The sequence below is a fragment of the Atractosteus spatula genome, chromosome 9 (assembly GCF_055471065.1).
Source record: "Atractosteus spatula isolate fAtrSpa1 chromosome 9, fAtrSpa1.hap1, whole genome shotgun sequence".
In the NCBI taxonomy this organism is placed as follows: Eukaryota; Metazoa; Chordata; class Actinopteri; order Semionotiformes; family Lepisosteidae; genus Atractosteus; species Atractosteus spatula.
The window spans coordinates 49771175-49841328 of NC_142714.1; the positions used below are offsets into that span (position 1 = coordinate 49771175).

Sequence of the window (70154 nt, forward strand, 5' to 3'; positions counted from 1 at the left end):
GTGGGGCTGCCGGTGCGAGGAAGCAGCAGCAGCAGCAGCTCTGGCCCGCAGTGGTCAATGAGAAATCCTGAACCGTGCAACAACCTGGCCCAGTCACTTTCACAAGCAGCCTGTGCCCCGAGCGCGCGCCGTAACAGACGAGCGGCTCGGATCTTGGGTGAAGCGTCACAGCAGATCCCCTTTTCCACAGGGAGAACCTATAATAGAAAGCTTCTGCCGGCTGCGTTTTTCCAAGAGGAAAAAGGAGCTTCCCTTAGGCTACAAAAAATGTAGAAGAAAAATACAATAGAAATTAAAAGCAGTATTAAAAGAAAGGTTCAAACTGCATTAATAATGGCTTACACTCAGCACAGGCATTTACTCTCCACTTAAGCCTTGACAAGCACTAATATATGAGAGAAAGGAGAATATTTACCGCAAAGGAAGAAATCTTTTTTAACTAAATGACTACCTCAATGATATCTTCATCTGAGACAGTGGGTTGATCAGTCTCTGTCCTATATGTTCCACATTAACTCATTATCTATGCTGCTCAGTCCATTAATTCTGCTAGTTTTATTAGCCAAGTGTTGTGCCTGTTCCTGTACCAGTGACAAGCATTTCGAAAAGCTAATCTGACAGCTAATGACTTCATTAAGTGTGGCGCACTAATTGGCTTACTTCAGGGGCCTGCAGTTAATTGGAATAAATAAATTCACACCTGAGCATGGTTTCACCCCAGTAACAGGGTATCAAATTAAAAGAAAAAAAAACAGATCTTGAAAAGCATGCTACTTTCAGGAAAACCAAAAACTTAAAAAAAATAATAATTGTGACAGGACACATTGAAGACATTAGAGGTAATTAATGTTCTGAGTACAAAACAAAGAATACTGTGGCAATCTAATTAGCGGTATGTTTACCTCTCTGCGGTGATGTCAGCCTGGCTTTGTGCTCTCTAATTTAATTGAGTTGACAACGAGACAAAAAAATAAACACATGGCTCCCGACGACAACCTGTGCCTTCCTTTCTTCTGTGATATTTACCCTAGCCAACCCGTGTATAAAGAGGCTGAAAATCAAAACAAAAAAATACACTTTACTAAATGCAGCTGGTATAGGAGTTAAACCTTCGTGAAAGGCAACTTCCACTACTTCATCGTTGCCTAAAATCCAGTCCTCCAGGTCTTAAAACCATCATTTTAGCAGACAGTACTGTAATGTGGTGGTTAGCCCTGCTGCGGCACAGCTCCAGGGTTCACGAGCTTGATTCCAGCTTTGGGTGCCTGTCTGTGTGGAGCTTGCATGTTCTCTTGCATATTTTTTTTCTTCTCTCTCACTCATCCAATGACATGCAGGTGAAGTTTGACCAGATACTCTAAACGGTCCGTTCTGAAAACCGAAACAGATGAGCACAGACAGGCCACACAGCCCATCAGAATGTGTGTGTAGGACCTGACCTGGGTTCTTACCTGACCTGACCGCATCCTAAATTTACTCTTTGAAGACAGAGACAAACACCATTATTCAGAAATAACTGAGGGGATAACCTGATCAGAAACAGCCATTATGCCACGTGGAGAAATATTTTAATGCAGGCAAAAATGCATACGAATGACCACCTCTTAACACCCATTCATGGTAGTAATAGTGACCAGGGCTGTACTCTGACTATAACACCTTCCTGAAAATCCGCTTGGATTCAGAGAGCAATGGGGGAGGACACCTCGTGTGTCCCTTCTTGGGTGTTCTCCAGGGACAAAAAGGCCTTTTTTTATATCGAATTAAAACCGATACCGATGGGACAGGACCGCAGGGATCCCTGCATTAATGGCTTTAACTTGCTACGTCTTATGGCTGGCGGGAGCCGAGCACAATGCCCGCTGCTTTAAAGCCAAGCGATCGCTGCTTCCTTCCCATTATAATAATTAATTGCATTTGTATAGTGCTTTTCGCCCCAAGAGATCCCAAAGGCACCAAGAGAGTGATTTACAGGGGTCTCACTTCATCCAGCACTGAAGTACAGTTCCTCTGCAATGTGTAAATATACAGTATAACCCTTACACTTGTATAGCGCTTTTCTGGACACTCCACTCAAAGCTCTTCACAGGTAATGGGGATCCCCTCCACCACCACCAGTGTGTAGACACACCTGGATGATGCAACAGCAGCCATAGTGCACCAGTCCGCTCCCCACACACCAGCTCGCAGTGGGGAGGAGAACAGAGTGATGAAGCCAGTTCAGAGATGGGGGTTATTAGGAGGCCTAATTGGTAAAGATCAGAGGGAAATTTGGCCAGGAACGCCCTGGGATTATTAATGACCACAGAGAGTCAGGACCTCAGTTTTCCAAAGGACGGTGCATTTTTTTAGGATAGCGTCCCCATCACTTTACTGGGGCATTAGGACCCACACAGACTGCAGGGTGAGCACCCCCTACTGGGCCCATTAACACCTCTTCCAGCAGCAACCTTAGCTATTATAGGTGCTATATAGAGACGTGTAGCCATGATTGACAACAGCATGTATCTAACACCTCGGGGCTCTGTGCTGTGAGGCACCACACACTGCTGCTATTTTACCAGTCTCTTTAGTCTTGAAACTGACCAAAGGAATGGAAATAAGCTTGAACCGTATTTTGAGCCACTTCAGATTTCACAACAGAAGAGCCTGCAGGTTCGTATGACAACACTGGGATTTTTCACACTGGTTGACTTGTCTCCCCCCCCCCCACCCCCAACATGGGCTGAAAATTAGTTAAAAAAAATAGCTTTTTCTGCTTCCTCGGGTCACCCCGAACTGCTGTACAGGAAGATCCCTCCACCCGTCCCTGATCCGCCACCTTTGTTGAAGCCCTGTTTTGTGAAGCTTTCTCCTCACATCTCAATGACACTCAAAGTCACAGGCAGCTGTGGTGGGAACAGAGGGCTACAGCACAGCAGGCAGCAGAGAGCTCGTGGCGCATCAGCCAGGCTGCTGGCAGCACAGCCCTCACGAGCGGCGCAACACTGCCACCTGGAGCCCGAGGGGCTGCAACTGCACAGGACAGCACAGCGCAGGGGAGGCAAGGGCCAGTGTTGTGAACTGTCTCCGAGAGAGAGAGAGAGAAAATTAACTACGAACAGCATGTTCTTTTAATTAAAACTGTGCTTCAGGCGCTCAAGTGCTTCTGAGCTTCAATCAAGAGGTTTCATGGATGGAGCAGATCCCCAGGAACGGCTGGAGCATCTGCAGGGTTACAGTGCAGAAATACACACCACAGGGGTATGCAAACTGCCCAGTCCCACCAGAGAAGTTACCTGCAAGCTGAGGCAATTGTAGTGCTCTCTGTAATGCATAAAGCACATCTCCCCTCACTGGGAGATGGTTTCTTCTACACTGCTGTCGCCCACCTGCACTCACAGCTACTTGACTTCAAGGACATGTACACTGCAAGTCAGCTGGAAAGCTCAGCGGAGTACAACAGAGAGGGGGAGACTCCAGATCACCCATTGACTGAAATGGAAAGATACAAGCCCCTCGAAAGAAAATCAGATATGAGATGTTTTGCAAACATTTTACTGCCAAGTGTTCTCATGAGAATAATAATAATAATAATAATAATAAACTATTTTATATAGCACCTTTAAAGGTGGCTTCTCAAAGCACTTTACAGGATAACAATAACAATAAATAAGAAGAATACACAAGATAAGACAATAACAATATACAATTACAATAGGGGTGAAGACTGGAACCAGTTCAGTAAAGGCTTTTCTGAAGAAGAGGGTTTTGAGTCTGGATTTGAAGGAGTTTAGAGAAGGTGACTCTCTGATATCCTTGGGCAAAGAGTTTCAGAGCTTGGGGGCATAACAGGAGAAGGCCCCGTCACCCATACAATGTAGACGGGCTTGGGGGACAGTAAGGAGGGCAGAATTTGAAGAGTGGAAGCTGCGAGGTGGGGAGTATGGCGATAATAGTTCAGAATGTTCCCCCACTTGCAAGCAACCACAGCTGCACAGTCTGCAAGCAGGCTGATGACTCCAGTAATGCAGGACAGCACAGTCTCTTTCAGCCCCTTCAGTGCAAAGTGTCTTACAGCAGGGGTGTCCAACCCAGGTCTCGCAAGGTCCGAGTCTCTACAGGTTTTCCTTCACACTTGGAGCTCCAGCAGGGTTTTGATTTCGGCTGTCCTCGGAACTCTCCCAGACCAGATGATCCCAAGCCCTGCACAAATTCCAGTGCAACTTCTCCCAAACACATTCTTGCCATTTAATACAGAATTCCAAAAGGAACCAAAACGTTGCCATGTTTTCTTTATTATTTACAATTCTCCATGGGCCAAGCCAATTCTATACTTGTTTTTTTCCCCCCAATGATAAATAACACAACGCAACCACTGAATATACATAAGCTGTAAACACATTTCATTATTCCCCCGATAGCCTTACCCTTTTTCCTAACCGCCTACATTCTGTTCCTATATAAAACCCCTCCGTACAACTGAAATACTTGAAGTAATTGAAAACAAACACATCTTTCCGTGTCGCGGTCATCAAAAACACTCGAACTGCCTTCGCAGTTCCAGAGCAAGCAGGAACATGTTGCGAGTCTGTGGGACACGCATCCCTTTCCAAACAACGAAACAAATGCAGAATAAAATGCTGCCAAAAAACAACTAAAAAATAAAGCTATTGGGAGAGTAGGCGTCTACAGAGATCAAAAAGCTGATACTAAACCTGTACGTGGTTGTCCGCATTTATAGCATTCCAACTTTAAAATGCATTTTTTTCAATCGCGTACCTCCAAAGAGAATTAAGAACTTGGGGTTAAACAGGAGGCCTCACAGTACGTTGACTTGATGGTGATCTTACCTGTCGCTGTTCCTCTACGGCCGTTCGCCGTTTCGGGATCATTGGAGATGAATTCTGAGGCGAAGCAAGTCGAACGATTTTTCCACTCAAGGTGCTCCTCATTTAAGTAACTGTCTTCCCCCCGTTACAGCTTTGTTGAACTTTTCATTGGGACACCAACTATGAAATTTACTCTCGCCAAAGTCTTTCAGACATAACTGTAGCACATAAAAAAAAAACAACAACAAAGAAGTTAATTAACAAATTAAAGACACGGCTCTTCCCGCCATTACGGAGAGGGAGGGGAGAGACGAAACTGTCTTCGGTTATTCGATTGGCTCTTTCCGTCCAGTTCCATATACCTCGCACTATGATTGGATAATACGATTTCCCACTGTCCAATCACCGATCGATTTATTGTTAGTGGGGGAGGGCAGGCTACTTGCGCGGCCCCACGTTGTTCATGCGGTAATTTTGAACCTCCTTTTTCACTCTAGCTGCGTTATTTTAAGGTTTGTGTGTGATTTTTGAGCAACCTCCTTAAGGCTTGCATAGACAACCCGGTTTCGACAGGCGTGTGTGGCCACGGCTGTCCGTCTTGTCGCGATTTTGCCAAAACCCGAATGGAGAGCACCTGTCTTCTGAGTCAGTGTTTAATTAGTGGAGCGGTTTAATGAACCAGTAATTGGGGAAAAATAGAAACTTTCGGCCGTCCAGCACGAAAGACGTTGCTGGTCTCGATTTAACCACAACTTTTTTTTTTAAACAACGCTGAATATGTGTGGTGTGTCTGCGGGCACACGGGACTTTCTCATGCTCCTTGGTTGATGTGGGTGACCCCTTCGTTGACTCCAAACCCCCGTGACCTCGGGTTACTCTGAATCGGCAAACACGCTTCTGTCTTTTCGCATGTTTATATTGAAATGCAATCGGTTTTATGTAACCAGAGGGAAATTGATGTTTTAGCGCCCCTCTTCGGCCAGCTTCCGATTTTAATATCCAATTGTGATGCGTGTAATGTATTTTGATACGAAAATGACTCCCGGTAGTTTCCTGTCGGGGGCAGTATTGAGTCATAATCCACTAAAAATTAAAGTGTTCAATTTCGAGTCCGGAGAGAGTTTTTTTTGCGATAGCACTTTTTCTTTTATTTTTATCTCATTTGTTTTTAACAAGTCCCTTAAGGAGGTTTACCGTAATGATTAGCTGCAAATCAAAACAAATGGGCTAGTCCCGAATTGATATATTTGCAAACTTTAAACACACACACCGTAATGCCTGCTGGGTACCTAATCACGAAACCCCCACCGATTTCCATCACAGCAAGCAAGGTAATAATAAGTAAAAGATCATTTAGTATAGCGTCTTTCACGTCACAGTCCTTTGTCAAGTCGCTTCACAATAAAACGTCGCAGTCCGATCCCCAGTCCTGGTTCTGGAGGGGCGGCGTGTCGGGTTTCCCATGTCTCGTTACAGCACCAGGAGCCGAAGAGCCGGGAGAAGCTGAGAAATGCGTCTAATTAAGCCAAGAACGAGCTGATTCGGGTCACTGCGATCCCGTGGACAAGGACTGGGGGACCCCTGATCTAGTGCTACCCCAAATCCATCTCCTGACCTTCAGGTCAAACGATAAGCCGAGCTCACCGTTTTAAAGAGCGATCATTAACATCGGCATTCTGTGAGCTCTAACACAGTAACATAGTACGTGCCCAACAAGTCTTTTAAGAAACTGTGCTTGTCGATCTACCTGAGGTCCCGATCAGGTTTTGGAGAAAGAGGCGAGCGAGTTTTCGCTCCATGGCTCGTCTTGAACGAGCTGACGATGGCCACGACCACGTAAAGGAAAGACACGATTGCCACACTAGAGGAGCTAACAAAACGACTGAAAAAAACGCACAAGGATAAGCGTCATTTTCCCCCGGGTATTCCAATCACTCCGTTTTTAATCGGCTCGAGTGAACACGTCGAAAATCTTCAAAGAGGTTTTTCTGCGCGAACTTAAACTGGAACTTTAATTCTTTATATAAGACCAGCAAGGTCTTCTCCTTCCGCATCTGTGTGCCTGCGTTCCAGATATGCAGGATTACTGATTAATACTACCTGTATGACAGTCACGCCGCAAGGATTAATATATACACTAAATAACCATGTGTGGACTTAACATATCCCAGGAAGAGTGTTGCGCTTAGCTGTTCCAGAAAGTCCTCTTCAGCGGAGACCATAAACACATAAACGGCCAACACCCGGCCCGCTGGCAGGGGGCCAGGCGAGGGAGAGAAGAGGACGAGAGGGAGAGAGGGGCTCTCCAGTCTCCACGAACACCGGGGCGAGCAGGAGATCGGACAGCCTCCGCGCCACGACCACGCACGCGTACGCGCCGGGACGGCAGCGCCATGGGGCCCCCAAGTCCCAGCGAGGAAGAGGAGGAGAGTTTAGAGCCGACCCGGGACGGCCCGGCCGCCTGCACCTTCGAGCAGATCCTGGACGCCATTGGGCACTTCGGGGCATACCAGAAGCGGGTCTACCTGGCCCTGTGCTCCCTGACCGTGCCCAGCGCCTGGTACACGCTGTCGCAGGTCTTCCTGTGCGCGCTGCCCGACTATCACTGCAAGGTAGGACACAGCGCCGCGGGACGAGAATAAGCCTGGTATTGGGGTGTCGAGTACTTCTACCGCTACCGCCAGGGCTGGTGAAGTCGCCTCTCAGCTCTCCCCCGCGTGTGCGGTGCAGCGGGGCTGAGGAGCGCCGCCCGGCGGAAGCAGCTCTCCAGTGCACGTAGGCGTGGACGTGGGTCCCTTCCTGTCCGCGGAGCGCGCTGGGCCCACGTGCAAAGAGGAGCGCCGCACACGCAGGCCATGGATGTTAATAATAATAACAACAACAAGGGCACGTCCACCACCAATTCTGGTTAATAATGAAAAGGAAAAAAAAGTGTTTAAGAACGCCATGCACAGAGTAATAAACGTAATTCCTAAGAAGCAAAAACAACTTTCTCAGAAGATATCGATATGCCACACTTGACATAACAATCACAAAGGGGGGATGTTTTCTTAGTGATTTTTTTTGGTTGGTTTTATTTTAGCACCTGTATCAACTCACTGACAGGCTATATATATATATTTTAAATCTGGAGTTCACAGTGCCTCCTCAATAAGTCACCAATTCTCTGCCATCAGGCAGTGAGTTCTTCACAATAATAACAAACCTTTGGTCTTCCTGGCACACAAACAGCACTACCCTGCAGCCTGCCCTCGTCACACCTCTGCCAACTGGTTACATTTTACACACCCTAATTCAAACCTTCAAGCCCTTCTCAGCTGGGTCCCAGTCCAGTTAGTGGTACTGGTCCGCTGCGTGTGAAGATGGGGAGCACCTGTACGTCACTAATCAATTCATCATGTAGCTTGTTCAGTGAGGAGAACTCTCCGCCTGGGCTCCTGGGCCTGCAGGTGGAACCAGTCAGATTCCCGTTCCCCATGAGCTCCGAAACGAGCAAACCACCTGCACTACTGAGCACATTGACATGGCTCCAGATCTTCAGAAGGTGGTTAACGTCTCCACACTAGGAGCTGATTCTGGTCTGTGGTGGAGAGACGCAGGCGTTAATCATACGCAAAGTTAAAGTCTTGTTCAAAAGCCGGGTTTTCTTCGGGTGTTGTGTTGAATCAGGGCTGCTGGGTCCACAGGTTTTCAGTTCAGCTTAACAGCCCCTCCCAGCTCTCCAGGTGCTGCTGCTTTAAAGAGACCTGGAAAACCCCCAGAGCCACCTGCCCCCCAGGATGAGAATGTCACCATCCAGACAAAGCTCCCTAGGGAAGAAGCAGCATGTGATTGTACACCTGTTCAGGTGTCTGCCATCTTAACTCAGGCATGCAGTTGATCCACTGTTGTTGCTTAATTTTGATAGGAAACATCATATTCCATAGATCAGGCAGACCAGGATGTGAAGCAGGGAGCCTAACTTTCCTGGAATGACTCCTATAGGCGGCCAGTGATAGGTCAGCACATTGATATGTAGACATATTTTACTTGATTATTTTACTTTGCAATCTAGGACACTATGGCTTTAGAAACCTTACTGTCAGGATGATCACCAGAAATGCAATAGTGTGCTGAAATTCCCGGGTTTGATTGCAACACCCTCACTGGTTCAGCTCCATTTTGAATAAAGTCTGTTATTTATTCAAAATTCGTTTCTATCAAGCCAGGAAGATTCAAGACGTGTCTCACGCACAGTGCTCTCAATAGGGATTTCTTGTCTTTAGCGTGAGACACGGTGTTGGGTCCCCCTACTGGAGGAAATCAGAAATGCACCAGGATGACTCGAGAACAGCGTGCTCGAGTTATTCCAACCCCAGCAGCCAATTACACAACTGAGCTGAGTTTTTCTTTTCACAGGCCTGACTAAATTAAAGATAGAGTTATTTACAGAATATCTTGGAGCCTGTTTAGAAGCATTACGCATATGCAAAGGAACAGGTAAAGTAGTTCAGGTGGGTAGCTGCATTACCTTTGCTTACTGATCTGTCTTTCGCACACCTGAAGAAGGCTCTACGGCCGAAATGTTGTGTTTTCCTTCTTCTCTTTTCAGCATGGAATAAACCTATTACTTGTTCCGGAACAGGTAAAGGTTTATTCCATGCTGCAAGGGAAAGAAAAGAAAAAACAACATTTGTGGAGTCTTCCAGCAAGAAACAAAACCTTTACCTGTTTCCTTGCAGCCTACGCATGCTGATGCAGCTCCCTACTTGAGCATCTTGCACATATGCAGTTATTTAGACCAGTAGACCAACTGTGTAAGTGAGAAATCCAGTGAAAGAAAATTCAGACACCGGACACCCCTGCACTAGCAGAAAAGACTGGGCAGGCCCTATTTGAAGGCGTGACGTGTTCGTTGTCCTGATATAAATTGCGCTGCACCGAGCCTCCATTTCCATGGCGGGATAAACCGGTGCCTTCATGTCCGATGTGTGGTTTCGTTGCTCTAGGTGCAGGCTGACGAGATCTTGTTGTTCCCTGGAATCACGAACATGAGTGAAGAGCATCTGTGGAACATCACCATCCCGCGAGACTCCTCCCGCCTGGGAAAATACTCCTGGAGTGAGTGTCACCAATACGACATCACGCAGGTAACCGAGCCCAGCCAGCGGTCTGGCTCCCTGTCTCCCAGAGTGTTTTCCCTGTTCACGTGCATCAAGTTTTCTGTGATGTCTTCTTTTTGCACCCCCTGCATTTATCTTCTCCCGGGTCCTGGAGAAAAACTAAACTGTGCTAAACTGGTGAAAGTGCTCACACAGAGCACAGGGTGATTCCTGCGGTCAAGGTGTGGTTGGTTTGAGCCTGGGTTATGTCAAGAGCTGACTGTACCCAGGATTCCCCAGGTAGTCACACACAACTGGCACAGTGATGGTCAACAAGATCAAGAGCTGGCGATTCTAAACTGAGTGGACGTTAAGTTCTATTATTGCGGATTTTTACATATTTATACTTATAAAGGTTATGAATCTTCTCCCTTGCCTGTTTTTCTTTCTGATACGCAGGTCAATTTATCTTTCAGTCCAGAGGAGTGGGCTGATCCGGCCAGCAACAATTATTCCCTGGTGCCCTGTCAGTCTTGGTACTATGACAAGTCAGTGTACTTCAGCACTGTGGCGACTGAGGTAAGGTGCAGTACACCTTCCAGAGGAGACCAGCTGGATGAACCTTGCGTGTTCCAGGCCCTAATTAACGGCAGCTATCCGTTTGGTAGACACACAATGGAATTTCCTAGCCAACCACTCATTAAAACTACTCTAACGAGTTGTTAATGATTTTTCTGATGCAAACTGGCCTTTCAGAGCTCTGCTACAGTCTTGTCATGTGCTCTGCCACGTATGTCAGAGGTTCCCCGCCTGGGTCTGAAGACCCCCATACCAGATGGGTTTCATTCCAGCTGAGCTCTCGGCCACATTGATCCAACAAGAGGGCAGGTTTCCACTCTGGACCTGGTTCCTGTTCCTGAACAAGTTGGGAGTTGGCCTCTTAACTCACGCTTTGAATGCGACTGTGAAATCTCTAACTTTTGAGCCAGAAAAATAAAACATCCAGAGGTTCCAGTCAAGCAGCTTGCTGGTTCAATTAATGATTCGATTGATTAAAACATTAAAACTGGTCTGCAGTCCAGAATGGGGGGGACCCCCTGCCTTATGTATTCAGATGCCAGAGCCCTTAACCCTGCTGGAAATAGACTCCGCAGCAGCAGGCATGCTTTGCAAGACGAAAGGGTCTTGTTAGTGTTTATTGGCTTTGTGAGAAAAGGGGAAATCCGCTTACTGACACCCGTAGGGAGTGGGGAGAGTTCAGTCTGTCCCTTCTCTCCCACAGTGGGACCTGGTGTGTGAGCGCAAGTGGATGAGACAGCTGGACACGGCCTTCTTCATGGCCGGGTGTTTGGTGGGAAGCAGTCCGCTGGGGTGGCTGTCAGACAGGTGAGCCAGTGCGTTTCTTCCTGCTCCTGCAGGAACAAATCACAGACGCGGCTCTGCAGACTCTGCAGCTTAGGGGGAGAGCAGGCTGCGCAGATGCCGAGCCTGATGGCTCAGCGGGCAGTGGGTTTCTGTTTAGGAAGCCGGGGCAGGAAAGCACCCGCCTACACCAGCTCCCCAGGCCATGGCAGGGGAAGCGCGGTGATTCGAGCTGGGCCTGGAATCACCTCGAGCCCTCACAGGAGGATCCCACTGGAACTAGTCTTCCACTGGCTAGAGCACCACGCTTATGAGACGCAGTCTGCAGGCCACGCTAGCCCCAAGTCACACTGCCCCGTCGGTTCACAAGTTTGTAGATGTTCGTGTGTGTGTGGTTAGCATCCAGTAGCTGTTTTTGTTCCGATTTCACTCTTGCACCGCAGCTTGAACCCTCAGGCTTTCCCAGACCTGCAGGCTCTGGCGGACAGTATGCTAGTGTTTCACGTGATCACAGAGCAGTCTGCGCTGTGGGGCTCTGAGGGGGCGCGTGGGGGCGGGGCTCTGGCTCCGAGGGGCCGCGCCGGGGGGGGGGGGCTCTGGCTCAGAGGGGGCGTGTGGGGGGCGGGGCTCTGGCTCCGAGGGGCCGCGCGTGGGGGCGGGGCTCTGGCTCAGAGGGGGGCGGGGCTCTGGTTCAGAGGGGGCGTGTGGGGGGCGGGGCTCTGGCTCCGAGGGGGCGCCGGGCTGCCTCCCCGAGCCCCCAGCGCCCGTGTCCCCGCAGGTTCGGCCGGAGGAAGGTGATCCTGCTGGGGTCGCTGCTGCTCAGCCTGCTGACCCTGGGGACGGCGCTCTCACCAGGGTTTGGGTTCTTCATCACCACGCGCTTCCTGGTGGGGTTCCTGTCGCTGGGCATCTTCAACGTCACCTACACGCTGGGTGAGACGCCGCGGGGGCTGTGGCGCCCGTCCTTCTGTGTCGCAGGGTCATGAGGGAAGCCCTTTCATGTGCCTCACATCACGCCAGCAGGGACCCCTCGTTGACGTTCACCTCTGTGTGGGCACAGAACTCTGGACTGTTACACTTTCTGGGGCAGCGAATGGGCTGTGAATGAGTGTCTCACAGCAGGATCTTTAACAGACAGAAGGCGCCAGCCGTGCGGTTGAACCGATACCCTGGCTTCTTTCAAGAGACAGCTGGATGAGACCCTGGGATCAATTAGCTATTAACTACCATCTACCTCCTCTCGCTTGTAAGATTTTTATGTTCTTAGGGTGTTTCTTCAGCAGCGACAATCAGCCAGGTGTGTTCAGACAGGTGTGATCCTAGCTGCAGGACACTGTGAGTTTCTGTAGTCTTTCATCAGAAGTTAGGAAAACCATCTCTGAGAACACAGACGGAGAGATTAGTGTGATCACGGCCGTCAGAGGTGAAATGAGAAACAAGGGGGCTTGGAGAAATCGTTCTCTAAGGTGGCATGGCCTTCCTTGTCCCTCATCCTGCAGGGATGGAGTTCGTGGGCCCAACTCAGAAGCGTGTGCCCGGGGTGCTCCTGACCTTGTCCTTCATTCTGGGCCACATGCTGCTGACGGGGCTGGCCTACTGGGTGAAGGGCTGGAGGATGATTCAGCTGACCATCGCTCTGGTCTCCATGGCGTCCGTGCTGTGCTGCTGGTGCGTGTGGCCCCTGGCCCCTGGCCCCTGACTGCCCGCTCTCCTTCCCTCCTGCTTGTCTAGTTCTAAAGCCTCTGAGCAACAGTCGGCCACTTGAAATATATTGTGCTTCTCAAATCCACCCTCTCCTCTCCTAGACGACTTTACCTCTCTTTCCGGTCTGCCATCAGTCGATGGAAACTGAATCTGCGTAAAACAACAGAAGACAGTGATGAGACCACCAGTACCCAGGTTCTTCTTGTAGGACCTGCGTTTAACAGTTCTGCTACCTCTCCCTTCTCCCTGAAATCCCCCCCCCGTGACCCCAGGATCCTGCCGGAGTCTGCTCGCTGGCTCATCCTGCAGGGCCGGGCCGCGGAGGCCACCATCATCGTGAGAAAGGCAGCCCGAGTCAACAGGGCCGCCCTGCCTGCCGCCATCACCCTGATCGGCAGCCCGAGCCACAAGGTAGGCCAGCCACCCTGCAGACACATAATCATGGCAGCACCGAGCAGCCGGGGGAGCAGGGCAGGGCCTCGGCCACTTTCCCAGGTGGGTGTGGGCGTGTTGTGGGAAAGGGAAATGATTCCACAGTTGCGGCTGTCATTGTTGTATGGCAATACACAGCAAAGCTTCTACTGCTGGTAATGGTGCCCAATAAGGAAACGAAGGCTAGGTATTGTGGGTGCATCATAATCTCTTGCAAGCGTACAGTTTTCAGTATTGAGACAGTTCAGTAGTTTTCGCGGTCCATTCACGCCGCCTGGCCAGTTACAGAGGATGCACCGACCCAGGCCAGCTGTGGAGAGGATATCGAGGAGCTCTCTGCAGCGCTGGGCTGAGCGCTCCCCCTGCTCCCCGTCTTTGTCTGCGCAGCACCCCAGCTCTGAGGAGCAGAAGCGCACCGCGCTGGACCTGCTGAGAACCCCGAACCTGCGCAGGAACACAGTCGTCCTGTGCATCAACTGGTACGTTCTGGGCCGCCGCATCGGGTCACTTAGGATCCTCAGTTACCAGGCAAAGAAACTGTCTGGCCTGCATTCTTCAAGAAGGTCCTGCTAAAACATGCAGATAACCTGATTATACATATTACACAAAGACTAAAGACATACTGGAGAGATAGAGAGGAGATTTGAGACCCGCAGTATGTAACCTTGGATGAGGAATTGTACCCCATTTTCAGTATAATATGCTCCTCCGGGCTCTTGCTTGCTCAACTGCACAGGTTTTCCATCTGCTGCGCCTACTACGGCCTGCTCCTCAACACCCAGAACCTGGCCGGGAACTTGTACATCAACTTCCTGCTGATGGGGCTGTGCGAAGTGCCGGCGCAGGTGGGCCTGGCGCTCCTGTTGGACCGGATCAAGAGGAAGTCCCTCCTGCTGGCCTCCCAGCTGCTGGGCGGCGGCGCGTGCCTGGCCGCTGCCTGCTTCGCCTGGCACGGTGAGCACGGCGGCAGCAGCCTCCCCCCCGCCCAGCTGTCGGCCACTGCACAGCCCACCCGTCTCACGCGGAGCAGAAATCCTGAAGCAACCCTGTAGATGTGTGGCGGACAGGCAAGCCTGAGTCATCAGTGTGGCACCTGCGCATCCGTTCTGAATCTGTCCTGAGCTCTGCAGATCAGCGACACTTTAAGCCCCAAGTGAGGCCAGGTGCCTTCCTGACATGTGAGAGCTTTTCCCAGTGATTGCACCTCTGTACAGTAGACTTCCGGGCTCATAATTCCAGCCGACCACAGTAGATATATTTCTTCCTGACGGTTTTGACCACAAAATAATATGTACTTATAGCCCCCCTGATTTCCAAACCCATTTATTTTTTTTTATTCAGTGAGAGACCACAGGGTTTAAAAGTGCAGGACGTGCTGCGCCCCCCCCTCTACAGCCATGGAGAGAAGAACCGTTTCTCTTCTTGCGTACCTCAGGAAATAAAACCCACAGCTGACGATAACTTAAAAAGCTGGGAAGCAGGGCTGTCTTGGTTCTGTGGCCAGCAGGAAAATACAGTATACTGTACACACAGCGCTCCCGCCTTGCGTGCCAGGTTAGTGCTGGGCAGCAGGGCTGGAGGTCCATTAGGTTGAGGTCTAATCTGCTTGACTGCTGTTCCTTCAGAGATGGGCTGGCCAACAGTGGGATCTTGCCTGGCTGGACAGTTCCTGATCTCCTCGTCCTTCACCTGCATCTTACTCTACACAGTGGAGATCTTGCCGACAGCGGTCAGGTAACAGCGGTCTAAGGCCAGGGCTCCCTGTGAGGAGCGCCCTGGCTCACCTGCCTCACTCAGGTGCACCTGTGCTCCTGGCCAATGGAGTGGAACCAGGTTTCCGAGCTGAGAGCTGAGTCCAGCTTATACTGAAGTCGGAGACTTATTTGAATTTCATTGTTTCTATATCACTTTTTCTGCATGGATCGATGCTCGAGAGCGTTATTGAAGGTCTGGTTGATTCTAAAAACATCTATTTATAAAAAAAAAAACAGCGAAGGGTTTTGTGGAAGAGCTTTTCAGTACTGAATCTGTTACGGCTCCTAATCAACCAGCATGTCGTCCAACACTCTTCTGCGCATGTCCTCTTGTGTGTTCGGCAGGAGCACAGGGGTGGGGCTGTGCAACACTTTCGGGAGGCTGGGCTGTATCGCTTGCCCCTGGGTCATCTTCGTGGCCGACGCCTGGAAGCCCGCCCCCTTTGTCCTGTTCGGCGCCATGGCGACGGGGGCGAGCCTCCTGGCGCTGCGGCTGCCCGAGACCCTGGGCCGGAAGCTGCCCGAGACCCTGGAGGACGGGGAGAAGCTCTAGGAGGCGGGCGTCCAGTGCCCTGGTCCCTGAAATGCACCGCGTCACCAGCCGAGCTCCTGGTCAGTAGGGTTACTGTTCCAGAAGCCTTCGCTGAGCTTCACGGAACCGCTGATGTCACAAGAGTTTTTTTTTCTGCAAGGTCAATAAAGACTGGACAGGGCTAGAGATCATTCCTATTCCACAAGCTGGGTTTCTGAATCCCTTTCACGCAGGAGTAACGGGTTAATTTAATTTGCGGGTAGTTTAACCGGCCGAGCCCGTGCTGCAGGACAATTGCCGTGTTTGATGTTTAACACAGTGCAGTTCCCACTTTTGCCTGGACATTAATAATTGTTCATCTACAGCTGTTTGCCAGTAGTGCAAGAGTTACCACACGAACAACAGAGGGCTTCTGCATTTATCGGCTGCAGGAAGAACTGTTGATCTTAAACATTAAAACATTAAACAATAAAAAGGTTTAATGATTGTTTTGTTAAATACTGGGGAACTGAGAGAAAATATCTATTTCTGACTTCAAAACTCGACAAGACCATGATTAAAAGTCAGACTCTGTATCTCCACACTCCCTACCAGTGCACAAACTGGGGGATACTGCCTCTGGGATTTGGGGGTTGGGGCTTATAAATTATACCTGAAAATAATTTCAAAATGTAATGTGCAATATTTCAATACCAACGGGCATGGGAGAATAAGAGATAAAGCATACACAAATGATTATTTAACAAGATAGTTGAAGACTGGTGTTGACTAGGAACAGGGCTGGCAACTCCAATCTAGAGCGTAAATAAAACTATTTTGCAAACTGCAATTTTTGATCTTCTCTCGTTAATGACTTTTTGAGTAAAGTCCTGCATTCAGGGCTTTTGTTCTGCACTCAAGACGAGCAAATGTTTAAAATGTCACCCGGCACAATGCACCGGGACCCTGTAAGGTCCCTTCAGTGTCACAGGGTGGTCATATACAGGTGCACTCAACAGAAGCACAGAAACAGACGGGAAAACAGCACATCCATAATGATCTTTAATGTCAATATATACAGACCTTGAAAGAAAAATATATTTTAAAAAATTAAATGAAATAAATACAATATGATACAATTTCCACAATGTCTTCGAAGAGAGATTCGCGATGCTGAAGCAGGCGGGTCCTCTGGACTTCCTGCTCTTCGTATTCACACTGAGGATTCCCTGTATCCCATCATTCCCCCGATTTGTTGACCTCTAACCCCGCAGGATAAAACCGTACCTACAGCCACTTCACCGTGTAACAATTCACACTTCTTGACCTGGTTTTGATTTTTTTTTTTAAACACCCACATAAGATAATGACAACCTTTTCAAGGCAAGGAAATAAAAAAAAAATCTCTTTATCTCTGAAGCTACAACAAAAATACTCAATACCTCTGTTAAAAAAAAAAAGCAACGCCTCACCTAGTCTGTGTGCAAACCTCAAGACGCAAAAGAAAAGAGTGAGCAACCTTGTGAGTTGTAATAAATAAATATAGATATATCTGGAAAATATTAAACCAAAACTAGGTGCTTCAACATTTTCTGGAAGAAAGAAAAAAAAAACGTTGCCCTGTATTTTTTCATGGGAATCCTCCAAAGCTATACTGCTTCACTGGGAGCAGCTCCTGCGCTGGGATCTTCCCAATCCCAGGAGCTGCGCACAGCGCCAGCTAGGAAGAGACGCACCGTTTTCCCTGTCCGCTCCTGTGGTCTCGGGAACGGAATGCGGGTTACGGGCAATCCGGATATTTCATACCTTTGTAGCTCAGGCCTTGTGCCCGAGTAATAATCCTGAATGACGAACGCAAGCGATTACTTTCTTACGGCTGGATGTGGTTTTCGCTAAGATGCCACTCGAGTTTTGTGGATGAACTAGCGAGGGACAGAGAGAGAGAGTGGGAACCAGGGCAAAAACCGGTGTCTGCCCGTGCTCACTGCCCACCCCTCACGTACTGAGCACAGCAGGCCCAGGCCCAGGCCCGGCTGCCCCAATCGCTACCGATCTCTCTCAATGCCACACACAGTTTGCTGAAGGAGCTCCGAGAGTGGCCAATCACAGTGAATGGAAAGTGAGAGCTGGTGTGTTCCTCTGCAAGGAGACGGTGTTGGAAAGAAAAAGAAAATGGAGATGTTTTTTCCCAGCACTATCACATATGCTTGCTCCTTTTTAAAAAAAAAAAATCACTGCACGGGGATCCCTCTGTGCTGAATGGGAAAGCAGCCTCCCCTGGATCTGATCCCACAGCAAAGGGAGCAGCACGCCCCGCTCGGGAGAGCTCAGACCCCCGGGACGAGCACATGGGCACGAGTTCTGGGTCAGGAGGACAGGTGGGATTTGCAACTGCCGAGTTTAAGGATATCGGGGTGGGGAAGAAAATAAAGCGATCCGTAACACCCACCCACTCTCCCCCTCCCGCAGAAAAAACAAACACACCCCGGGGGTTTTCACTACAAGTCCGTGGAGGTGAGCTTTTTCATGCTGCGCCGCTGTGCGAGGCTGGAGGCGGCCACGGGCTCCAGCACGGGCTGGCAGGTCTTGTGGTTCAGTGCAGAGTACGTAGCTGCCATGGCGCCCTGCCGGGAGAGGGAGACAACAGCACAGGGTTAAAAAAGGAAAAAATTGCTTACGCTTCTATAGCGCTTTTCTGGACACTCCACTCAGAGCGCTTTACAGGCAATGGGGACTCCCCTCCACCACCACCAGAGTGCAGCCCCACCTGGATGATGCGACAGCAGCCAGAGTGCGGTCACAGTATGTTCATCACACACCAGAGGGGAGGAGAACAGAGTGATGACGCCAGTTCAGAGATGGGGGATTATTAGGAGGCCATGACTGGTAAAGGCCAATGGGAAATTTGACAAGGAAGCCAGGGGTAACACCCCTACTCTTTTTGAGAAGCATCCTGTGATTTTAAATGCTCACAGTCAGGACTTTGGTTTTACGGCTCATCTGAAAGACGGCGCCTTTTTGCATATAGTGACATTAGGACCCACACAGCCTGCAGGGTGAGCGCCCTCTACTGGCCCAACTCACACCTCTTCCAGCAGCAGCCTTAGCTTTCCCAGGAGGTCTCCCATCCAGGTACTGGCCAGGCTCACACCTGCTGAGCATTAGTGGGCTACCAGTGGTGAGTTGTAGGGTGATGTAGCTGCTGGTTTATTCGTGGGGCTCATAGGCTCACTGCTGGGATATTATTTTACTCTCCCTCTTCATTCCCATTCCCAGCTGCTATCTTTAGGGGGGCTGTCTAGGATGCCTGTGGCCAAGGGAAATGTCTACAGCACCCCTTTGTTCCCTGTGCAGTCGGTACATTAGACTCAGCTAGGTGACTGTTTCCTGCATGGGGCCATCGGCTGAGTGTAATATGGGCAGAGCAAGATGTGTGTAAACGCACTGCTGCACGGCAGGAGCTACTGGTTTTTAACGTCAGCTGACGTTGCCAAGTTTATTTGTTTTTGTAGCTTTTCATGATGATGCTAAAGACATATCACCCTTCTGGATGGACAAAGTATATAACAACAACAACGACGACAACACTGCCACCTCCATGCACAAATCAGAAGAGTGCTGATGGGATCCGAGAGGGTGCTGTTCTGTTCCAACTGATCCAAGAACCTCAGCCAGCCCTTACTCTGACAGCTGTATGGGTCCGATACCACTGAGACAAGGACCCCATTAAGGCCCGTTTTCCACCCTTCCCTGCCGGGCTGGGAGCAGGGCGTGGCAGCTCCTGCCTGTCTCTTTGGCTCTGTGCTAAGAGGCGGCTGGTGGATGAGGTGTGAACCCTGCCCCCCCTCCCTACCTTGACCAGGTGTGGGGCGTCGTGCCGCGTGAGCTGGAAGTGGGGCAGCTGGTCCCGGCAGGCAATCCAGGGGTGCTTTAGCACCTGCTCTGCCGTGTACCGCTGGTGTGGATCTACATGAAGCATATGGGACAACAAGTCCTACATTTGAAACAAAATCGTCACAGGTAGGACCAGGGTTAACACTCCGAACCAAGAAGAAACAACGTTATATATATATACACACACACACATCAAAGGAAGAAAAAACAGACTGTAAACATGGCAACATTTCTAACACACTGAGCTCCTGTTCATCTAGAGGGCAAAAACCCTGTTAAAGGCCTTTCAGATTGCATACAAGTATATTTTTATTAGATTTATATTAGGATGGTTTTATCTAAAAAATGCATGACCTTCTGTGCTGACGGAGGACAGGCTATGCGTCACTATTACTGTGCTCAACTATTACATACGAAACTGCAGCAACATTAAATGCTGAGGCCCAAGCAAACGACCCGGACAAGAGTCTGGTACACCATACCGCCAGGTCTGAAACACATCAGAGCTAGAACACAGGTAGTCTTCCACCCACCATCACCCTTCCAACTATAGGCATAAGCCACCACTGTCCTGCCACACACAGAGGGAATTTACTAAATACGGGTGTGCTTTCCTCTACATTATCTACATGATCAGTTTCATGCATTGAGGTACTCATTGCAGCACCCTTACAATGAAAAACTACTCAAGGGGGGAATTTACTCCAAGTGTTTGGTGCAACCCGTCACTGGACCTGGACTAAGATTCCTCTGCGAGACCGCTTAAGGAATTTCAAAGTCATGAATTGCAGATCAGACACGATCTCTCCGCGGTGAGAGAAGAGAGGGTGAATCTGTCTCGGAGGTTTGAAATAAATCTGGGCGGAGCACACTCAACTTCATCACGAGGGCAGCAGGAAGTCTGTGTGTATGGATGTGCTCTGCTACTGTTAATGTGGCGATAACATCCGGGAGCTTGTCCCCAGAGATGATGGGGGAACTTCCCACTGATTTTATGCAGCTAATGGCACCTTCTTTTACACCATGTAAGTGCCAAAAGCAGGGGGCACAGCGTGCTCGTGTCCACATGCTGACACACCAGCTACTGTTCCAGTGGTGCATCGGGGGGCGCCAATCCGTACCTTGGAGGTCTCCGAAACAGTGTCCCAGTTGCCTCCACTCAGGGAGAACTTCCCACTGCCGATCCGGAGCAGAATCTCCTCCGGCGTGTCGTTGGGGCCGTTGGCGAAGGGCGTGTACCTGGGCAGGAGACAAGGTGGCAGGGCTCAGACACCAGGGCGCAGACCAGCGGGCATCCCGCCACCCCCGCCCCCATCGGCGCCAGGGAAGCTGGTGCGCGGCTGGTTGGCCACAGGCCTTTCCTTTGCACTTCGTCGTCCTGTTAAATACACCACCCTCGATTTTAGTATTTACTGGCCTTGTGTGTCTGCCCAGCGTTAACCACCTGCTTCCCACTTCCATCCTTTCTCTTCTCTGCACACCGACGGCCAGAAGCCAGCTCCACGACCCCCCCCGGCAAGCTCTGGTGGTGCACAGGACCCCAGGGAGAGGACAGCACGCCCACCTGGGCAGGATCTGGGCAGACTCACCCCGCCAACATGGTGTAGAGCAGCACCCCCAGGCTCCAGATATCACAGGCAGCGTCATAGCCCTGCCGCATCAGCACCTGCCCGGAGGTCACAGAGGTCAGGGGTCAGAGGTCAGAGGTCAGATCACAGGGGTTTGAACATCACTGTCTCTACAGTCATACGGGAGGCTGATCCTAGCTCACAGCTCCTGTCTTGTCCTACTTCTTAGCAATTTAGAGAGATTTCTAATCTTCATTATTTATATCAACACCAAGAGATGATGTGGAGATATCTGTACGACAGAAACGACTTTTTATATCAGGTCAAGGGGTATCTTTTTTTCCCTGAAATTAAAAATCTCAAAAGGGTTTCAGGATCCTTCTCAGTTTCCTCCTCCTCTTTCATGAAGCGAGCAGCACGAGGCGCAGGCTGGGATGGGGGGAGGGGGGGAGAAACAGACCTCTGGGGCGACGAAGTTGGCGGTGTAGCAGGGGGTGAGCAGCAGCCCGTTCTCCCCACGCAGCTGCTTGGCAAATCCAAAGTCGCAGATCCGGATGGAGTCGGGATTCCCGGAGTCATCCATGTACAGGATGTTGCTGGGCTTCAGATCCCGGTGCACCACCTACGTGGAAGAAAGACAGGAGAAAGGCGGCAGCTGAACACCAATGGAATCGGCATGCGTTACTCCTGCGCTCGGCTCCACCATTCATCCCGATTGCCTTCTGGGAATGTCCCGTGAGAGCACAGCCCTGTAAGGACCACATGTCATAGACTCCTCTGGGGAAGCGAGCTGGAAACAGCAGGAAGCAGAGCCATCTCTCATCGCACATCAAGTAATCCCTTACCAGCCGCGAGGGTTACCTTCCTGAAAACCCTCTGGGTACGCAAGTTCCCATTTGTTAAACTTAAATATGACCAAAGTCGCCCATGAACATTCATTTTTAAACATTCAACTTTTTCGCCTCTAACAAATGAACACAAACAGACCCATTTGAAATACAAGAGATCTCAACAAAAAAAAAAAACATGCCATCAACGTCAAAATCCTAAAAACAAATGGTAAAAATATAGAAAAAATATTTCTTTAAATATTCTTATCGATCAGGCATTCGCTTCCAAATTAACCCAGTTTCGGCAGCGCCAGAAAACCTGATCAGCTAAATAAACGATGTCTTCCTCAGCACAGCAGGAACACAGGTATGGCTCTTTCCTGTGCTCGTCCTACCTCCCCTGCTAACTCAACTCAAGCCTTTTTATGTTATCAACTACTCTACGCTGATGAGAAGCCTTCCAGCCTCCCTCTCCAGAACGATCCTCACAAAAAAACAGGTAAAGGTTCATTACATGCCAAAAGGAAAAGAGACACAACATTTCGGCTGTAGAGCCTTCTTTAAGAGATCAGGCTCCACTACCGAAAGTCTGCGTCTCTTTTCCTTTCAGCCTGGAATAAACCTCTTTGCAGCCCTCGCGTGCTAACACAGCACCCTACTTGAACCATTTCACTCAATGCTTGTGAGTCTCATCAGCTTGGCCCAGGGAACTGGTTGAGGAAAGCAAGGAAAAATTCCCCCCTTTAATTTCGAGTTACACACCTTTTAGTGGTGTGGGTGACACACGCACACACACACACCCTGGCGACAGGAAGAAGAGATCTCTTTAAGGACGAAGGCCTGGCAGACACCGCTAAGTGTGGCTGCCCCACTGAAACACCCCCCCCCCGCCTCACCCCCTGGCAGTGCAGGTAGTCCACGGTCTTGGCGATGGTGTAGAGCACAGCGCTGGCTTCGCGCTCCGAGAAATACTTCTGCCGCAGGATCTTGTCCAGCAGCTCCCCGCCCTTCATGAGCTCCGTCACCAGGTACACGAACCGCCCCTCGTCGTACGCCTGGGGAGAGAGGGCCGAGAAACCTCGTCTTCACGCCTCCCACCGCACATGCGAGCCAGGACCCGAAACACAGCTCTCCTGGAGCAGCTTCGGAGATCTGATCCGGCCTTTCCGCTCAGCGTCTCCGCGGAGGTTTAAATTGTACGGCACACACACACACACAAAAATCCGATCGGATTTTCCCTTTCACGAATGAGAAAAGGGAGAAGCGCAGAAAAGTGAATAAAGGTTTAACTGAGGAAGCAAATTCTGCTGTAGCTCTAAGGACGTCTCACAAACGGCACTGGTATTACAGGCTACCCGCTTCACAAACACAATGGTGTCAAGAAAAAAAAAGGCAGAGAGAGACGACAGATCAAGCACTTCCAAACACAGAGGTAAGGAGACGATGTGCCACAAAGTGCAGGAATAGAAGTTGGCTGTCCCAGCTTGTCAGGGTTTGCAGAGCGGTGTCTCAATTAAGAGCGACATGAAAGCGATGCCTAGTGAAGGGCTTGTGTTACTGTTGTCGCTTTGTTGTTGTTGCTGTTGGTGGGTTTTTTTTTTTGCCGGGGAGAGAGACTGAAAAAAAAAAATCGGGATATATATATACACACACACACATAATCGGCCCCTGACAGCAGACAAGCGCGCCGACTGAAACGAGACGGCAGCCGCTGCCGCCGCCGCGAGAGAGGAGCACTGGCGACACAGTGGGGGAAGAACAAAGGGGCTCAGCCAGGAGAAAAGGAAGACGCCGACAGCCCGCACGGGCCTGCTCTCCCCACCAGCCACGCCGGGAGAGGCGGATCGGCGAGGAGGAAAAAACAGCAGGAAAACCAGGACAGAGCCCACTTACGTCCTTCAGAGTGATGATGTTCGGGTGCTGCCCGTACCGCATTAAAATCTCAATCTCCTCCGAAGGGTCGCGTTTGCTCTTGTCGATTATCTGCAAGATGGGGGGGAGGAACGAAAAAAATATTAAACCACCCATTTGCGAGCAAAACAAACTCCATACCCCGGTCATATTAAAACGAGCACAATGGAGACTGTACATACAAGGTAGAGCACTGGCTACGAAAAAGAGCAGATCAGAGTGATCCAGCCTGACCCTGGCCAACCATGCAGGGCCTCATGCAGACGCTGAAGCAGGATGTTGATGCAGATACTGAGCTGAGTAGTAGAACTGAACCTTTATAGCCTTGAACAGAGAAGTTGACAAAGAAACCTGACTTCATCGATCAAAAGCCACAGACTAAATCAACCCAGCAGAACCTACAAAACAACATGGACCTCAGAATACAAGTAGCTTATGTGGAACTGCATTTAAAACTGAGAACAGGAAGCATGTCTTTACACAAAGGGTTGTGGGTGTCTGGAACAAGCTACTCAGCCATGTTTGTTGAAGCCGATATGCTAAGACATGCGACAGCCATGTGATTTCTCGGGGGATTCTTGTGTCAGGGCAGGGGGGTCAAGGTTCAGAGGTCAAAGTTTGGACGGAACCCTAATCCAAGCTAGATCTCAATATCTGATGACCTCATGCATGGTAGGCATGGTACTGGGGCTTATGAATTAGCAATAAAAACCTTCAAAAAGTAAAAAAAATATATAACAGGGAAGGTCCAGGGTGATATTAGTTAATCATTTTTAAATTTGGGATGCTTAATACTGAGCAGAGAGTGAAAAGCCTTTGTGAGACAGCACTGCCCTCTGGTGTTCGTCTTAAAAATCTACAATCAAGTATTCCACCTGGCTGAAGTCGCATCGCAATAATTATTAAAAATCTCGACATAATTGGTCATTAGTACTTATTATTAAGCATGCCTTTCAGCTTACTCCCAACAGCACAATTAACAAAAACATAAGCCCTCACAATGGCGATGGTTATGCGTGTATTTGTGTCGCCACAGCAAAACACTGAAGAGAATAAATCAAGACTCCTGCATTGGGGAGAATGCCTTCTCCACGCTCATGTGCTCCATTTCACATGACCCACACAGAATCTGAGTTTGAATCACGTTCCCTATGAAAACCTCTGCAGGACTGAGAATGAGGACAGCACTACTGGAACAGTGGTAAGAGACCTTGGGTGCAGTCAGAGCACACCTACCTTTAATCCGCAATTACCGCCTCTTTCCGAAGCAGGGCTAACTAAGCAATTCGGGTAAATGAATTCAGAGTCACAGAGGTGAGCTGCAGCTGGGAGTGGAGGTCTGCTCCTGGCTGGACTGACAGAACCAAGGCTGCCATCCCTATATGAGAGGGTCACGGAGCACCCCTGTTGGGAAATGACAACAGCACGACTTGTACCTTGACAGCGAACTCCATGCCCGTGACCCTGTGGACGCAGCGCTTGCAGATGGAGTAGGAGCCCACGCCAATGTCCTCCTTCAGCTCGTACATGTCGGAGAACTGCGCCGTGCCAGCGTGCAGCTGCTGCAAAGACAGAGGGGGAGGATGATCAGTCCTTTGCCCGCAGGGACAGGGGAGACGCCAGGGCCAGCGGCACCGACAACAGCACCTCCCTGTCAGGCGCCCCGGGGTCCCAGTGTCCCGAGCGCTCTGCGGTCCTCCCCTGAACCAATATCGTGCTCTTTCAACACTTTCTGTCCGCAGCACCTGTGGGCTCCAGATTTCACATTAGAAAACTAAACCAAAATTAACGTGAAATCTACAGCTGCTTCAGTACAGAACACAAGTTAAAGATCTAATTAGCGAAGCAGGCTTTTAATGACTGGCTCAATTAAGGTTCTGAGAGCTCAGAGGGCTTTGGCGTCCTGAGGCTTGCACATCACCTGTAAGCTGGATGCATCATTTTTTCCGAAACCAAAACATGACTGCTGTGTTTCTCTAGCACATTGATTTTTTCCCCATAAGAGGTCTTCCAGACGAACGGAACTGGGCGATGTCTGAGGGCATGTCTTGTTAAAATTGCAACCTAACATAGCAGGAGAGTATAAAATGAGGCCAGTGACTGCGAGTGCCTTTACAACTCTACAATCGCTGTTTCAGCTACTGTACTGTACTCATCACAGGACAACAGTTTTTTCACTGGAAAACAAAGAGCTCTTAATTAAATCATGCTGTCTCGGGACACAGCAGCTCATCCGACCTGAACTAAGAGCTGGATATTTCCCATTTTGGTGCTTTATTCTATGCAATCCCACGCAGACAGACGCAGAACTGAAACCTCGTATCTCCCCCTGCAGCTCCGGCACGATTCCTACAGAATCATGCAGCTTGTAAGACCCGAACCAGTTCAGACTGCTCCGCCATGTGAGCTGGCTTCCATTCCTGCAGCGGCACGGAGTTATCCGTTTCTGGGCATCAGCTGATTACCTTTCCGAGAGCTATAAAGCGCGGGACAGAGGAGCAGAGGAGAAGAAAGAGGAAGAGGAAGAATCACCTGGACAATTGGGAGGATGTTAACCAGAGAGGTGTTCTTGCTCTCCTCCAGAGCTGCGGGTGCCACAAAGCTGAAGCCCTTGAAGAGCTGGTGGGCGTTGGCACTGGGGGGCACGCCGGGGGAGTCTGTCACAAAACCAAACACAAGGACGGCTAATCAAACCGGAGCCACCTTCACCCCAGCAAGGCACAATCAATCAACCAACCAACCAGTCGATCGTTTTTACTCCCGCACAGGACCTTTCAATCCAGAGCATTCTTTACATCAATTATCCTTAAAAACACACCTAAAAATAATGAACAATAAAGACACGTCTAAACGTAAATGAAAAGAAAGAACTAGCTTATGAACTGAAGGCCCCCGGAAAGAAGTCGTGAGATGAGATTTAAAAGCCTCAGACGCTGGCTGTTGGATATGGTCAGGGAGAGTGTTCCACTGGCGAGGGGATGTGGGTGTAAAAGCTCAGTCCCCTGACGTATGACACGCCGTCCACTGCGTAGCAATGACGCGCCGTCTCTTGTCTTAAAAGCTGCAGGGCTCTAACGTTAACGGCACTCGCAAAGCAGAAATGCAAACTGTTGAATATTCAAGGTCACGCTGTGCAACTCTGTCCAAAACGGGCAATGGGTTTGAGTTATAAAGCTCTCAGATTATATCAGACCAGCCCTTATCTCCTGAAATGGATCACCCTGAAAGGGATGCACAGGCCCGTAATTTGTTTCTTCTTACCCGCAGAAGGGCCTCGCTCACCTTTTGGCGTTTTGGCAGTGAACTCTGGGTCGAAGCAGAAAGTGTCATCTGGCTTCCCAGCAGCAGGTTTGAAAGGAGGCTGGATCTCTCTCCGATATAGCTTCTAGAGAGCAGAGGGGAGAAGTGAGAGGTTATTGGAAAAACAAGCTCTGTAAAAACACTTACTCATATACCTTGGGTGATCCTGCAGTAATTGCATTATGGGAAGAGCTGGACATCAGGCGGGGAGAGAGGGAGGGAGGAAGAGATTAACCTCACGAACTCTGCATGAGCAGCCGGCTTCCCGTTCACGCTCGATAAACTGCTGCAGGTTTCTAAAAGCCGCACGCAGAGACCATTAGCACAGCTCTCCTCTCCACCTGGCCCAATGCCCAAGCTCCAGAATGGGCAAGGTCTTGAAGCCCAGCGAAGGAGAGAGCTGGTACTGTGGCCGTCAGCAGAGGAAAAACCCTTTTCTGATGCAGACGGAAGAGAGGCAGGTATGATCCCCACTAGATATGATCCTTGAGCACGGACAGAAATGGTGCTGCACATGCATGTGCTCATTTACCTACAGCGTTTAAGGGAGTGTGCAAAACGGTCTAGTCTTACAGCAGGAGCATGGTACTGAAAAAAACAACAACAGTCTTGCATTTCCTGGATGGGCAGGACTTACATTCCAGTCTATTGTTGAAAAGAAAGGATGCCTCTTGATTTCTTCCACGCCGTCAGAGCCAGCACCTAGGAGAGACAGAAACGCCATTCATATCACTGTGGCATGGAAGCCAGACACAGTGCGCTCTCTGGCTCCCTGTCACACTGCAGTTATTATTCCCGGAGACAAGTCCGACTTGTCAGAACACTTCCAGAGTGCGCATGATTCTAACTAGGCTTGCAGAACAAATGTGCATCATGTTCCCTTGGCCTGCACAATAAAGACTAAGGCAAACATGAAATCCGCAGAGTAAACAGAAAGGAAAAAAGAGGTTAGAGATGAGAGGAAACAGCTGGTATAGGCCCTCTCTGTCCCTGGCCTTACAACGTCATCTCCAAAGGAGAAGCATCCACACATCAGCAAAATCCGAGCGAACAGAAGGAGAGGGAATCGGTTGTACGCGGTTGGCTGTTGGCGGAATAAAGACGCTACTTACCCAAACGATTTGCAGGGTTCCGTTTGAACAACATTCGCAAAAGACTTTGAGCCTCGAGGCTTAAAAACTGCGGCATGCCCAGCTTTGCCCTGACGGAAGGAAAAAAACAACAATTAAGTGCATCCTCATCGTGAAATGACGAGAGGCTAAATTAAATGAAAAAGCAGGTACATGGACACCAAATGGCAGTGCCAGGAATACAAAGCAATACAAAAAGTCTTGAAAAGGAAGACATTTAAAAAACCCAGTCTGCTGAGCTTTGATGTTCTTAAAAAAACTGACATGGCGCAGTAACAGTACAGCGCTCTTCCGCAGTTTCCAGGGAAAGAGGAGGTTCTTCAGACAGACTGAAGTGACAGGACTCGAGGCGGATCAAGACACACTCGAGTGGCACAAGCAAGACTCTTGCAATCACCCCCAGGCCCTGCTCTGCTGTCAGAGCTTCCCCCCCTCCACCCCAAAAACACATGCACCCCGGTTCCCAGTTAAGAGCCCGCGCCAGCCTGGCCTGCGAGCAGGACTCGGCCGGCCGCTGGGAGAGGAGCACTTACTTCAGAATCATGTTCATGGTCTCATTCCTGTCCTTGCCCTGGAAGGGCAGCGTACCGGTGAGCATCTCAAACTGGAGGGGGGAGAGGAAAAGACGCTCCGTTAAAGAAACGCCCGGCTGCCGAGCAAGTGCATCCTTGCCATTTAAAAAAAGACCAACAGAAAACTCGCTGGACAGGGAGCTCATCCTATGACAACGCCAAGAGGGACGTCAATACCAACACTTTCAGGATGGTCTTGGCAGGCTCACTTGAAAAAGATGAGCGGGACTTTTAAAAACCTCAGTCGAGTCCCCTTCCTTAACTACACAGGCAGATAAGAAACGGAGACATGCCTGGACAAAACACCTATCATAAAACCGAGCAGACACCAACACAGAGGCGTCTGGCTCGCTTTAGCCTTGCGCACCACACTGTGCCACAAAGACATTCATCTTAACACAGCAGCAAACAGGAGGCACTGCTGGAAAGAAATGGGCGGAGCAAGTCATTGTGACATACCATTAGAACACCTAGCGACCACCAATCGGCACTTTGGGTGTGTCCTCGCCTGTTGACCACCTCTGGTGCCATGTACTCCACAGTGCCGCAGAAGGAGTATGCTTTCTTATCCTGGTCTACAGACTCTTTACTGAGCCCGAAGTCTGCAAGGGAGCGACACACGATTAAAGTCTGAGAACAGACACGCCTCCCACCGGGAGAACACAAAGCACGAAATCTGTCGGGCTACATCTTTCAAATGGAAATGAGTTCTTTCACCAATATATTTCAACATGAAAAAGTCACAGCTTGAATGTAACACCATTATCATCTGCCAGTTCTATAATGACATGATTCATATTAATTATATTACTTATTAGATTAATATTTCAAATATTACTTATTAACAAGAAATAAAAAACAAGCATGTGACAGTGGATAAAGTCTTACATCTTTTAACACTAAAATACCATAGAAGAAATAAAAAGTCCAGTGCAAATGAGGTAACTACGTAAGCATGACCAGCTCTTCCATGCAGTTCACTTAAAGAAATTAGACAAAACATTAAGCAAAATTGGACATTAAATAGAAGAAAGCAACACATACCTGTTAACTTGATATGTCCTGCTTCATCAAGCAAAATGCTGAAAATTAAAATCACATTCTCCAATACAGGTACACAAATACATTGCACAGAATTACATTCAATGAGAAGAACATGTCGAACAGTTCTGCCAAGTCACTCGTATTTGCTTGGGTGCCACAAAGAAGATGGCAAGCTCAAGAAAACGACAATGTCTTGTCTTAAAAGAATGGGAGAACGACTTCTACGGCTTACACTGCAAAACTGCAGAAATTCAGCTTCAAGTCAGAACTTTGCTTCTGGAGATTTGGCAGAACTGCTCGGATTTTATCAACTCAAATTAAAGACGGGATGAAAACCTCTAATCATAACCTGTATAGCGTATTTACATTATAACATATATGTACAATACATAATCAAGCAAAACTTAGAAATATTGTTCACATTACACAATGAAATGTATGCACTAAGCAGTGCACAAATTATGCTTTTTGTTTTACAAGTGTTTCAGAAGGCCTATGCTGGGCTTTAAGAGGCTAGCTCTACACCTGTGTCTGAACACAGAGAGAGGAAAGGTTGCAAAGGGAGAGGAATACATTACTTTTCAGGCTTCAGGTCTCTGTAAACAATGCCTAGGTTGTGAAGGTGGTCCAGGGCAAGAGCCAGCTCTGCAAGGTAGAATTTCACATCCTCCTCTGTAAACATAACCTAATAAGAACTGGATAGATTTACCTTCTGTTCTCTGTCTTCATGAAAATCAAAAGTTATGATAAGAAAAAAAAAACACACACAACAAGAACACAAGCAATTTCATTTCACAAAGAGGAGCTATGAGACATTATTCAAAAAGCACAGCAAAAACAATAAGTGAAGCGTTTAAGCAGCAAATTCCTCAGTGATTCATTCTGTCACAGAAAGTCAGACAACCCCCCCGTCCTCTTCAGGAACACAACGGGGATGGAAGCTATGCGGGGAATGAAGGTTCGTTATTCAGGGAATAGATTCCTTGGAAACTGTTCAAAAAAGTCTGTTAGGGCTTCCAAACAAAAATGTCATGGGGAGGGAGAGGGGACTGGCATCAGACGACCCCACATTTTAAACTGGAATTAGTTTCCTGTATGGTGACATGTGCTTCATATACCCTGTTCATAGAAGCCCAGGCCCAATCTCAGCTGCTTGTGCCCCAGTGATTTATAACAGCAAGCCGGCTGGCATGGCTGACCACACACATCAGCGTGGAGAGGAGGGGGGTGGGCAGGCAGGGCTTTCACTCCATCAGTAATGCAGAACTCATTAGGATTCCTCTAAAAACTACACCCCTTCTGTACTCTGGGCCTCCATGCATCTTGCAGGAAAAACATATCTGGGCGACCTAAATTTGCATTAATTAAATTAATTTTCTTGAAATTTCCCCAACCAGGTAAGCAATTCATACAAACAAGGCTCTGAAAGGCAAAGGCAGCATATCCCACCACCCCTCAAGTCCCAGCTGGGATTTGAACCCACAATCTTCCAGTTACAAATCTGGACTCCTAACGGATACTCCCACCTGCTGCCTTAGTCACCCTGAATTAACATGCAGTCTCTTAAGACACTGCAGGTAAAACTCACAAAAAACTCTCGTCTCGCAGTAAGGGAAGAAGACGGGCTTACCTCTTTGGATAAGCGAGTAAACACATCTCCGCCCCTGAGAAAATCCAATATTAAATAGAGTTTCCCTTCTGTCTGAAAGGCTGAGGGGAACAGAGGAGGAAAAGAGGAAGTCAAGGAGGGAGAGAGCTCAGGCCAGGCAGGGATTAGAGCTCTGCAGGGGGCTGGTGTTATCTGCATCTTGAGCACTCGGCCACAATCACAGCTAATCCCCCCAAAACATGAGCTCCAGCGATTCCACAGCCAGCTCACTTGAAGACAGAGGCACTGACTAATGGCCAGTACAGTGCGTGACAGAGAGGAGAACTAGCTCAGCTGGAGCAGATCCCTGTCCGTTTGCTCAGGAGTGCTTTCTTTAGCCTTTCTCCTAGCGCACTCTGTGGGACTCTTTCAGAAGTGCCTTGCTGGAGTTCCTGGCTAATCAAATTGCTAGCGACCATACTAGTAGGGCCAGTAGGGCCCCAAACAGCTTCCTTGTGTTCATAACCCTTCTCACATCCCTGGCTAATAGATGCAAGCGTACAGCCCCGTTAGATGTCACGTTACTAATGCACTATTGAGTGGGTGGCTTGGCCCAGGAGACAATAAGGAGCCCTGTGCACAGCACATCAGGACCGATGCATTAGGCCGTTTAATCTGCCTCGCAAGTGAGGAAGCACTGCACTGACAACTGTTAAGAGCATTGTACGTTGTCATCCATGTTTGCAATATACTGCAGCCTGTATAGGGCACATCGGTACACACAGAAAGGACAGGAGACTCACCATAGTGCAATTTGACTATAAAAGGGTGATTTACTTCCACCAGTATGTCCCGTTCCATTTTCGTGCGAACACGATCCCTCACTGTCAAAACCAAAAGAAAACGGCGAGTTAATACAGAGACGGTGTTCAGAAGGGGGGAAAGAAATAAGAGAGACGGGAAGTTGAACATCACTGCACAAAAATCACACCTTCGGGGCCGAAACCTCTGTGAGACGACCCTGAAAGATCCCCGACACAGTTTCACAAATCTCTGCCACGCCTGGAGAGGGAGGCCAGCTCAGAGAGCCCCGCGCCGCCCAGGGGGACACAGCCGGCCCTGCTCTCTCCTGCAGCCCCTGCCGAGCCCTTGGCCTCGCGTCAGCGCCCCGACACCAGGCCCCCGGCCCCCCCACCGCTCTGCGCGTCTCCCACTTCCACTCTTCCACCTGGCTGCGAGCCACCCGGACACCGAGCTGCGTGGGCGGGCCAGGCCGGAGGCGGATTCGTGGTCCTGCTGCATCCCCAGCACAGTTCACACACCCTTTCACAGCCCCACCCGCGCTGACGGCCCAGGAGCCCATTTTTTGGAGGGTGGGGCTGTTAGAGCCACTTCTCAAATAAGGTGCCGCTCTTGTCACCCACAATGCACCCGGACAGGGCAGCGGCCAACCGGCCCGAACAGGCAGCTGCCAGACACGTCACTGGGCACCCCCTTCATCAGCTCTTACAGCCCTTCTGTACTGTATCAGCTGTCCTCACCGAGCAATACACCCGCCCCCCAGGAAGAAAACACAGGTCCGGCGCGTGATCCAACTGCGGGGGTGACTCTGTCCTCCGAACACCTCCGTCTCCCTGCGGAGCCCGACCCCCCCCCCCCCCCCACCAGTGGCACAGCGTCCCCTCCACACTCACACTGGTGGGCGAGCCGAGGACAAGGCAGTTTGTCACTGTGCAGAACCTGACACGCTGTGAAGGGGCCTGCCTCGTCCGGCGTGCCCCATCGGAAGTACGGCACGTTCTGCCAGCGGTGCCGTTTTAAAGAAAAAGGAGCGCACACGATTCACTGCGAGTGAAAACCACACGGATGTACCCATATCCTCGCCTGAGGAAAAAAAACAAACACTATTCTTTTAGCACAAACAATCAGCTTAAGGAGGGGGAATGACCCGCAATAACCAGGACTAGCGGTCCCAGTTCTTCCTACACGCTTCCGTTTCTGCCGACCTCGCTCGAAACACGAGGCAGTCATGGCAGAGGAGGCGGACTCTGGACGACACTCCGGCAGCAGACACTGACACCCAGGGGGGTCGGGGCTGCACTTGCAGGCGGCCGAGCACAAACGCAAAGACGTTGCAGGACCCGCCCCAGAATGCACAGAGAGAACCCTTCCCGTGCTCCGGGCCTCCGGGTCTCCGGGCCTCCGGGCCGCGCTTACCTTTCAAAGACGCTTTCTTCAGCACCTTCATGGCGTAGAGCTGCCCGGTGTCGGGCCCCACAATCTTCCTGACCAGAAACACCTGCCAAGACAAGAGGCCGGGTCAGAAGCCCAACGTCAAGGGCAGCAGAAAGCTGTCTGGCTGCTTGACCAGAGGCACACAACGGGAGACCCCGAACCCCCAAACTCACACCGCAATGCTACAGCCCCACCCCAAAAACCCCAGCGCCGTGTCCTGTCACGCACAGCCCATGTAAACCCTGCTACTGCAAAAGGTGGTCCCACTGAATTGCACTGAACAAGGTCACCATAACCAAGAACATATTCAGAATTTCAACACACTCCTATTGACACGTTAATCAACCCCCTGGCCCCTGACTGGGGACCGGCGCAAGGCCGACGGATCTCTGGAGGAACCTTCAATAACGTCACCGACTTGCTGCGGATCATTTTCAGGACAGGTATCGGGGAGCAGGTCACTAAGGTTCAACACAGGTTGAGACACATGGTCCTACTGGATATGTCGAACACGTGCCCTAATGATCTAAAGCAGCTGAAACTTCCAAGGGGAGACGGAAAACAGCCAAAGCTGCAGGAGCAGTGATGGGATCACAGCGCAGTCGTCCCTGCAGCCGGCGCAGACCATCATCGCCGGTAATCCTGCGGTCTCTGGGCGAGACAGGACTGCAGGTGTCCCCACACTGCGCGCTGCCCCCAGGGGTATGGGGAACGGCCTTTCAGCGCACCTGCGACAGGTGCTCTCACCTTTCCAAAGGAGCCCTGGCCGAGAACCTTGAGCAGCTCGAACTGAGAGGGGTCCGCCTTCTCACACCCCTCTTTCACGTGATGAGTGATGGGGATCTCCTTAATGGTGCCCTCGTCCTGCAAAGGGGACACAAGGCGTCAAAAAGAGTTCAAATGACGGCAACCGCGCGTCGTCGCGATGTTACAGCCCTCGTCTCGCCAGGCGGGCTCACAAAGCACATGCATGCAAACCAAGCCCCAGCAGCTCTGGGGTCAATATCTCATCCCCATGTTATGTACTAACGGGGGCTTGCGACTGCAGATGAGGAATTTCTCTGAAAGATGGAAACTACTTACAGACAAGGTGAGGGACCATGGGACAAATCAGCAGAACTGCAATAGTAACCAAAGGTATCCAAACACTTCTCCCCCCAAGTTAATAGATGTATGAAAGTAATTATGTCAAATTAAGACTCGGGTAGGTCACAGCAATATTATTAAGCTCATCTGTACATCTTATATGTTTTTTTGGAATAGTTTTGTTTAGAATATGATTGAAAAGAAGGGTGATCAATGATATCATTTGCATCTCTAGTGAAAATGTACATATATGAGAATTTAATGCGAGATATGTATACGTGCACAAGACTGTTTTAGAAATCTCTGTAACTTGTTTATGTTGGTGGGCTTGTGAATGGAAAGAAAAAAAATAAAAATTAAGTTGCAAAAATGGGACCCCTGCTACTGTATCTGGTCAAACTGTAAAATTATTAAATTATTTTAGCCAGTGCCCCTTTCTGACTTACACCTGCTGGAAAAGGGCTGGAAAGCTGGATATCTTACTGGAGCAGCTCGAGACACGTGCCTTGCTCAAGAGCACACCAGCAGGGTCCCACGGCCCTCGCCACCAGTGCACTCCGAGGTGCTGCCAAACCGACCTGCAAACTCATTATTGACGAGCACGAGCACAGCCCGTCCTCCTCGAGGACAGAGCCTGCATAATGCGTTTCAGAGAGCGGGTCTTTGGGGCTGACCGCTGTAATTAACGCGGCACAGCCAGGGAAAAGGAAACAGGAACCGTGCACCAGTGCAGGAGCGTGAAGAGATGCCGTGATCCAGTTGGGCGGCTTTCAGAATTCCTTACACGTGCTCTTAATTGATTCCTTAGTGCGGAAAAGCCTGGAATCGGCCCCAGAGTCACACAGACAGCTCCTCGGCTCAAGGCCACTCGGAGCCTGCGAGCCGGAGATAAGTTCAGACAGCCGCCGTATCGATGAATCCGGCACACAGCCGGGCCTTGAACAAGATGTGTTCGGCTAGATACCAGGCAGGGGAAGATAATTCACTGAATAATTAATCAAGCTGTGATCCCTGTACAAGACCCACTGCTGCCGAGAGAGGAGAGAGGAGAGAGGGAGGGGGGAATGAAACTTCAAAGACGGGCTAATCAGCTTAGCAGCATGCCAATCTGCTACACGCTGGCCGGGACATTAGCAGGTAAATTATTAAAAACCTGCAGTCAGTCAGTAGAGCATGGATTGGCTTGTACATGGTTTAACACCTACTGGAGAGGTTTTCTCTGCGAAAGCAGAGGGGCACCAGAATATCTGGAAATGTTTTCAGCGTGCTTTTATAAAGAAATGATAAAAACAGCCAATTCTTTCCCAAAGACTCAAACAGGCTCAACCTAGATCAAACTGGCTCTTTGAAAACCTTCTAAATCCCCTCTTAAAAAAAAAGCACTGAAGAGCTGTACACTGTTTTACCTCAACCCAGTGTTTCCCCAGCTCCTGTCTGAAGAGGCCTGCTAGCAGCTCAGTTCTTTGATCTAGTCAGCATCTCATCTTGTTTTAACACCTCTGCTACCACTGCCCTGCACTTGCAAAGCACCAACCCCCTGACAGATCAAAACCTCCGACAAGGACTTTGTTGGCGTCCTGACATTTGCAACCTTCATCAGCTCCTGTAAATCAACCGTAGAAAAACACCCTTGCACCTGCAGTCTCATCACTGTTTTTCCTCATTTTAATCTGGGATCAGGGGGATACAAACAGCATCCCAGGATGCACATGGGGTGTCAAGGACAAAGTCAGAGGCTTTGTACTTACACAGTGGGAGATGGATTCTCCTTCTTCCATCGGCTCATCCATGATCTGATGCCCATTGACCTGAAATGACAACACAACCGCGAGTGAACAGAAAGACACGTCGCTGGGGACACTCGGTCACTCTGGGGTCCCCGGACGTCCTCGCTCAGTCCTGGATCTTCACCAGCGAGACAGCTGGGGGAGGGGGGGGGGGGGGGCTGTGGTTTGGCAGACTTTTGCGTCAGCTGCAACCATCAATCCAGAGTTTCATTAGCAAATGCAACATCTAACACTCCTCCGACGCCGTGCCCTGAAAGAACATAGTTGTTTACAAGAGAAACTGCCGTAAATCGAAAAGGAAACAAAATCTGTCTCTTCAAATTGATGGGCGAACAGAGGCTGGATTCTGATGTGGCCAAGTTTTCACTTTTAATGGGACAATTAATTAAGAGGAAAGAGAAAATAAAGCAGTTTACGCAATGCCATCATATATAATGTATATTCTGGAGAAGACTCTTAACAAGCTCTTGCCATTTTGCCATTTCACAACTGTGATGGGGGGGGGGGTGCAGGACCAGTTCCTATCATTCCTAGCGACTGGAGTGGTGCTCTTCAGCGCAGCAACCCGGCCAGCTTGCAGAGGTGTTCCTGCAGACTAACGAGGATCTTCCACACTGCCCGAGGCCCAGGGCAGACTCACCTGCATGGTTATCAGGTTATCGGGGAGAGAGGGCTCTGGCTGGAAATGCATCTGCTTCGCTTGAGCGTCAGTCGGCCACCGAGAGCATTCCCATCTCAAACGGGCAAAGAAAATTCCTCGTGCTTCACAACCCAGCTCGGCGATGGCTCCCCAGCCCCGTTAAGAGTGGGTGCCGCTGTGATTCTCTCCTGGCAACTCCCACCTCCTGCCCCTCCCACTTTCACGGCCGCTTCCCGCCCCACCCCCTCTCCCACAGGGAGACGACCCGACACCGCGATGGAGAAGACGAAACCGGCTCGTGAAGTACGACGCCGCCCCACACCGAGTCGCGGGCAGGACAGGCTGCGGGACGAGCAGTTCAGCAAACAGAGAAGGGAAAGTCTGTGTGGCGCCGGAGCCCCCCCCCACGCGAGTCGCAAGGACCGCACGCCTCTTCCCGACGAGCCGGGTCACAGTCCAGAGGTGCCCACCCGGCCCACCTAGCTCGGCCCGGCCGTTCAGATCCAAGAATCTCGACCCCCGCTGTTTCTTGAAAGACACCTGGTGCCTGCGTGGGCTCCCAAGGCACGGCCGGGGTGGCTTGCTCCACACTCCCACAACCCTTGGCGTAAAGGGTCCGGGGTCTCCCCGTCTGGGGTTTTAAATGCACCTGCAGGTAACCTCCCTGGCCCCCTCTGGGTGGCCCACGATTGCGTATTCTGAGCTCCGCAAGCAGGGCGTGTAGAGCCCCGTCTTCGAAAGAGGAGGGAGGAAAAGCTGTTCGCTTTAAACCCACATCCTGCAGCTCGGGAACTTTCTCCCCGTCTTCAGAAATGAAAACTCCTTCAAGCCCTCCCTGTCGGAGCTGGAAGGCCGGCGCGGTTTTCATCCTCTGCACAAACATCACCCCCACCCCCTCGTCCTTGGCGTCTGGTTACTGTCATTGCACATCGCCCTCCGGGGTTAAAGCGCCGCCTGCTCACAGGCTTAAAAACCAAAGCGCGACGTCACTCGCGAAATTCCTTTCATGCGCGACTCATCTCGGGGCGAGGCGGTTATATAATAAAAGACCTTGCGCACAGTATTATATAACTCCACACAAGCCGTTGCATAAGCCGGCATGCAGCAGGAAGAGATTGAGGTCAAACGCTGCAGCCAGAGGCTCGGGGCGGCTCTGGCTCCGGCTCCGGCTCCAGAGAGCTTTTCTCGCCCTGGTGCAGAAAGCAAACAAAACCGAAACAAGAAAAACCTGCGTCGTCTGTCCCACTTTCCAACCGCCTGACGCACCCCCACGCCCGTCTCCCCGCAGCTGGCGGGTTCGGCGCGGGGCGTGATCCGGAGCGAAGCTCTTCCAGGGCGGTCAGCGCCCCCCCCCCCGCCCCCGCTGTCCGGCCTCTCCTCTTCCTCCTCTCTGGCCCGCTGGGAGGAAGTCTTCCATCCGGCTCCGCGCTCCACAGGGTGGGCAAACTCGGTGCGCAAACCACAGCCGCAATGAAACCCGTTTTCTTCACCCACCCACTCCCCCACCCCGAGTGCGCGCCGTGGGTTTTCCCCGAGACCCGCAGGTCCACGGGGATCCGCTCCGTACTTCTCACGGAAGTAACGGCGCAAAAAAGTTGTCGTTTAACGAAGCGCCAGACGCCAGTGCTGGAAACGGGTCAAAAGGTAACTAAGAAAAGAAAAGGGTCACCCTGAGGGTCTGAACCTTCTTCCAGGAGAGCCGCGGAGGAGAGACGCCGCTCTCGCCCCCGGGTTTGAGCGTCGGACTGAAATGTAAACAAAACCTTAAAAAACCGGCGACCGCGATTACCCGAGCACGCCGCCACAGGGAGGCCCGTATCGCCCTGCAGGCGCAATATTTATGTCGATGTGTCTGTTCAACACACGAAGGAGACAACAGGCGGCTCACACCCCTTGAGCGAGTGAACGATTCCCATGTGCTCAAACCGGCCGAAGCAACATGTTACAGGCTGAAGCACAACCCGGATGGGCCCTCCTTCTGCACAGTGTACCGAGCACCCCGAGTCATGAGTCGTGGTGCAGCTCTGCTGATGTACTGGACAGCTCTAGCAGGCACACATCTGGACACACAAAGACACCAGCACTTGGAGCAAGAATATTCAACCCGAGGAAATATATGAACACCTCTCACATAAAGAATAGCTATTAGTATTAGGTTTTGCCTTCTGTGAAAAAAACACTCATGTTCATTTTATTAGTGTTTTTCATGCTACAGATAAAAACTGGAAAAAGATGGAAGTCGTTAAAAATGAATAATATCCTGCATAAACAAACGGGCTTTGAACAAGATGCAGAGCCAGGTTTCTCCAATATTAACTGAAAGGGGGTCCCAAAGTCGAGGTGCACAGACAGCGAAGGCCCCATCACCCCACGACCTTCAGTGAGATCTCGGGGAAACAGCGGAGCTGAAATAAAGGTGCAAAGTTCAGCGATGAGAGGGCAGGACAAGCCAGTCCAGCCCTTGAAAAATACTGGACAGCAACTGGAAGCCAGTGCTGAGATTCCAGGACAGCAGTAATACCAGCATGAAACAAGGACTTTGTGATGACTCTGTCTGCTGAGCTTTTTACATACCAAGCCTAAGTAATGCTTGAACTGGGCTGGTACTGCCCAGTACCCAGTACCACCACATCTGACTTTTTTATTCTTCTGTACCAGTTCTCCTTGTTGAGTAATAACTCTGCCATTTACCATTTCAAATCATTTCTGAGCTCGGTTCCTGCCCAATCATCCCAAACTCCCCCACCCCCAGTCAAATTTCGGGGCCCTCGCTGACTTCTGACACGAATGATCTTTTCTCCCACTCATAAGGATAACTCCACAGCTCAGCGGAGAAAATTCCTCTCTAGCCAGTCTCCGCGGCCGGACAGGACATCACAGTTGTGTTATTTTCACCTTGCGTTAGAGACAGGCCCGTTCCCATCGCTAAACGTCACGTTTAGATGGTGGAAGAGTGACTGGGCACTTTTGTCTGCTACATCAAGCACTAAGCGTAGCCTGTGCACCCCCAACCACCTGTCCCTAAATCCTCACACAACCTGAAATGCAATCGCAATTCATGCCTTAAACAAACCAGTTAAATCCGAAATCACTCTCCGCACTGCCACTCTCCGCAAGATAGAAACGATCCTGGAGTTCTGCTTTGCTTTGAATAAATCAAAGCAGGATGGGACTGAAAAACCCCACAGCTTCTTAACCGCCGATGCCACGGGAGATGAGTGGAAGTGGGCGGGCGCGTGGGCGGGCGGGCAGGGAGAACGAGCAGCCGCTGAAGTCCTCAATCCACCGCAAGACGGTTTTTGAACCGCGTTGCAGCTGGCGTCCAGGAGCTGTGCTGGAGCACCCAGAGATCCGCGGTTGTATTGGGGGGGTGCGCTTTGCAAACAAAACCCCTCTGCCTGCTTTCCTGGGGGGGGGTCCTGAATTCCCAGTCTCTTCCTCTCCCACTTAACCCGAGCTGCCAGACTTTAAATCAGAACCCCTCGGCTCCAGGGCAGTAGCTGCTGGGGGAGATGGAAGACAAGTCCGGCGTGGTTTTTAATACAATAAGAACCAAGCTCGGCTAGCGCAGCCAACGTGCCTCTGCTCCCCCCGGGCCCACAGCACAGGAGAGAACCAAAGACAACAGGAACAGGAACTCCTTCAAGGAAAGACGGGCAAACTAGAGTCTCTCCAGGTGAACGAGAACATCACCAGAGAGACCCTCCTCCTGGCATGCTAAAGACTGGGAAGCTTGCACACGGGGCACCTGTGTGGCTGAAGGCAGGTTCCGCGATCACACTCCCGCGAGCTGCTCTGTTAGCCGGTCAGCACTGAGCTCAGCTCCCCGGCAGTCAGCTTGCCTTGCAGTCCTTCCTCAGAGTGTCTCCTCTGCCACCAGGCAATGATCGGCGGGGGGATCCCTCACACAAGAAGCTACCGACCAAAGGCAGCCGTAATGAAATCAGCAGAACGGGATCAGAGACACCTCAGCTGCGATCAATCTGCCTGCCTGGCTAGCACAGCTCCTCCCAGACGGCCCCGCGCGCTCTCCTGTGAAAGTCAAACACTATCAGGACCCCGGGACCTCGCATCCGTCATGCCAAGAGAACACACAGGCCGCAAATAAATCTCGCACCCGCCCGGGCTGTACCGGGCCGCGAGCTGTCTCCTGTTTTTAAGGATGTCTCCTCGCCTTTCTGACAGAGACGGGAGGCCAAGTGCTTCTAAACCAAACCACCTCAGCCAGAACTGTAAGCACACGAAGTCCTTCTGGATTAAGTATTGGCCAAAAAAAACATACAAGGATGTTTTATGCTGCCTGCACCTGTTCCATGTTCGGCCGACGTCACCGAGATCTCTTTTAAAAAGTGAGGCTTTCAACTTAAAAACGTTTCTTTTTAACCTTTCGGTTAAGGACCTTGCAGGATAAGGCCGTATGCCGTGTTAGACCAAACCCTGTTCTCCCACGGAGCAGGGGCACTAACTGTGGCTCTGCTCTCCTCCCCAGGTGCCCAGGTGTGTGGGGAGCGGACTGGCGCACTCTGGCTGCCGCTGCATCACCCAGGTGTGTCTACACACTGGTGGTGGTGGAGGGGATCCCCACGACCCGTATAGCGCTTGTACAGTGGAGTGTCCAGAAAAGTGCTAATGAAGTGGGTGGAATTATTATTTGTATTAGAATGACCCGAAGGACACATAAAGGCACTTATGTATGAGCTGGCGAAGGAGGAAAACGCTCTGAAGATCAGGCGACGCGTGAGGGAAAAGACTTTGCCGTTTATCGGACACTACTGGGGTGCCACCAGTTTACAACAGAGAGACCTTCCCAGGCCTGGCTGGCTGGCTGGGGGGCTGCAACAATTCCGACTCATGCCACGGATATCTCCCGGACCCGCGGGGCCCCAGCCCACAAAGACCGGGCTTTATCGCCCTTCAATGGCGCAGAAGCGAAGCCCTTCGACAAGGACGCCGAGGAAAGCAAAGAGACATGGCTCACACGGTTGCCGAAGCCAGCGACGGCTCTCTTTCTGCTCCAGCCGGCACCGAGTCACGTCCAGACCCAGCGGTACAGAACTTTCCCATTCCAGCACGCCACGGGACACAGGGGCAGCTGCTGGCAAAAGGTCAGCGAGAGTGTTTTTAACCCCCACACACAGATGGGGCTATTGTGGCTCCAACAGCAGCTGTGTCCTGGGTATTAACGCACACTAGAAGGCGCTGGAATCTTAAGGATATTTAAGAAACGGAGATGGTTACCCATTCAGTCACGTTTCTGAAAAACCACGATCACCGGTTTTTGTCCGGATCAGCGCCCGCCCGGGGCCGGCTCTGGCACGACTCATCCAGCAGGTTCGCCTCATTCCCCCCCCCGCTAGACCCTGCTCCAGCTCGGCCAGCAGCTTCAGGATACAAACAAAACGTATGCAATAGAGAGAGAAACTGCCGTGGGGTTGGGGGTGCAATTTCTTCTTCTTCTTCTTCGGCAAAGTTTGACAAATGCACCTGACAAATGCATTTTTTTTGGGGGGGGGGTGCTAGTGACTCCCCCCTCCTCGCTTGGGGACAAACGGGTTTGTGTGTCTGTGCTCGTCCGTGTTGGGCTCTGCGGGGATGCAGCGTCCTGAACCTCCGTCACCTCCGCCGGGGCCAGGCGCCTCACAACTCACAACACAACTGACCCCCCCCCCCCTTCCCCCCCCAGCACCCCACAAATCCCTCCCACGCAACTCTTGTTCTCCCAGTCCGGGGACGCGCGGACGGGTGTCGGGGGGTGCAGTTCGCCAGCGCGCCCCAGTTCTCCCTCGTTCTCCGATCGTTCCAGCAGCAAAAACAACAACTGTGACGTCGACGGCCGGGCGGGGGGGGGGGGGGGTGTTGTAATCGCTGATCAGCACGACACGACTCCCAAAGCGCAGCTCGGCGCTGTATGCGACACCCACCTCCCGGGTGGAAGTGATCAATGACAACGGGCGAGCCGGGCGACCGGCAGCTCAGAGAGCCCCCCCCCCCCCCACCCCCATCCCCCTGGTTACAACTGGGGTGTTACCACAGGCAGGGTGGATTAAATCCACGCAGGAATCAATTCAGAGGAGACGTCTTTCTTCGGAGCCGCACCACAACCACGCGTGTGAAGCGCCACTGAATTCTCCACTTACAGTTCAGTTCCTAAGCTCGCCAGAAAAGGCACTCCAAAAAAAAAAAAATAGAAAGCAAAAAAAGTCATACCTTAACGTTTATTTGACAGCAGGAAAGAGAAGTCTCTCAGTGGCCCCCGACTTCCTGCCCAATAGCAGTTAAAGGCATGTACAGTACAACCTCAGTCCCACATAAATCAGTACCATCCGATCGACAAGCTCTTCACACCGCAGAGAGAAAGTGGTAAAAAAAACGACCCTGTTATGTACAACGCACAATATCTTTTAAACGGCAGATGCGCTGACAGCCACTCGCTAAATCAACCTGAAAAAAACCCCACCAGGAGATTTTCTCGCGTTTAAAGACAGACACAGCCAGAGATTGTGCAATGAATTCGGCGTTCTCGTCCCACAACCTGCAAAAGTGAACAGGCTGCGCTGTCCCCTATCTGCAACTACGCCCGCCGGAGGAAAATGAAAAGGATCTGTCGGCTTGGGCTTTCAGCTCCACCGTCTCTTCTTCGCCACAGCACGTTTACGGCAGGAAATGAAACTGTGCCAGTGGACAGTTTAAGGTCTTCGGGCGGACATTGCAGTCCCGGATCCGAAAGCCAGCTGTGTTATTGGACGACCGAGGCTACCTCAAGTTTAAGCTCCCCTCGTGAAATTTAAATTTCTAATGACGGTAGACGAACCACACAGGCATGGACTCGTCTTAAGTCACCATTTCAGCCGCTTTGCTATGCTCGATACACATGCATACTGGATTTACTGCGGGTCAGCTTCCTAATAGAAGCGCACACCGCCGGGGTGACAGTCGCAGGGTAAAAGAGAAGCGGTCTTCGGTGATTTCTGTCCATTTCGCTCCACGCAGTGCTCTGCGTGGCCCCGGGGCAGTACAGACAAGACACCCCGAGCTGGGGCCACCCCGATGCGCCGGACTCGGGCGACTCATCCCCGTCCAACAGGCGCGCACTCGCCCGCTCTGGCGGCGCAGCCCTCGTTCCTCAAAGTTAAAAAGCTCTGTCTTCATGCTTCAAAATTACAGACCGGAGCCCAGTGAACAGAACTTCTCCGCTCTAGGCCTACCGCAGCCGAGCCGACGCTCCCGACACCGAGCCCCGGCTCACTCAAGTCCGCCCGTGGCAGTCACCGGCGACACGGCCAAGGGGGGTGCTTCGACCACACGAACGCGTCCGATACAACCACATACCTCGCTACAAACGCTGTGCACCTCCATTTTGTGCCAGGAATCCTGCGGCTGGGCGAAAGGCATCGTAAGTCACCCTAGCGCCGTGTCTCAGAGAGCATTGCTGGCGCTGCCCGCCCGGGTGTATCCCCCTCCTTCTTAGTCGCTGGAGCGAAAAGGACCACTCTCGCCCGTCCTGCAGTCTTCCGCCCGGTGCTCTGGGAGAGGGGGCCAGACGGCAACCCGGCGCCGGCGGAGGGGTCTGTCGGACTGGCTTAATCCCTGCTCGGCTAGAAAGCCCAGCGCTTTTTTTTTCCTAGAGATGCGAATATGGCCGCCACTCTATTACCTGAGCAGCATGGAAACACAGCGCCGCGCTGACGTAGCTCTGACGTCACCGTGCTCAGGATTCCCCCCCATCCCAAACAGCGAACATTCGACAGATGATAACAGGAAACAATAGTGACAGCTGATACCGAAATAGCCAGAGCTGTACGGGTTTGACTACTAATGCTAAACCGCGTCGTCTTCTCTGGTATGAAACAAAAAAAAAAATCCCCTCCAGGTTTCCGACGATTTAGGGATTCGGAAATATTTTGTTGTTTGTTTTTTTTTAAAAAAAGGCAGCGTGCGGGGGCTCAGCTTGTATAATTGAGTCAATTTGAAACAGCCCGCACACCCACGCACGCCCTAGCTTGAGTTCTCTCATTTGGTAACCGCAAAGATGCGATGGCTATCATACCAAATGACTCATCCTGTACGAGATGGTGAAGCGTCCTTTTTGTGTTAGCAATTCTTATCACTGCTACCGGGGAAAACAAAAGTACTGTAAATCGATCTTTATGGTACCAGTTCTAAAACGCCGTCGAAGGCTGAAGTGAAAATACAGTATCTTTTATTTACAGAGAGAGGTGCGGGAAACCGGCAGCGGTAGAGTTAGAAGACTTGTTCGGCAGACTAAAAATGCAGATAATCTATTTTCAGGTCAAGGTTCAATCATCAGGGTGCACAGTGGCCCAAGGAGTGCCTGGCAGTGCTGGGACCCTGGGTTCAGTTCTGGAGCTGGGGTGCTGTCTGTGTGGAGTTTGTGTGTCCTCCTTGTGTCTGCTTGGGTTCCCTCCCAGAATCCAAAGATCGGCTGGTCAGTTAATTGGCTTCAGGAAATTGGCTCTGGTGTGGCTGTGTGCGTGTGCGTGTGCGTGTGCGTGTGCGTGTGCTTTTGTGCGTGCGTGCGTGTGTGCGTGTCTGTCTGTCTGTCTGTCTGTCTGTCTGTCTGTCTGTCTGTCTGTCTGCGTGTGTGTCTGTGTCTGCGTGTGTGTGTGTGTGTCTGTGTCTGCGTGTGTGTGTCTGTGTGCCCTGCGTCCCGTCCAGGGTGTACCCTGCCTTGCGCCTGTTGCCTGCTGGGATAGGCTCCGGCTCACCCCCGACCCTGAATTGGAAGAAGAGGTTAGAAAATGCACAGATGGTTGGGTCAGCCATCGCAGCCCTGACTGACCAGCAGGATAGCGGTGGGAGTGGCAGCTGGTCTGCATGAGGTATCCTTTCCCTCAGCATCTTAATTGAACCAGTTTCCAATCAGTCTCATCACTCGCATAAGTCTCTGCTGGTGGCGGAACATTGTATAAGACGAATAGAAAACCTCCAGGTTTTACTGAGGTTAAGCAAGAAGCGAGTTCAATTATGTGATGAAGCCTATAACTGAGAGCTCCGACTGAACAAAAGCAACAGGTGTGTGGGTCCCCTTCCCTCAGCTGATCAGAGGATGGCTGGAAGAATACCTGCACCTCACAGTGCCAAACATCTGCAGTCAAACATGTTCATTGAGGGATGCCTCTCAGTGTATCAGCAGCACTGTTTGTTACCACTTTTGGGGAGCTACAGCTGGGGTACTCGGTGCCAGTCCCAGTTCTGGTTCTGGACAGCTACAGCTGGGGTACCCAGTGCCAGTCCCAGTTCTGGTCCTGGACAGCTACAGCTGGGGTACTCGGTGCCAGTCCCAGTTCTGGTTCTGGACAGCTACAGCTGGGGTACCCGGTGCCAGTCCCAGTTCCGGTCCTGGACAGCTACAGCTGGGGTACCCGGTGCCAGTCCCAGTTCCGGTCCTGGACAGCTACAGCTGGGGTACCCGGTGCCAGTCCCAGTTCTGGTCCTGGACAGCTACAGCTGGGGTACCCGGTGCCAGTCCCAGTTCTGGTTCTGGACAGCTACAGCTGGGGTACCCAGTCCCAGTTCTGGTGATGGAGAGCTACAGTCCAGGTCCTGGAGAGCTTATAGCAGGGGTGGGTCCGCAGTCCTGGTCCTGAGCTGTACCAGGTATCGTCAGTCATGGTTCTGGAGGGCTGCATTGGTTGAATTTGTCCAGCTGAAGAGCCCGTGTCAGCTCCCCGGGTGCTGCTGTTGTAAAGCAGGGTCTCTCCTCCTGACCGTAAGGTCACACACCTGCCTGCACTGAGCTCTATGCTTAAACGAATCACCTATTGAGCTGACAGGTTGCCTTGCCTGGAACTTTCGCAAGACTTTTTTTCTCCTCGGCGAGTGGAGAGTTTATATAACGTGAGAAGTGAAATGAAATGAAATGAAAAAAACAACCTCCTACACTTTCAGGAACTTGAAAACAAGTTGACAAATTCAAATGAAACCTGTTATGAATTCTGTTGAGGGTTCGATTATACGATTGAGAGCTCCGACTGAACAGAAAGCAACAGGTGTGTGGGTCCCCAGGATCAGAAGGGAGGATTCCTGGGCTACAGGGTTTTTTTCTTATTAAAGCGAACTTACCGTACTCAGGGTGTAACGAGGTTGTTAGTATTTGGGGCTGTCAGGATTTCAGCATGCACGCCTGCTGTGACAACAGGGCCAGGTCCCATGGTGTGGCTGTAGTTCTGGGCTTTAGGCTGTATTCACAATACAGGACTTCTCCAATCCTGGGGAATCCGATCTCTCCTCAGAGTCTGCTGGGCCTTCTTTCTCGCTGAGCTCTCACCTGCATGACAGAACCCTTAACTGCAGCGCTGATGCAATTACTTTTAAATGATATAATTGTTTTCTGCGCTTTATCTGCTAGAGATTTCAAGCCGTTACATTTTATTAACTGGCAGCTTTTTAGCAGATGCTGAAAATGAAAGTGAACAGTTTCACTTAAGCAAATTATTATTTCAATTTATTGGTTCAGTTGAGTAACTTGGAGCTCAGTTCAAAGGAGAACTAGCGGACACTGGCATCACGAGGATCAGAACAGGAAAGCCCCAACTTTACAAAAGTTGTCATAACGATCTCAATCACCCTTTGTTTTAGGTTTTTAGTCGTTAAAGATTTCTAATTCTTTCGCACTGCTAGACTAGCGCACTGCATTGCAAAAAATTCTCTGACACCTCACATAAGGGATTTTGGTGCATCCTGATTATGAATTGCTGGAAGAAGATGATCATTCCCAGTAAACGACTGGTTTTAACAACCTAGTAGAGTGGTCAGCGCTTACCTTCCCCTGCCTTGAGCTGAAAAGATGCCTGGAGGCACAACGTCTTCAAACTGAAGACATGCTGGCCCTGAGCTGAAGAGCACGAAGCCCTCTCTGCTTCCTCCTACCTGCTGTGCCGGGAAAAAGAAAGATGCAGAACCACGATGACCCCAGCAAAGTCAGGACAGAAGGGACAGGAATAAGCCTCTTATTTCTTCCAGCACATTTGTTCCAAAGAACATTAGAGACGGGTGTGCGGGAGAGATAAGCTCTGGGATGGAAGGGAAGATTTCTTTTCACCTGCTTTTTTTTTTCTCAATAGCTTCTGCTCCTCGCAGCTGATGTCTCCTCTAATCTTTTCTCCGATGACCTTGAGAGGGGGGGAGGCGGACGTCGGGCATGCCACAACATCTCAGGAAGAGTCCGTGGGAGAGACTGAAGATTAGATCTATTATTAGAAAACAAGAGCAGGGATTTAGAAATAGACGGCTATAATGGGGCACATCTAGGGGACTCTGAAAGGAACCGAACAAGCTCATATAAGCTGTCAGGTGAGCAGCGCATGACGAAATGTGCTTCTCTAACAGGGAGCTCTTGCGTGCAAAGACCCTGTTGTCTGGGCAAACAGTACTGTTTACAATTATTAAAATTACTATGTGCACCTACGATTCTGAGCCTGAATATTAGTACTTTACTTCCAGAAATACACAGTTAATGCATTTCCTGTGTCAGCAGCCATATCACCCTACAACTCACAACTGACAGCCCACTGGAGCTCAGCAGGTGTGAGCCTGGTCAGCACCTGGATGGGAGACCTCCTGGGAAAGCTAAGGCTGCTGCTGGAAGAGGTGTGTGTGGGTCCTAATGCCCCAGTATAGTGATGGGGACACTGCACTGTGAAAACGTTCCGTCCTTTGGAGGAGACATAAAACTGCTTTTTATAATTATTATGATTTGTCAAAAAGTCCGTCAAAAGGACAGTTGTGCCTCCTACTATTCAGAGTGATTTTGTCCAGTTAAAGTGCCAAAATTAGATTTCTGTGCACTGTCAACTTATCCTCATCCCTGAGTCCCGAAGATTGTTGAGGCGTCTGTCCCCGGACCTCATGAGACAACAAACTCAGTCCGAGACCAGAACACTACAGAAAAATAAATGACACCCAAGAAAACCCAAGACACTGCTCATCACGTTGGGCTCAGGTCCCTCACAGAGAGTCTCAAGTGTGTTGTTATTATTCTTCAAATGTGAAAAAAAAAAACTGAAACTGACTCCCACTGCCGTCAGTGTGATCTGCATGTCAGGGCAGGAACACTGTCTCCCATCATTCACCCCTCAAAATCAAAGACAGAGACCGTGATTCGTGTTTTTCCTTCATCGGTTTATTTTTGCAGAATAAAATATAACCATCAAAACTCAATAACGAAGCCGGCGCCTTCCCTGCTTAACAAGGCAGAGTGATACGCAGCAGGGAAGGGCTCCCAGCACAGTCAGATGTGTCAGCCAGCAGGCACGGTGAGGGACAGGGCGTGAGGAGGGGGAGGAGTCACAACGGGCCCGGATCCACCTTCTCCTCTGATACAGAGGAATAGCCCTGGATCATGAGCATAGACCCGCTGGACTCCTCCGGCCCCGGATCCAGCTCCAGGTCTTCTTCTATTTCTTGAGGTAATTTGGATAACAGTTCCTGCAGGGAAGAGACAGACACGGCAGAGTTGAAATAACGCTTTCCACTTCATTGCTCTATTTAGAAAAGAGCCTACAGTCTGTCAGAAAACTGAAATGGGTCCAACGGCCCTGTAATGGGGGTCTTCTTTCTTTTATTGGAACTGGTGATGCACGTTTCAAACTCTGTCTTCTCGGTGATGCCCATCATACAGATGCACGATGAAAACAGCACTAGAGGAGAAAGACACTCAATACCGTCGTCTCCTTGTCTTCTACGTCTGTATTTGGCTATTCTCCCCAAAAGGCCAAGGTTGTAATGAGTGTCCCCAGCCACCCCTCCTTGTCTAACAAATATGAAACATTCTTGCCCGTTTTACCCTCTAATAAAAAAAAACAGTGCAGGAAACCTGGAAAATGACATGAAAATCATTCAGGCTAGTTTTGGAACCCCTACAGGCAACTGTAAAGGCTTTTGATCATCTTATCAACTTACCGGCATGGAAAGGGTTTCTTGAACAGAGCCCTTCCAGCCCCTCTTCCTTACCTGCTGTTTCTCTGTGTTGTTGCTCTTCACAGCGACCAGCAGATTCCGGGTGAAGTTTTGTAGCTCGTAATATTTTTGTTTTTGGTTCTCTAGCTCGTTCTCCAAGAATCTGACCTCTTCGTGCTGAAAATGAAAGGGGAACGTCTTAGCATCTACCCGTGTTGAATGACCGGACTTTTTGTTTTTTTGCCAGCGTGAGCACCTGAACAAGGATGCAGAAACTATTGGTGAGAACTGGTTCCCCAAAACACAGGAAGTGGGGCACATCACACCATTCCTGCCCTGATCCCATCTCACTGGGTACCAATCCCGTATTCATGCGTTTATTTTGGAACTTCATACATATAAATAGCCAGAACAAGAACATCACACTAAAAGCTGTTATCAATTAACCTATGCAACTCGGTGATTAAAAACCCCCGAATCGAAGTCCCGACACTGAGTGGAGCGGACTGAAAATCTCCCACTGCAGTGGACGGTGTCTAGGCCAGCTGGCCACGTCACTGTCCAGCACTGTGGCCAGATCAGGTCACCAGCTCTGGTGCTGCAGAGCCACAGGCCTCCAGCTTTCAGCCTGATCCAGTTCCAGGTCTCTTACTGGCTTACTGTATGAAGAGTCATGTCATCGTAGGCCGCTGACTTAAACAAGAGCCCATGGACACAAGTGGACATTATGTACAGCAGGAACTGAATGCAGGGGACACCTCCTTGCACAAAAAGGGTTGTGGGTGCTGGGATCAAGCTCTCCAGCCATGCTGGTATAAGATTCCCTGTGAGCAATTCTAGGAGACAAATGCACGAAATTCCGACATGAATGAGCTACTGGTGGCCGAACAAGCAGTTAAAAGGTCTCCTCTTTTCTTTTTGAACTTGTATCGTTTTCCTTAGGATGTGAAATGTTAAGGATTGGAGTTCTTCAGGCTCAAGATGGGGGGTAAGTGGTTTGGGCAACATATGAGGTAAAACAAATATATTATTATTATAATAATAATAACAACAACAACAATAATAATTTCCAATACCATACTTAAAGAGGCATCCATAAAACAGCAGAAGTGAGCCTTTGCATTTGCAGTTAGAAAGCATAAATAGAATTGTTTCATGCTCCTCACTTGAAGAAACAGTAATAACACTGCTGTCTGCTGTCTTTCTCAAAATGGTTCCAAAGCATCTGAGAAAGACTTGCTTCCAGCCTCCGGGACAACAGTGCATTATGCAGACCCTGCCATACGACTGACTGTTAATGCTGCTCCACACTTTGTTGGTTTTTAAATGCACTAATCCAACTTCTCCGTGTTTGTCTTTAATGCAGTTTCAGGTCAAACGCAGCTGGACGCATTTCTACACTGTACAAGCTGGAGACTAAATTAGATCTCAACGGGCTTGACGCGCTCATTAAGAGGCAGCTCTGCGCAGAGGCACAGTCTCATGTTATAACTGGGGTAGCTCTGTGAGAGACTGAAGACGGCCATGAATCCATCCGCAGAACAGCACATGACACCCTTCCAGCAACCAGTCCTGGTCACAGGGGCTTGGTGTGTCTGTAGATTTTCAATCCAGAAGAAACTCTGGCTTCTAACAACACAGATCAGCCTATTGTTGGTTTGAGTGGGCCGAATGAACAACTCCTTCTAGTTCTGAAGGCACCCATGTTTCATAGAAACACTGGTCTTCTGAGACTAGGTTAAGACACCTCTGTTATTGTTAGTTGATCTTTAATTAACCTCCTGCTAAAGATCGGTTGACTGATTGAGGACGGACTGGAAAGAGAACTTGCAATGCAACGAGACCACTTGGGCGGCCCGCCCTTGTCCAGCAGTACCGCACCTTGTAGTCCAGAAGAGTCTGCATCTGCTCCACGTCTGAGCCACTCGCGTCTTCATCCTCCTCTTCCTCCTCGTCGTCTATTATTTCTATTTTCTGTTGAAAAACAAAGTGATTAAAAGAGCACCGAGCGGAGGGTGGAGCGTGGCCAGTGGACGGCACACTCACACTTGACACGCAGGACCTGCACACGTCCTCACACACACAGCTGGATCTGTTTCACTGGACAGGCTGGAGAGTGGGGCGAGAGGAGCTCATTGAGAGGTAGCTGTCAAGAAACATTCTGCCTGGTCCTGTTCTATAGAACTGGGAAAGTCTGTGAGAGACAGGTGATGGCTGATCAGCGCTCTAAACAGAAAGGGACACCCATTCCAGGTGGTTTACTGCAGCCACTGACAGCAGGTGAAACTGGACAATAAGATGTGAAAGGGATGTGAGGAGATAAGGCAGCAAATAGCACTGGCAGGTGAGTGGACAGAAAAGCCATCGTTGGCAACTGTGAAATGTTGTGCTTGCAAACCAGTTTTCCTTGTTTTCAGTGCGTGTTGTCCTGCTCTGCAGTTTTCTACCACTGCAGTCCCTGGCACCACTACTATCATTGGATTCCACTGTTTCATGGGTCAAACCCATCCTGACTCAACCAGCAACGCCATGACCAGTCCAGGGCCATGCCCTGTGACTCAGGCTCTTCCTCTGGTGACGTGGCAATCTACCCAGCCATCAGTTCTGTCAAACTGATATCTTTCAAGGGAGTGGACTGCTAGCTCCCAGAGTCTGAGCTCCTCAACAGTGTGGGGTCTCGGCAGAATACAGGACAGCGGGAGAGCCGTACCACGTTGTCAGTCAGAGCCGTGCTGTTTGTCTCTCCATCCATGTCCTCCCCTTCCTCTCGCTGGTAGGTGTCACTCACCCCATCTAGAGCAACAGAGAAGCCATCTGGTCACCCACAAAGACACCCAGTGTGAGGAGACCAGTGAGGGCCTGAAACATGTGGTCATTTGATTTACACCTACAGGAAGAAGCTAGACGCACTAGATCAATATGCTTCTATAGAAATGCACCCTCCCTCTCCCACTGACTCCCTCCCTTTCCCACTGTCTCCCTCTTCCTCTCCCTCCCTCTCCCTCTCCCTCCCACTGTCTCCCTCTTCCTCTCCCATCCTATCCCACTGGCTCCCTCTTCCTCTCCCTCTCCCTCTCCCTCTTCCTCTCCCTCCCTCTCCCATCCTATCCCACTGGCTCCCTCTTCCTCTCCCTCTCCCTCTCCCTCTCCCTCTTCCTCTCCCTCCCTCTCCCATCCTATCCCACTGGCTCCCTCTTCCTCTCCCTCTCCCTCTCCCTCTTCCTCTCCCTCCCTCTCCCACTGTCTCCCTCTTCCTCTCCCTCTCCCATCCTATCCCACTGGCTCCCTCTTCCTCTCCCTCCCTCTCCCACTAACTCTCTCTGACACCTCTCCCTCCATCTCCTGCTCTCTTGCTCCATGGACACAGCGGTATGAGACTCCAGCACAGACCTGGATCTCCAGATCCACTGTGCTTTTTAATTCCATAACAGTTGCATTTTTTCCAACTTAACAGCTTAATTTAACCGGTCGAGCAGCGGTAGTGGAAACAATAGGGACATCTTTGTCTGCTGTCATTGTTTTTAGAGGAATATTAATTAGCCAGATAAAAAGCAACGAGCAAGTAAAAGACAGCGCCAACTGCTCCCTGCAGAAGAGATGTGTGATGAACGTAGACCATTGTTCCTTTGAGCTTTCGAAAGCTTAATTAATCAGAAATCCTCTGCAGTGCATAATGGAACCAACAGTTATTTTTTCTCCCGCTAGACTTTGGCTAAGGATGTGATGTGTAAGTGTTGATTTTAGTAAATTGTCCCAGGAAGTCTGTATTACTCAAAACAGGCCTGGGAGACAGGAGTTCAGGATTCATGGACAAGATTTCATCAATGGTCTGTTTCTCGACCAATAGAGAGGCGAGGCAGAGCTCACCCAAGTCCAGCTCCTTTCTCCATACCCCAGCGGAATACACAGTAAACCCTGGATGGCCAGCCCTGGTCTGGGAGAGGAGGAACGCTTAGATCATTCATTTCTAAAACATTTAACGCAAAGCCTTGCAGCAATTCTGTTATCAAGCCTACGGCAGGTGATGTGTCCAATAAAAGTAATTCAGATATCATTAAAATGATCACACAATTATTCTGTTCAGAACCTGGGCCCACTTGACTGTAGTGAACAAATGAAGTTTGTAAACCAGCTGAAAATGTACATTTCTGAAAGATTTTCTAAGCAGATGAGAAGGCCATAGAAACCATAGAAAGGTTTAGGGCTCTCTGGACTCAAGGCTGAGAGCCTGTCCAGTATGATCAGGAGACTGGGGGAATAGGACCAGGCCCCTGACTGAAATACAGCTCTGGCTAGCAATGGTCTTTCTTTCTTTTAATTGCTTTTGTTAAAATACATTTTGCGTTTTTGCCTAATTGGTTGCTGCTGAACAAATGCCAGATGGGTCAAGAGGTACATTTGAGCAGTACATCTGGACCAACATTTCTCACGCCTGGAAAGCAACGACAGTTTTCAGTTCTCGGTGCGCCTGGGCTCTTAACGGCTTGACTGATTTAGACTCATCTGGTCTAAATCAATGGTTCCCATTCCTGGTCCTGGAGGAACACTGTGTCGCTGCTGTCCCAGCTGAGCTCTAAATCACCAGCGCTAAGCGATGCTTAGAATTGATCTGCTGTCTTGTTTAGGCTCCTGCTTTAGTGTTTCCACACAACTTCATCATACAAGTCATTACCCAGTCTCTCCTTAACCGGATTACCCTTATTTCCGACTAAACAGCCATTAACAGGCGAACGGTTTATAATGGACAGGCACAGGTGGGAAGGACAGTTTATTTTACTTATTATTATTTCAGGCAGCACACCTGAATCACCTCAATGAGGAACTGGCCTGATTCCAATTACAAACAGCAGCCAGAGCTTTAAGGGCTGAACACCAATTTAAAATGCTGCCCCAGGTGGGAAACTGAAATCCATTAGCCTGGGATTCAGAACTCATTCACAGCAAAATCCAGCAGACACAGCGGTACCCCAGAACTAGGGCTGGGGTTGGGAACTTATGTTTCCATGACCACTGCTCAAGGTCAGGCTGCAGTGCTGGGTCTCTCACTACAGGAACGATCGGCTCGGTTGAGAGAGCTGAAAGACTGAGTGTCGTAGCGGAGGAAGGCAGAGCAGTCTCACCCTCGGACAGACAGATGGACACCTCGTCATTGTGGTCACTGTCCTCAGCCAGCTCGGGGGTCTTGGCTGTCTCTCCACCAGGGGTCCGCCCTCCCGGCGACCCGGGCTCTGGTTGGTCGGTGAAGTCGGCCGGCCCGCCCTTTGGGGGCGGGATCTCTATCCCCATGAGGCGGTACTTCCTGCGGCGGTTGCCAATCCAAGTCTGCAATGGCAGCAGAGAGAGAACAGCCCGGGCAGTCGGTCAGTGCGAGCAGCAGAGTCCGCGCTCTCGTCACGGGGCGGCCAGGAGGAGAGGAAAAAGAAGAATGTAAAAGTGCACTTCAGCTAATGCCAGCTCATTCAGCACACTCTATTGAAGTGACCCAGCAGGGGCTTCTTCTAAGCACACTCAATGCTAAACCTGCGAGAAACCTAATGACAGCTATCAAAATGTATGAGACACTAGTATGTGGCTTCCAAATCTGATTATGTTAAACAGCGCAAGCCAGCGGGGTGCCTGGATTAATTTATTGATTATTCTGGAGCTCAGAGGAGGGTGCACATTATCTAGATGATTGCGACAGCAGCCTGCTTTCTGAGCTGCACTTTCAAGGTAAGTCACATCACCTGCCCAGAAGTGCAATTACAGCAATTAAGTGCTTAACCAGGAGAACTGAGCTAATGCTTACCACGTTATAAAGGCTTCAAGGCTTTGCACTTTTATTGAAATTGTCCTAAAACGGGCGGAATGGCTTGATTTGACAAAACCCTCCTCGTGGTGGTAAACGATTTTGTTCTTGTTTGATTTCAGCAATCTGTGTCTGTATAATACAGACGCCAGAGCCATTCCCAGTGGCAGGTCTAAGGACTTCAGCTTCTCGGCTTAGGTCACGGACTGCGTGATTATTCAGGAGCATTCCCACCCTGCCGGACTGAGGCCGAAGCCAGATGTTTCCTGCAGGCGGAGATGGGGAAAAGTGCCCATCTAATGAATTGACACTCTGGGGAATGACATTCGTGCAACATACAGCACATATACTCAAGTACAGAGACTCCTTTCCATTTTTGTTTTTGACCAATGGATTGTGATGAAAGAGGGGTGCATTTGTAAACTGCACAATTAGGTGTTGGGGAGTGTGTCTTCTCTCAATCACCCATTGAAAAGTACATAGTTCACTTCCACCCAGTTTCATTAAAGGGCTTGGAAACCCCAACACAGACAGACAGATGGCCCAACGCTGGGAGACACACTGCCAATAAAACATGTGGTCTGGCAGCTGCAATGCAGTAGACAGTCAACCTCTTTATTCATGCAAGAAAAAAAAAAGACAAAATTCTAAACTATGCCCCTCTGCTAAAAATGACACAAATCCTTGATGAGTAAAGTGCTCTACCCCCAGATTCCCAATCAGGGCTTTTAAAATCAGGACTGAGGTGAAACACACCTTGAAGTCACTGGGCACTTCAAACAAATCGATTATAATACTGTAATATCTCATAGTGGAAAACCACAGTCTTCTCTGGCCTGACATACATTGACCATGAAAAGGACATATTCTGAAACCAAAGATATTCATTTCTAAAGGAAACTATTCAGAAATATATGTATTCAGCAAAGCACCGCTTACACAGGTAAACACAACACAGATGAAAATGAGCTCCCTATTTCTGTCTACAGAAACCATGAACAGTGTTCCAGCACTGTGTTCTCACACAAAACCCCCCGTGTTCAGTAACAAAGTTCTTAGCTACAGATTGAATTTGTTTTTTATTATTTTGTGATGAATTTGATTCTTGCCTGCCTTATAACCATGCTCTCTCTTAAGAATTTCGCAGGATGGAATTGATTGTTCCCTAAAGAGTTCACCTTCCTGCCCTGGGGAACAGCCCCTCCTGTGTGTCAGTTTTCTCACACAGTACTCAGCTGCCCCACCTGCACAAGCTTTCAGACACCCAGAAAGACTCCTTCAGTGTTTACTCCCACAGATTAATAGGTGCCTGCACCGTTCTCCATCCTGTGCACATTCCAGGATGAAGGAATTCAAGGGCCACTTAGCAGGTGTGTCACTGCCAAGAAGGTGTAACCAAACCCCAGTCGCTGCACATTTACAAAATCCGAAGTAACAACTCTATCAGCTTCTCTTGGCCTCTGTGGCCAGTGCTAAGATGAGGCTGAGCGTGCAACAGCCCAACATGAACACCAGGGGGAGCCTTCTTAATTAATGTAATGTGCTGGGCTGGTTTTTTTTCTTCTGCACAGGAAATGGCAGGCATGTGTTGTGCTCCATACAAGAGCTCTCTCCAAATAAATCAGAGGGCCAGGATCGCTGGCCTTGTTTTCAGGCAGATTGTATCTTCCTCAAGGAAGGAAGTACTTGGATGACAATGAGGATAAAATCTCTCCCCCCCCCCTTAGTATATGTTTTAGTAGCAAACCTTGTAATGGGAAATCAGATAAACTGTGTTTGTCTGAAGGATTATCATGTTCACCATCAATAAAGCATGGATCTGGTCAAGATCCATACTTGCCTGCCCAAGCCCTCTGGAATTCAGAAAACTATCCAGAAACTTGTGCTTGGAAAAAAAAAGAAAAATGTTACATTTAACAGACCCTGAAATCTGTAGCATTGTGACATTAAGTATATACAGCATAAAGGACATACTTTGCACATATTTTAATTGACATTTGTAGGAAAATAGAACAGTCTTTTAAAGTCAAGGCAAAGACCCATGGAAGACAGTGTACTGGGGGAGATATTAAGCCCATTTAGCCAAGCTCTGTCAAATTAGTACAGTCAGCCTTGATCTAGAGATAACACAGCTGCAAAAAAATCCCATGCACAATGTGGAGCAGACACAAACATGACCTGCTGATTGGCACCTTAATCTCAATCACCACGCAAAGTTTGACATAAGAGAAGGCTTTTATACCAGGGGCATGAGAGTTCTCCTGGCACAAGCCTGCTGTGTGGTATATGTATTGATGCTATTTCATCTCAGTTGACACTGTTCAGACTGCATGCCACTTCACTGGACTTTCTCTGCTGCTTCATGCACTGTGTACATTTGCAAAAGCTAATGAGTTTCATCTCATATTACATCTGATTTTAAATGAGTTTTTTGTAACCATAGAACACGCATGCAAACTACTGCACAAGAAAGTGCAGTTAAAACTGAGAATAGGAAACGCTTCTTTGCACCAAGGGCGGTGGGAGTATGGAACAAGCTACCCTGCCATGCTATCAAAGAAGATACCCTAACTTCTTTCAAGAAATGACTGGATGAGCTCAATAATGACCTAACTGCCAAACAGGCTCAATGGGCCTGATGGCCTCCTTTTATTTTTGTAACAGTTCCTATATCCTTTTAATTGCATTTCTTCTATTTCAGCCCTTGTAATAGATCAGGGCCAGGTGTACATATTTCTTTATGCCCAGTCTTCTTTGAAAGACTGTACTTTATTTTACTGGTTAGTAATTTCAACCACGGCTGCCTTTTTTTCCTCTCTTCCTTACATTAAAAGTGAACAAGGTCACCTTATGTAAAGCCTCCCTCAGCCACCCCCCCTCTCACAAGGCCATCGGCCTCATTCACTGATGAGCCTCCACCTGTGCGAATCCCATTTTCTGTGCTGTGTTACAAATCAATACCGCATTGACCCCCAGCACTATTTATATAGATATATGAAGCTGCTCCTGAGGTTTCTCTCTGTTGTACAGCAGTACTGCATCTATTTCTGGGTTCCTCTTCCCCAGAGAAGTGCGCTCCGTCTCTCCAGATTTCCAAACATCCTGTTATTTTAATCAAAGCTGCTGTAGCTATAACCCAGACTCCAAAAACACGAGGGCGGTCAGTTTCAAGAGGCCTTTTAAGTATACTTCCAGCATCTAGATGTTTCCATACTCCTTCGTGTCCTCTCCTGATCCCTCTCTCCTCACCCTGCTGATCCCTCTCTCCTCGCCCTGCTCCTTCCTGCTCCCTCTCTCTACTCCAGTTCAGGACTTCTCTAACTGCTCACTGTCTCCTCTCCCTGATCTGTCTCCCCTCCCCACTCCCTCTCTCCTCTCCCTGATCTCTGTCTCCTCTCCCTGATCTCTGTCTCCTCTCCCCGCTCCCTCTCTCCTGTCCCCGTCTTCTCTCCCTGATCTTTGACTCCTCTGCCTGATCTTGTTCCTACTTTTCTCTCTGCTCTGTCCTCTTACCTTAATGATTTCGCAGTCCACACTGAGCTCTGCAGCCACAGCTGTGATCTTCTCCCTGCAGATAGAGCCCAGGCTGGTCATCCCATTGTCCCAGAACTTCTTCAGTGTGGCCAGGTCCCTGTCGCTGAACTGAGTCCGGTCCTGCAGCTGCAAGGAACAGACAGAGCCGCTCTCACCTGGGGCATCTAAACTAAACACAGCATCTTCCAAAACCAAAGGGATGAACATAAGGTTCCCATTGCAAAGCAGTTTGACGTATTTCAAATTCTACAAACTGCAGGCTCTTGTAAAAATCATTACGTAGAAGTCATTCATGGACAGCAGAGGAATCTCTATAGTTGTTGATGATTTTATAACTGGACCTCTGTTTTCCTTCCAAAATTATACATGATAACAAAAACCACCTCACACCAATTGGCAGCACGCACACACCACAGTGTGCAGCTTGTAAAACCTATAATGGATGAAAGTACTAGGATGAAAGAGAGCCTTTACTGCCTGAGAAAGATTTTCTGTTCATCGTTTTGATGTGCAGACCCCCTACCCCCCCAGAGAGCTTCTCACAGTCACGCAGCGGGGGGCTGTGCTGCTCTGTTGGACCCGAGCGTGTCTGACATTCTCGCGCACAGATCCCACACCACCCTCGCTCCAGGCCGGGATCAAAGCTACACCTGCTGCCACCCTCCAGCCCCGCCCCTTCAGCACGGCATATGAAAGCCCCCCTGGGGCCCCACTGGTCTGGCAAACTCCTCATTCATGCGGCCGAGCTGCAGATCAATACCCTCCCAGCCCCCACAGACAGCTCGCGCCCACCACTTCGATCCACTCCGGTCCAACCCTAATCAGAGTCCTACCCCTGCGGGACACAGCTCTTCCTCATGGAGGGCCTTGTACCACCCTCCCAATTCAGCCAAGTTCTCAATCAGTCAATCAATCAATCAATCAATCAATCAATATCCCTTATTGATTAATAAAGTCATTGTGTTCAAGTTCAGAGTCGAGTCAAGGTTAGTGCACCCCGGCTCAAAGGAAACCCTTTTACATTACAACCTGGATATAGTCCATTACAGTACAGTACATTGTGCTCACTAAAGAATCAGAAACATGGCACAAAATCACCAACTAACCTCAAAGCCTAACGTCAGCTTTACCACCCCCCCCCCCCACACACACACACATTCCCAGCCACAAGGACAATCAAGCACACAGATTGCTGTTACCATCATCACCATCAGCACGGTTCTGGACAGCAGTAATGATATTAACTACATCACGCTGTGATCCACACTCAAAGTCATCCCACTGCGCTCTTAACCACAGCCACAACAACAGCCCGGTCCTGAGTGGCACTAAGGGGGGGAACTGAAAATTTAGAGCGAATTTTGGGGTGCACTATGGGGTGGGGAAAGCACTTTTAAATGCTGCCAGTACTCAAGTGACAAGTAGGGGTTAATTGCCTAGGTACAGAGCCAAGTCCAGATTAGTGCATTCAGGCTGAAAGAAAACTGTACCCTTACCACCTGGATACAGTCGGCAGGGCGTTTCCTCTCCAGGCTGTGCTTCTGCAGAATCTTGTTGACTGTTGATTTTATCCTTTACTTCCTGACCCTCACTTCTCCAATTTCTACAGTGCGGAGTTGTATAATTGCACAGCATCGCAACTGCACTTCGCACAAGCCTGCAAGGCTCGTAAAGCAACCTCACACCACAGGCAACCACAGCCACGAAGAAAATGAGCAAACGTGATGCTATTCGCTTTAGGTTTAAAATGCAGAACGGTTCGGCCACGAGAGAGATCTCCCGCGCACTAGAGCACACTGCCAACAAGGCGAAGGGGGGCGTGGGGTGACGGGCACTGTTGGCACTTACTGTCCTCTTCCGAGAGTTGCTCGTGATCCAGGGAACGGTTAGATTGCCCGATACCTGCAACCAACACGGAGAGGAGAGAGGCGTAAGACTTCACACCACCAGCTCTGGGGGGGGGTGGGGGGGGGGCGCGCAGGAGACATATTCACACACAGAACAGGCCGTGGGCAGTCGAAACCACTTCCTGCCACAGTGGCACCAGCTAAAGCCTGGCTCGGCGCCCTCTGCACCCCACACAGACAGAGCTGCAGTGCCAACTACCCCCCCGACTGCAGCTCGGCCGGGAGAGGCCCTGGATAACAGCAAGGGAGATGAGGAACAGGAGGATCAAGCCCTGTCAGAGGCGTGTTCAGGATTCTTATGGAGGTGACATGTTGGCGCTGTGGTTGGCTGGCACGGCTGCCTCTCAGCGCTGGGGTCCGGCATTCAATTCCAGACCCAGGGTGCTGTCTGTGTGGAGTTTGCATGTTCTCCCCGTGGTCTCATGAGTTTCTTCCAGGTGTTCCCACTTCCTCCCACAGTCCCAAAACATACTGGTGGGTTAAATGGCTTCTCTGAAACGTGGCCCTGGTGTGAGTGGCACAAGTGGAACAAGGCATACCCACACATACAACACACTGTGGGGTGGCAAACAGATGACTTTATCACATTTTTTAGTCTTCTGTTTTACACTTAGGTGAAGTGAGCGATTTATGATGCTGCTTAACATGTTGCTGTCAGACCGCGAGTCTGAAATTCCAAGGCCTTTCCAAAAGCCGGCTCATTCACTAGGAGAGCAGTCTTTCCCCCGTTCCTTCTGCCCTGCTGGAGAGACCTTACCTCCACCCAGCCTGGCCGTGTGATTGCTGCACTCATCCCCAGGAGGTCGGAGGTGCTTCATACTGCCCTCCCCAGCAGACGGTGCTCTCAGGGAGTCCTGGCCAGCTAGCTCGTCAGAGAGGCCCGTCTGGCCCGTGGAAGCGCACCCCGTCCGTGCCTCTCCGCTGGCTCCAGGCCAATGTTTCGGCACATCAGGCCCAGCCGAGAGCCAGCCTTGAATGCTGAGCACGTGCACACACGCCCGGGCACAGGCACGGGGCGGGGAGACGGCCGCACTCACCTGGTAGTTGCCGACTCTCTGCGGCGAGCCGTGGCTGGGCGCTGCGCTATGGCCCTTGCCAGGGTACCCCCCGCGCGGCACCGTGCTGCTGAAGAGGGCGGTGTGCCCAGGAGGGTAGTGAGAGGAGGTAGATGGGGCCTGGTATCCCCTGCTGCCGGGGTACGGGGCTGTGGGCGATGAGTCCGAGGAAGGAGGGGTGACAGCGGCGGGGTTCCCCGCGCCGGCCCCTGCCCCGCTGTGCCCCGGCACCAGCCCCCCGGGACTGTCTCTCTGCCGCAGAGCGCCTGGCTCCGAGCTGCTGCTGCTGCTCCTGCTGCTGCCGCCCCCCGCTGGACAGATCTGCATCTGCGCCCCCATGCTGGCCAGCTCCTCCTCTCGCGCGTACTCGTCGTCCGCGTCCCCGGTTTCCATGGCAATGGAGAAGCAGCTCGTGCTGTCGGGCACCCGCGTCCTGCAGCCGGCCCCCCGCTGCCCCGCGGGCTTCTGCTGGGGCTCCCCGCCGCCCCTGGGGGCCAGGGTGAACACCTGCTGGATCCTCACGCCGGCCTGCGCCCCGCGGGGCCTGGGGGCAAAGCTGGGGTGCGGAGCTGGGCCGGAGGAGGGGGCGGGGGGGGGCGGCTCGCTCAGGACACCCCAGGGCTGGTGCTGCGCAGGGAACTGCCTGGCCCAAGTCCGGGGGGCCCCCGCTGGCTCTGCCCCAGGGCCCCCGGCCCCAGGGAAGGACCTCTTGACCTGGCAGTAGGCAGTGCTGGGGGGGCCCGCCTGCAGGCCCTTCCGGGGCGGCGCGGCAGGCTTGCTGTAGACGGGGGAGCTGGCGCCCCGCAGGGGGGTGTGCGCGTGCGTCTGCGGCGGGGGCTTGGGCGCCGTCTTGGCGTGCTGGGCGAGCTCCACGCGGCTGGAGGACTGCGCCAGGGTGTAGACCCCCGTCACGATGACGTCGCTGGTGCTGCTGCTGCAGGGCGGGGAGGAGGAGGAGGAGGAGGAGGAGGAGGAGGAGGGGGAGGAGGAGGAGGCGGGGGGCAGGAGGTGCGCCAGCGGCACCCCCCGCTGAATGCCCGACACGCCGCGCATGGCCGCGATCTCGGCCGCCAGCACGGCCCCCGCTATGGCCCCGCCCCCGCCCCCTCCCGCCAGGCCGTGATTGGGCGGGCCCTGCGCCACTCCGTTCTGCTCCGTCTTGGAGGTCAGCTTCCGGCGTTTGTTCCCCACCCAGGTCTGCCGGGAGAAGACAACAGGAATGAGAAAAGTTGTCTGCACACATTTCCACAAACCCCCTTTGTTTCTCTGACCTTCATCCGAGATGTCACTGCTACAGTCCGTATGTCCACTGAGAAAGAACTGCCCAGTCAAAGCAAAAGGACTCGATGGGGAGCTCGTCTCCAGAAAGTTTTATTCTTTCTATGAACTCAAAGGCTGGATCTTCAAACCAAACTCTGAGGCTGCAGGCAGCATTTAGTTAAAGGCTCACTTAAGTCTCACCAGCTAGGTCTTCTGTATCCTAATAATATAAACTCTAGTAAAGTACTACAGAAACAGAAGAGTCTGACCCTCATACTGGTTCTAGTGTGTATGGACTGCACCTCACAGTTGCTACAGTGGACACAGTGAGAGTGCAGGAGTGTGCTCAGACAGTGCTACAGTGTACACAGTGAGAGTGCAGGAGTGTGCTCAGACAGTGCTACAGTGCACACAGTGAGAGTGCAGGAGTGTGCTCAGACAGTTGCTACAGTGCACACAGTGAGAGTGCAGGAGTGCGCTCAGACAGTTGCTACAGTGCATACAGTGAGAGTGCTGTAGTGTGCTCAGACAGCACAGCAGTGCACACACTGAGAGTGCAGGAGTGTGCTCAGACAGCACAGCAGTGCACACACTGAGAGTGCAGGAGTGTGCTCAGAGAGCACAGCAGTGCATACAGTGAGAGTGCTGTAGTGTGCTCAGACAGTGCTACAGTGCACACAGTGAGAGTGTTGTAGTGTGCTCAGACAGTGCTACAGTGCACACAGTGAGAGTGCTGTAGTGTGCTCAGACAGTGCTACAGTGCACACAGTGAGAGTGCAGTAGTGTGCTCAGACAGTGCTACAGTGTACACAGTGAGAGTGCAGGAGTGTGCTCAGACAGTGCTACAGTGCACACAGTGAGAGTGCAGGAGTGTGCTCAGACAGTGCTACAGTGCACACAGTGAGAGTGCAGGAGTGTGCTCAGACAGTGCTACAGTGCACACAGTGAGAGTGCAGGAGTGTGCTCAGACAGTGCTACAGTGCACAGAGTGAGAGTCCAGAAGTGTGCTCAGATAACAAACAGTGCACATAATGAGAAGGCAGTAGTGTTCTCATTCAGCATAGCGGTGCACTAGTGATGTGCGGTTGTGAGAAACGAACCCGCACCCACCTGACCCGATTTAAAATGATAAAAGTACTGACCCGAACCCGGTCGGAACCCGCTCCATTAGAAATTACACCGATCAACAGGGATGCGGGGGTCGACTTTTTTTTTTACCTGCACCTGCCCGCGGTTCTGAGAAACGAACCTGCACCCGCCCGACCCGAATTAAAATCTTTTTCTTTTCAACCCGAGCCCGCCCGACTTGCGGGTGGGTGTGGGTCAGCCCGCGCATCCCTACAGTGCACCCTGTGAGAGGGTAGCAGTGAATTAGGAGTCTTACCCTAACCACACTGAAGTCCAGCTTGGCCTCCTGGGCACACTGCAGGATCAGCTGGAAGCAGCTCTTGCTCTGATTGGTCATTCCATTGTCGTAGTAACGCTGCAGGATACGCTGCTGCTCGGCAGTGAAGACAGAGCGCAAGTTCATCTGCAGGGAGAAGACATGTCTGTGTGGCATCCTCCTAACTCCCTCAGTAAACTGGGGGTGGCCTGCTCTGCACGGGTGTTTTTTCCCTTTGCTTTCTGCAGTGTGACACACTATTACAATACCTCTTCAGGGGGCCGTGCTGAAGGATGCAGGTGACCTACAGCTTCAACACAAACTCAAGTGTAAACACTCCCATTCCTTCCCCATTACCGGCTCATCTGCACAAGATGACATTCCTACACATTGCCAGCTCTTCCTTCCAGTTCGGTCTTTCATGACCCAGGTGAACTACTTACACACTATAATTCCTCCGAAGACTAATAACAGGAAACTGTACCTTGAGTGAAATAAATAGTTTAAGTAATCCACTATAAAGGACCTTGAAAACGCACATATATGTCAACGAAAATGGCTGTCCATCCTTCCAGAGGACAGCAACACAGCTGACAAATCCTCAACTAAAATGAGGAGAAGAATGAAGAATTTGGAAAGACTATATATTGCAAAAATGGTCACATGGCAACCTTTTTTTAAATGAATTAAAAGTTTCAGCTCTTGGCTGCAGATAATCCTGAATCAACACAGCGATCTGCAGCACCCGGGATAACTGAGCAATTAAGGATCAGTACTTGACTTACTGGAAGGTTCAAAGGCTTTTGAGTTATTGACTCCTTAGACCAAAGGAGGACTGAAAAGCTTGCAAGCGTCAGGCTGTCTGATCCTGGGCGTGGAGAGCCAGGGTATCTGCAGGAGCTCTGGGGTCTCTGGAAAGCAGCAGCAGCTGAAGAGCCGGGAGACTCGGCTCAGCTGGTGCCCTTAAACCAACAACAAGTGGTTGCAGCTCAAGAGCTACCGTCAGTGGGAAGGGAGACCTGTAGACACACCAGCCCCTCCAGAACCGGGACAGAGACCTCGTGTGATCTGCAGATATCATTCACATTCCACCAGAGGCCTGCCCCACCCTGCTGCTCTCCGTCCCAGCGGAGAGCAGTGCCCTGACTGAAGCCCCCACTGGCCCAGCAAGCGGCTCGATCGGAATATTTGCGACTTTCATTTTCTACTCAGAAGTCTGGGACTATGTTTTATGTGCGAAACGCTGCAGTTGAGAAGCGAGTCCGGAGGGCTGAAACCAGACCAGCGCATCAACCGGATCCTGTGACAAAGTCAGTTAAGGGATCGGTTGTGTAACACAGAGCTGGGCTGGAAGAGGACCCAGCAGTGTGGGGTCACCAGGACCACGGTTGGGGGACCCCTGTATCATACTAACATGCACGCAACCCCGCGTGACATCACACGGCTGCACCAGGGCCACACAGCCTGACACCTCTCCAATTCAGTGCAGCTCTTTAAAGGCACCTGGCTCTTTAATTGCGATACGGATCCCAAGAACCAATTCAATAATTTAGGAGCTGGCTGTAGCAACACCCTCACCCGGGGGGGCTGTGAGTTAAGTGTCCCTGATCAAGGGTAACAGCTTTAGAACAGGGGTGTCCAGTCACGGGCCCGGAGGACGTGAGTGTCTGTACGGTTCTGAGGCCTGGGGTCCCCAATCCTGGCCCTGGGGGCACCCCCACACCTGCTGGATCTCAGTGCAGCTGAGCTCTCTGCTTAAATCCTTAACTCAACCAACATGTCAATTGGTTACAACATTTTCACGTTTGTACTCAAAGGCTGGATATTTGAATTTGGTTAAGAAACAACAACAGTGACAGGCAAGCTCTTACATGTTTAGGAACTGAAAACCAGGAGTTTGCATTAAGCCCATTATCAGGCCGATTCACGATTCAACTGTCCGAGTGCTCTGAGGAGGAACACAGACCAGCAGGTTTGGGGGGTCCCTGCGGCCAGGATCAAGACTGAACCCCTGTTCTAGGTCTCCCCGGCACCAGGAGAGCTGGCAAAGGCTATTCAAGGTAAAGCGCTGCCACTCAGCCAATAACGAGCTGACTGATCTCGTGAGGAGCCGAGTCTCAAGGAAAACGCGCTCTCGGGGACCACAAGGCCGAGGAAGGAGAGGACAGAGAAAGTCAGAATAAGACAGGGGTCCCGGCCTGGTCGTGGTGACCCCCACACCTGCTGTCGGCACCCCTTCCTGCCCTTATTAGATCACTGACGCCCTCCAGGGTCTAAGCAGTCGCTTCACTGGAATATTTACATTTTGTTTCTAGTCACAAGTCTGGGGTTTTATTTCGCTTACAAACGACAACAACAACAGCTCCCACCCGTGTAAGACAGCTCACATGCATCTTATTCTCATTAAGTCAACGGAGGGCTCGAAGGTGTCAGTGGAGGCTGGGCTGGAGCCGAGACACCCAGGTGTGCGGTCACCCGGACAGGGAGAGGGAGCCCCCGGAATACGACATCGGCATCTGCGGCTTGTTCTGGTTCCTCATCGGGAGCGGGGCCATCAACCCGCCGGGGCCGAGACAGTGCGGTTATTTATAGCGATCAGTTATCGCCACCTGTCATTCTGTCAGGCTGACGGAACTACCTCAGAAGGCGGAAATTAAAAGAAAAAAAAAAACCCCGCTCCTGTCTGTGTCGTAAAAACTGTGAATAAGTCGTAAGTAATCGCAAGCCCGTGTAAAGCTCAAAAAGAAGCCGAGTTTCAACACACATTAATCCATTCAGGTTGACGTCAAAACAGGAAACGATGCATATTAAATACAATTGGCATGCATATTTATTCAAATCCCCGGTGTTTCTACCGAAGAAAATAAACTATTCTGAAACCGTACCTAATGACATAACAATTTTCTTATTTTAAAACTCAGATAAAATGGGTCTGAGAAGCAGTTAATCATCACAAGGAGAAGAGTACAGAGAGCACCGCAGTTCGTTCATTCCTTTTGGATCGCCAGGAATATTCAGAATTGAGCCAACAAACACAAAAACAAGGGATCTTGCATTTTGAGACGAGTGGAGGTAATATTAATGCTTTGTGACGCCGAAGACACGAATCGAAACGCGCCGTACCACCAACAGTTCATTTAAGTGTCTGAGAAACTTAATGGCGCTATGGATAGACGGCATCAAGTCAAAAGTCAAATAAGCAAGCTATATTTGGTAGAAGCGGTTTCGCAGGCGCCCCCAAAAAAGACCACTTTCACGGGGGAAAAAAACATATCGCATTGCCTGGGTAGATTTCTCAGCACCGCGCTTTAGCGATCACAGACGGTAGTTCAAAGCTTACGAAATAGGAAACGTTTACTTTAAAAATAAATGCCAGCGAATTCATTAATGACGGAAAAGGCTCAGACAACCCCTCTCTTCCTGCCCGCGGTCAGGCAAGGAAAGGGTTACGTCATCCCTCGCTGGGCTTTATCTAGCGGCTCAGTGCGCATGGCCGCTGTGCGCGCTATTGATTGCATTACAAAGAGCGCTGATGATGAAGAAAAACACACATCCACCCAGTTCACGACAAGGGCAAAACTGATCGCCGGAATAGAAAGCTTGCACAGGAAACCAGTGCGGTAAACTTTCGAACTTATAGCTCCGGGTAAGGGCGAGCGGCGCGCCGCGACTTCTGAGGCGAAGACTGTGTGGATGGAAAAACCGGGCGAGGTGCCGATAAGGAAAACATCGCAAGGCCCTGGAGGCCATGCGCCTGCATGTAACTAAACTTTTTCTTTAAATGTGTTTTTGCGGTTTCCCCGTCCTAAGTTGGGCTGCAGTCTGAGCCCCCTGCTTTTCCCAGGGGGCAGCCTGGCCGCCTGCCGAGAAGTACGGAAAGCGAGGAGATAAATAATTTGCCAGATACCTTTTTTTTTGGTGAGAAATCAAGCGAACGCTCGAATTCAGCAGATTTCTTCCCGACTCCCTGCGCCAGACAATGAAATCAAAACGTCCGATCATCAATTCTAATCATGATTGTGACGTGGCGGCAGACAGGAGCCAATGGCGGCCCGAGATCAGGACTGTGACAGCCGCAGCCGCCTGAAAGCCGAGCGCCGCTAGCCCGCCCACCATTGACTTTGTCGGGGAGAGAGACAGAGGGAGGGAGAGCGAGGGAGACAATTTGTGGCTGTTTGTAGTTACTGACCCCCAGCCCTCTGATTAAGGCCGATCCCTCTTTACCCCCCCACCCCTGCAAACCGCGGGAATGAACTCGCAACAAGCTGTAGCTCTGTGTAATAAAAGATGATGGGGGGGGCCGTCATGTGCTCAAACCGATAGCAGTGTGAATGTAGTGAGGTAGTTTCATAAGGTTACTGGGGGGGAGAAGGGGATGGAAGTGAGGTTTAAGAAAATGCTCCGATATTTGATTATCCTGCATCAATGGGAAACGCATTGTCTCTGAAGCCTTTATAATTCTGACCAGTGAATAATCGTTTTTTCAGCCCTTTACGTATAGTGGGGCTTTTTATAGGTAACACCCGATCTCCTGTATAGTTTGCATAAAATAATTACCCTCTGTATAACCAAAAAAATGGGAGAATAGTCTTAAACTAAGCCAAAAAAAAACATCACATCAAGAAGAATGTATGGTTTTGCATGTATGCATTAGACTTTAGAACAAGTCAGTAAAGGAAAAATCGACAGTGGCTACATTTATTTTATTTTTTTACATTCATCAATAGTTCTATAGGTATATAAAAATAAAGATACCAGTAAAACATTTAAGTTATACCAATGTACAGTGTGTGCAGACAGTTCATAATTAACCTACCTCCTATGTATTTTGGTATATTTAGATCACTTGATCAATAAATAATTATTTTATTTTAATGTACCAGGGGTTTTATCAAAGTATTGAACTTTGGAATTTATATTTTAATTGATTAATAATGCCCCCTCCCACACAACAGACTGACACAATAATGTTTTAGAGCTTGTGGGAGCTGGCTCAGTGTTTTTCAACTGAAGGCATTTTGCAAACATAAAATGAGTTTCTAAAATTGGTAAACACTGCTGCTCTGTG

General features: G+C 50.4%; 3 protein-coding genes across 5 annotated transcripts; 1 reads left to right on the forward strand and 2 right to left on the reverse strand.

Moving 5' to 3' along the window:
- The first annotated feature begins 7081 nt into the window (after nt 1-7081).
- Nucleotides 7082-16442, forward strand: LOC148828767 (organic cation transporter protein-like). The gene is made up of 11 exons (XM_088925921.1): nt 7082-7423; nt 9800-9940; nt 10352-10471; nt 11175-11278; nt 12033-12187; nt 12754-12922; nt 13231-13369; nt 13778-13869; nt 14127-14344; nt 15016-15124; nt 15490-16442. Exons 1-11 carry the CDS (start codon nt 7205-7207, stop codon nt 15695-15697), a joined length of 1674 nt encoding a protein of 557 aa, XP_088782047.1. The 5' UTR covers nt 7082-7204; the 3' UTR covers nt 15698-16442.
- A 262-nt stretch (nt 16443-16704) lies between these two features.
- Nucleotides 16705-44919, reverse strand: LOC148828768 (ribosomal protein S6 kinase alpha-6). Of its 3 annotated transcripts, none has more exons than XR_016091628.1 (22): nt 44570-44913; nt 36562-36621; nt 34475-34591; nt 33710-33791; nt 32296-32376; nt 31535-31614; nt 30483-30589; nt 29905-29942; nt 29320-29462; nt 28822-28892; nt 28271-28359; nt 27796-27860; nt 27141-27243; nt 26391-26515; nt 25295-25420; nt 23841-23930; nt 22844-23002; nt 21578-21739; nt 21139-21215; nt 20671-20788; nt 19509-19621; nt 16705-18279 (listed from the first exon to the last, which is right to left on the reverse strand). XR_016091628.1 is itself a non-coding variant. In XM_088925551.1 (22 exons), exons 1-22 carry the CDS (start codon nt 44630-44632, stop codon nt 18154-18156), a joined length of 2223 nt encoding a protein of 740 aa, XP_088781677.1. In that variant the 5' UTR covers nt 44633-44919; the 3' UTR covers nt 16705-18153. The 3 variants fall into 3 exon arrangements, 2 of the variants coding, with proteins under 2 accessions (XP_088781677.1, XP_088781678.1); XM_088925551.1 differs by having other exon boundaries at nt 19509-19649; nt 44570-44919; XM_088925552.1 differs by lacking the exon at nt 44570-44913 and adding an exon at nt 37241-38463 and having other exon boundaries at nt 19509-19649.
- Nucleotides 44920-49360: 4441 nt separating this feature from the next.
- Nucleotides 49361-69118, reverse strand: hdx (highly divergent homeobox). Its single transcript, XM_088925657.1, has 10 exons — nt 68994-69118; nt 65087-65233; nt 62425-63639; nt 61329-61382; nt 59460-59606; nt 55279-55480; nt 52869-52951; nt 52040-52132; nt 50213-50335; nt 49361-49687 (listed from the first exon to the last, which is right to left on the reverse strand). The coding sequence occupies exons 2-10, from the start codon at nt 65231-65233 to the stop codon at nt 49547-49549; spliced, it is 2205 nt and encodes a 734-aa protein (XP_088781783.1). The 5' UTR covers nt 68994-69118; the 3' UTR covers nt 49361-49546.
- Between the last annotated feature and the right edge of the window lie 1036 nt (nt 69119-70154).

Excerpts from the sequence above, each read along its gene's own strand:
- LOC148828767 (XM_088925921.1), top strand. The coding sequence starts at position 7,205 with ATGGGGCCCCCAAGTCCCAGCGAGGAAGAGGAGGAGAGTTTAGAGCCG. Across the intron at positions 9,941-10,351 it reads ACCAATACGACATCACGCAG|GTCAATTTATCTTTCAGTCC; the intron begins GTAACCGAGCCC and ends TCTGATACGCAG. Across the intron at positions 12,188-12,753 it reads CAACGTCACCTACACGCTGG|GGATGGAGTTCGTGGGCCCA; the intron begins GTGAGACGCCGC and ends CTCATCCTGCAG.
- LOC148828768 (XM_088925551.1), bottom strand. The coding sequence starts at position 44,632 with ATGCCTTTCGCCCAGCCGCAGGATTCCTGGCACAAAATGGAGGTGCAC. Across the intron at positions 34,592-36,561 it reads GAGAATCCATCTCCCACTGT|GACGAGGGCACCATTAAGGA; the intron begins GTAAGTACAAAG and ends TCCCCTTTGCAG. Across the intron at positions 20,789-21,138 it reads CTCTACACCATGTTGGCGGG|GTACACGCCCTTCGCCAACG; the intron begins GTGAGTCTGCCC and ends TCTCCTGCCCAG.
- hdx (XM_088925657.1), bottom strand. The coding sequence starts at position 65,233 with ATGAACTTGCGCTCTGTCTTCACTGCCGAGCAGCAGCGTATCCTGCAG. Across the intron at positions 59,607-61,328 it reads GCAACTCTCGGAAGAGGACA|CTGCAGGACCGGACTCAGTT; the intron begins GTAAGTGCCAAC and ends TGTTCCTTGCAG. Across the intron at positions 55,481-59,459 it reads TGGACTGCGAAATCATTAAG|ACTTGGATTGGCAACCGCCG; the intron begins GTAAGAGGACAG and ends CTGCCATTGCAG.